We start from the raw sequence: 72,089 nt of genomic DNA on the forward strand, positions 1-72,089 counted from the left end.
GACGCAAATTGAGATTGTCCGGAATCAGATGTATGATGATAAGAGCGCCCCTCACTTCACACGGGTGTGATTTGTCAGAAATGCCCCCGTTGTCCAGTTTCCCTCCTCTATCACAGTCTCGTAAATCATGTTTTGGGATGAGCATTCGGCACAACTGCCAATCAAAGTGAATGTACTGGCCAATCACAGTGCGGCTTTTCCGGGACTTTGCAAAACACATAACAGCATAACATCTGTTTAGCAGACTGTGGCGGCTCATGTGGGACAACCAAGGCATGGATATTTGTAATGGCAGCTAATAACACATTCATGAAACAAGCTAAAACTAAAAAACACATTTGACCGCAACAAATTGCATAAAAGCAATATTACTTATTGCCTCCGCTCTATGCTATGAGGTCTGCTGGGGAAACTTCAATTCCGCAAAGTTATGGCAAGAGCTGTGACATTTTTAACAAATTAATTTATTGGGCAAAAAAGGTCACAAACAAATAGTTTGGGCATGAATTTATAGTCCTACTATACATTACTATACTGATGTATACAACCATCAATAAAACACTTGTCTTTATTTATTTATTTCATTTAGGGTTTCTTCATTTTAATGTTTGGGACACTGTTGGATTCAAAGGTATGTTGTAGTATACAAATATAGAACATACACTAATGCAGATGCATACTAAACTATATTAAAATAAAACATTTGAAAAAAAGTATGTATTTTATGTTTGTTGTATAACATTCAAACACTCTGCCTACAGATCCGAAAGGCCTTATTAAAAGTAGGACGACGACTTGCAGGAATTACAAGCACCGGCTTGTCCTATCAAACAACAGTAAGTGAAAATTTGAAAATATGTAGTTTTTAAAACCACAGTTAGTTCCACTAGCATCAGTTTGCCATTTGACTTTTCTTTTGCAGTTTCCCCCCATTTTCTCCAAATTTATTCGCTGGTGTGAAATTGGCCTAATGTGCACAACCAGTAACAACCAGGCTGAGGGCGAGAAGCGACCTCGCCCTGAAGGGCAGGCTCGTGTGCACACTGGCACTTTGGCATGGGGGGTCAGATCAACATATGGAATTAATTCTGTACTGGCCATATATGGAGCGTGTCTTGAGTGTTCAGGGTTTGATGAGGTCAGATCAACATATGGAATGTCAGAACAGGTCAGCTCCATATATGGAGATCTAAGTGTGGCAGCAGGGGCAGTGTCTTGAGTGTACAGGGTTTGATGAGGGCCCAGGTAGGGCCAGGCCAAAGTTTTCGAGTTTTCGATGAGGTCAGCGCCGTGATCTTCATATATGGAGATAGCCATATATGGAGACGTCCATATATGGGGCATCAACCATATATGAAGATGGCCGTATATGGAGAATCGACCATACAGTATATGGTAGTGACATGTCACAAGGTGTGATGTCACGACTACAAGGCGTCATGAGCTGACAACCATATGAGTGTGACCTGACTGACGGACAGGTTTTCATAGTAATTTGCGACCTACAGTTGCAATTAACACTTCTTTGACTGTGTTGACCTTGGAATGGAGCAAGCATTTTACCTTTGTCATATAATCCCATTTAGAAAAATATATCTGAACATGAATTGAAACATAAAAGCGATGCCATGTGGAATGGAGGTAGCCAAGAGGCAAAAGTAAAGTAAAATGCCAAGCTATTGCACCTCACACCAGATGGACTAAATTATAATTTGGTCACTTAGCTTCTGGACTTCCACAAGGACATACAAATTAATGTTACAGTAAATACAAGCAAAACAAACAATAGGGCCACTCAGCCAGGTTGCCAAGTTTGCACTGGATATATGAAAACATCATGGGTTGCCATGTTTGCTTTTCCAAGTAAAGAAAACAAAAAAAAAACAGTATTGAGTTTCGCCCTCTCGCTATTGCCTTCTTCCCATTTGCGACATGTGGTGCGAGGATGAGCGGGCTAAAGGCCCGTGGAATTCTAGTTCTTATAGTTACTGGTCCATGTTTTCCATACAGAGTACAAGTCGTGGTACAAGTGGTGGTACTTCCTCTGGATTCTCGCAGTTTCTGCAGGACTTGTTCAGGCAAAGTGGAAGGCGAAGTAAGTTGCATCATGTTTAATAATAATAGATTCACTGATCTAAATTACTGCTGACCCCTATTGTGAGTCTTCTGTTTTAATATGACAGATTCAATAGACTATGTGATGAAACAAATGGGAAAGACTTAAGTATCAAGTTTTCTTTTCTTTTTTTGTATATGTCAACAACTTAACAGCTGAGAAATGAAAATGGTCTCCCCCTAACTTTGGGTTGCAGATTTTGTGAAGGATACTTCTGGCCTTTGCAGCATATTTTTTAATTAGTTCTGTTCAACATGACCATCAGTACTTGAATGTCATTGTTTTGGTGGTGACGGCATTGAATTATCTTTAACATTGAATCTATACTACTGCTTGAGTGTTTTCTTAACCACGTCACTAAATTATTTAGAGCATTCAAGCTCACAATGGATGTGAGGTTCTTCAGGATAATTATGTGGAAGGCAAAGTAAAAAATTGAAAAAATGGGAAACATTTGGAATATTTTTTAAACATTTTAACAACACAAATATTGGCCGTAGCCATGCACACATTAATTTGGGGGTCCTTCATGTCACAAAGAAGTTTGAGAACCACTGATAGATATTTTGCAGATTGAATGAGGCATTTTACTAAAACATTTCTTGTTCTCCAGATGCCGGTAACCCGTCCAGGAGCACGTAGCAGTTCTGTTCCGACGGAATCATTCATTAGTATCAACAATTAATGGAGTTTGTTAGCAATTGCCATGTCGATACTATTCATTAAAAGTGTATTTATTTATTTATTTTTTTGTGTTTTGTTTAACGGTTAAAGCTCTATTATATAGTCTATTCCAATAGTAATCAATGGTGTATTGGTTGTTCAGGAACAGGTGTTTTCCTGTTTCTCCAGTAAACACTAAACAGAAAATACAATTTCAGGTCGGGAAGGGATAGCCTTTTTATCCAATCAGGAGAGAGAACCCTACCATGAGCATTTATCAGCTTCAATTTGATAGTGATCCAGTTCCAATTTTGTCTCTTCTGTTATCTGTTTAATAAAGATGGGGAGAGCCTATATTTATTCATTGTCTTCAGCAGAATGCTGCAGCCACCTTTTGGCGCCAGGAAATTTAGCTTCCCAAGTCTGTAACTTAAAGACCAAAGGAGATCTGGCTTTCAGCACCAACACTTTGGAATGCACTGCCCTTGGCCTTTGAGATCAAGCATGCTGAAACAGTCTCCTCTTTTAAATCCCTATACTAGGGATATACCTACACTATACCTACACTTTAATTCATGAATTATCACTTACATCACCTGCAGTGGTCCTCGCCTCGGTTACAACAAAGCACTTTAAAACAGTGGTGTTGAATGAAGGTAGACCTAATGGTATTCCTCCTGTGTCTTGAGCCAATTGTCTTCTTGTGTCTTAACCACATTAACGATGCGTAATATTTTGGGGAAATAAAAAGAAAACAGCAAAACTTGCACATTGGCTATTGTACTGTTGATTGTATAATGAAGTGCTTAGGCCTACTGCTGTTTCAGGCCCAGTGGTGGCACATCCTACACATTGCATGGCTATTTTTGCTATTTGTTGTACAATGAAATATAGGGCTTAAATGGTTAATACTGCTTTGCCAGGCCCAGTCTTGGCACAGATGTGAATTTGTGAAAGGCATTGCTGTTGGTCCAATGCAGTTGCTTACCGTGTCCTTGGTTTGCACCCCAGTCGTGCAACGGATGTGGTCCAAGTGCACTTAGTACTAGCCTACGGCCAGAGCCCCGAATCCCTATAGGCCACTAGGCCTAGGCTATATAGACCGTTGGGTGGGACTTGCCAGAGAATGGTTTAAGAGCTCCATAAAGCTATATCTTGGAGATGTGGACATGCATGCTTCCTATAGAGCGCCGCAGTCCCCGCCCCCTTTCAGAAAAGCGAGTTGCCCAGGAAGTGAAAGCCCCATGCATTCTGCCATCGGCACTTTTAATATAATTTATTTAAAGACGGTTACGCCGCGGACAAAGCCAATTCGGATCGTGACGAATCATGACAATGAACACAATATTTTGGGACGATCAAATCATTAGAAAGAAGAAAAGAAAGTCAGGAGACAACACTATTTGTTTTATTTTTCGTCTTATAAATTATTTGATCGGCCCAAAATATTGTGTTCATTGTCATGATTCGTCACGATCCGAATTGGCTTTGTCCGCGGCGTAACTGTCTTTAAATAAATTATATTAAAAGTGCCGATGGCAGAATGCATGGGGCTTTCACTTCCTGGGCCACTCGCTTTCTGAAAGGGGGCGGGGACTGCGGCGCTCTATTGCCATAGGAGAGTATGCCACCAGATTGTTGTTGTATGTTAATGAGTGAACAACGAATAATTTATTTTATTTGTATTTATTTAAAATAATCAATTTTTTAAGTCAACAAAATGCATACATTGTACAATGTAATTAAACAGCTTCAAGGTCCAATTACTGTCTGTAGGGACAGTGTCCAGACATATAGCCTATCCTAACAATCCACTCTTATGACAATGACATGCAGGACTCAGGATTCAGTAGCCTAGTACAGTATAAAACAATACAATTGGTATTAAAACTTAAAGTGGTAAAGTGTATAGTGACTTTTTGAGTGTGTGGTGTGCTGTGCTTCTGCAGTGACGCGGTTTTCCATTATAAATATATAATTCCAAAATAAAAGTCCATTAATAAAGATAATAGGCAATTTGTAACCGTAAATGTGAATAACAATAGATAATTGTATGTATCCTCCTAACAAAAAAGGCACTTTTGCACGTATGGTGTGCTCATTTTATTTATTTTATGAAAAAAGAAAATAATAAAAAAAAGGTTTATGAGAACTGTGATTATCCGCCCGTTAGCTCTGATCCATATAGCTCTAATGATGCCGTTAAATGCAACCGCATTCGTATGGACCAGAGCCATGTAAGGCTATGGGTGTGGCGATAGTCCATTGTATAGACCTATTCAGAAATTCTATAAATCTGCTGTTTATACCTCTTCTACTACAGTCAGTGAATGGAATAGTGACTGATGTTAGTCTGCCTCAAACTTTACTCTTTTACCTGCTTTTTACTGACACTAACATTACAAAGATGCCCAGAACACCGGGATGAACCTGTGTAGTGTATGGCTGCTAGCCTCCAACAGTAGTGACAGTAGCAACATAAAAAATAAAATAAAATAAACGAATGTGGCTGAGACCAGAGCCATAATGGTTAAGACAAAGCAGTGAAAGGTCCTGAAAGTTACATAACGTCAGTCTTACCCAATATCCAATCTTTCTGTTTAATGAACACAAGGCTGCTGTACTTTGTACCTCATTGTGGCGACTGGTACACACACCCAGGAGACAGAAGGACGGTTGCCTATTCCAAGGCGTTTAATCACAAAGTCAGTTTAACAAACAGTGGCTTTAAATCATCACTTTCACGTATTGGCAACACAAGCAGGTAAGATAGACAGTTATGTTCAGTTCCTCTTTCTTGCCGGACGATGGTGCTCTAGAGTCGTTGTCGCTGGACCAAGTCTCGGGACTTCAACGGGCGTCTGAGAGCGTGATTAAACACAGTCTGTCTGCTGCCCTGGCCCCTGTGGCAATCAAATAAACATGGGAAGTACGTTCCTACTCAGCTTGTGGACGAGCGATCTCGCTCCGGTTCCTCAACCGTGTACTAGGGTCGTTGTAGCTATTACTCCGTCCTTTTCCATCCCATGCATGTATTAGTTATATGGATCCGATCCTCCTCTTCACCAGTCTGTCAGTCTGTCATAGATGTGCTTAGCGCGTCTGTCATACAAGCCTGGTAGGAGAGAGGACTAGAGGTAATCAACATTATGCTGTTATACGTACCATAGTTTTGAACCTTTTTAATCTAGTTTATTTTCAAATAAATTAGTTTTTACTGTTTTGTGAAGCAACTTTGGGTGCTATATAAATTGTATGTATTATAAAAAAACAGACACACAGCAATTGTCGCCACACAGACATCACAGATTCCTATTGGCAGCAGCAACAAGTGAGTTGAGTGCAAAGCCATTCATAGACTATAACCACCATGTTGTCTTTCCAGATGCTGCGAGGCTCAACCGGAGCCCCTACAGGTGGACATCTGCAGTTCTCGCTGTCCATGGATGAATCTGCATGGAGGGCTCTGAAGGCGGCTCAAAGTAAGAAACCACTTAGACTTTTCTATTACTGTGAGTGGTATGGTCGGCTTCTGTTTTAAATGTTCTCTATACATTTTGTGTATGATGTGAAAGGACACAATGTACGTATATCTGGCTCTTGGTCACTTAAATTCATCTTTCGTTCTTTCTTTCTTAGGGTGGATGGGTCATGGTAGACGTCATGGAAGGACAGAGATCCGTTCCAAAGCTTCCCTCCCGGGGGTTTCTGATGAGCTGTGAGTAGGAATATTTCTTGTTGGGATGGATATCTGTTGTACTGTTATGGTACGAAGTATAGCATGGCAGTATGATTCCTCCTAGTGGTACTGGTTGAATGTCTGTCAGCTCTCCAAGCTAATCAAAGTCTTAATGACACTTTTTTTAACCACTTCAACCCCAGCATCTCTATTCTGGGGGGAGCCAAATTAGCAGATCTACAAGCTCACACCGCATTGCAACGTGTTGCGAGCTTGTAGATCTGCTATGTTTGGCAAATCAATTTGTGTAGAGTGAAATCGGAGCATATACCAAATGCTCTCTTTAAAGGTCTGTTTTATCAAATCTATAGAGGGTTTAAGTGGTTCTGAATATGCAGCTCAACAAAAGCTAATTTGGTCCTTATTTCTTTCTTAGGACGGAGATCTGTGTAGATGCCGGAGGACTTCGGACCTGGGCCTGCCCGGTGAGGAACCGCACAGTAAGAACCGCTCTAGGCCTTTCACGATTATGAGGTTTCTTTTTACTGGACGATTATTGTCGCTCAAATAAATTGCAATTAAATATTTAAGTGTGGCCCGGATGGTTAGCTCAACTGTCTGGGCACCTATGCTGCCAAGCCAGCCGGACGGCGTGCTGCGGGTTCTACTCCCGACGGCCTTTGCCGCGTGTCACTCCCCATCTCTTCCCCCTTTCCTGTCTATATACTGTTCACTATCAGTAAAGGCATAAAAAGCCCCAAAACCAACATGAGGGCTACTGCTCCAGACTGGGGCACAGTACTCAGCGGTGGGGAACACCAGAGCCTCGGTACCGGCTGGACGCCGTATCGGTGCGGAACAGGCGGTGGTCTTTCTCTTGACGCTGTCAGGTGTTGTTTAAAGGACAGTGTTCTGTCCAGCTTCACCGCAAGATATGATGGGGAGGAGTGGGACTGTAAAAATATACAAATGACACCACTGCTATCACCGAAGAGCACACCCTATGACCCTAATTGATCACGTCTAGGAATTTCAACAATTTAGGCAGTTCTCACATCCAGAGTGACTTACAGTAAGCAACAACACATAGTAATGCATAAAATTCATAAACAATTGTCATCAAGAATAAGAAGTATAGACTATCCAGACTATTGGCAGCAACAACAAGGGAGTGATGTGCGAAGCTCTTTTCTATGAAGCCATTCATAGACGATAACGGCCATGTCTTTCTTCCAGATGTACTGCAGGTCTCTCCAGGAATCTGCATTCCTCTGAAGACGACTCAAAGTAAGACCCTGTTAGGCCTGTCAAAAAGAACCCTAACTGAAACGTTTATTACTGTAAGTGATATGTTTAGCTTCTGTTTAAATGTTCTCTATAAATAAAAGTTTTATGTATATATGTTGTGACAGGATAGAATATATATCTGGCTCTTGGTCACTCTAATCAATCTTTCTTTGTTAGGATGAAGATCGCGGTAGACGTCGCTGGAACGCGGCTGCTGGACAGGGAGTGCACACACACACACACACACACACACACACACACACACACACACACACACACACACACACACAGAAAGGCTAATTTGGTGTGTGTGTTTTTTTTTCTTTGTTAGAATGGAGATATCGATAGGCGATCTGATGTTCCCTGGACAGAGATCCGTTCCAAAGCTCCCCCCCCCCCCCCCCCCCCGGGGGCTTCCTCAGAGGACTCTGATGAGCTGTGAGTAGGAATAGTTCTTGCTTGTTTCTGAGGATGGATAACTGCTTTTGTACTGTTATGGTACGAAGAATGGCATCATTTACAGTAATCCAAATGTTTTAAATATTTTAGGATAAATCTAAATGACTCTGCACAATAGTTTGAGAGTCAATATCTCATATCATTAGCGTACCTCTTGGTTTTTGTAACAACTTGAATACAAATTACAAAAGATGTTGAGGACTGTACATGTGTTGATGCCTCCTAGTGGCACTCTGGTTGAATGTCTGTCAGCTTTCCAAGCTAATCAAAGTCTTTGACACTTTTGTTAACCACTTCAACCCCAGCATCCCTATTCCGTTAAATAGCGGATAGCAGATCTACAAGCTCACACTGCAACGTGTTGTGAGCTTGTAGAGCTAATGGTTTCTTTCTTTCTCTCTCAGGATGGAGAAGACACAGCTGGAGGCTGGAGCCTCTAGAGATGGAGATCTGCAGGTCTGTCCATGGATGGGAGGACGGAGGACGGAGATCTGGGTAGACGCTGGAGGACTTCGGACCTCGGCCTGGATGGATGGGAGGACGGAGGACGGAGATCTGGGTAGACGCTGGAGGACTTCGGACCTGGGCCTGGATGGATGGGAGGACGGAGGACGGAGATCTGGGTAGACGCTGGAGGACTTCGGACCTGGGCCTTCTCAGTGAGGAACTCAACGGTACGAACCGCTTTAGGGTTAGGGCTTTTTTTAGGCTTCGTAAAAAGCCAATAATCGTCCGTTGCCGATAATTGGTCGATCCCTATTCTTAAACGTTACTGTAAGTGCATGTGTATGTTGCGACAGGACACGCACGCACACAGCAAAGCTAATTTGGGGTGTGTGTCTTTCGTTCTTTGTTAGAATGGAGATCTCAGCCGATGCCTGAGATCCGAAGATTTCCCAGGGTGTTTCCGCTGAGGACTTCTGGGTCGCTGGGAGGCTCGGACGGAGCTAGAAGGTTCGGTAGACGCCACTGGAACCTGTTTAGGCCTGTCAGAATTTAAGGTTTTATAATGGCCGATTTTAATTGTCGCTCAAATAAATTACAAGTAACAATTTAATTGCGTCATACTAACATTCTAAATAAAACTTTGGCTTTTGTAGGCTTTGTAAACAAAAAGCTGCACATGGCATAATTCAATAACTTTATACACTAAAAAAAGAGAAGTAAATTACAAAGTGACACATTTAGAGCTTGTAGATCGGTTGCTTGCATTATTTCTTTAAAATGTTTCACAATATATGAACATTTTCAGCATGGAGACGATTATGACTCTAAAAAAGTATCTCAAATACTTGGCGATTAGGTAATTGTGACAGGCCTAAATCCTTCTAGTTGTGTTTTTTTATATCACGTTCTGTAATCAGTTAGGGTTGACTATAGACTTTTTTTAGGAACAAGATCATCATGCCGGTGAAGAGCACGTTTCTAGCCGATGGAGCAACTATTTCTGATCACCTTTGGAGTCACAGCAAGGTAACTATACAACACACTATGATCATGACATGACATCAGCTTGTGACTGCAACTTGTTCCTGTTCGCAGATGACTCGGCACTGCTAGTCTCGGAGAGGAACAAACTGCAGGTTGAAAAGGCCCTCAGCTCTGAACTCGGTAGAATCTGCACCTGGCTCGCTGATAACAAACTATCTTTACACCTGGGAAAAACTGAATCCATTCTCTTTGGATCTAATAGTAATCTCAGCAAGGCAAATGGCTTCTTGGTTAGAGTTGGTGACAATGTTATCACACGTAAAGATGAAATTACCTACCTAGTTTCCATCCTGGAGGCTAATCTTTCCGGTGATAAAATGGCCACCAACGTAATCAAAAAAGTCAACCAAAGAACAAGATTCCTTTACAGGATCTCCTCACTGGTCAACAAATATACCTTGAAGACCTTAACAGGAGCCCTCGTACAAGGTTTCTTTGACTATGCACAGCACCTCAAAGGCCCTTAAAACTAGGCTCCTGGCCTCACCCCCCGAACCTACCTCACTCCTGCCCACTTTGACAGGCTGGAATGGCTTAGGGTCGACGACAGAGTACAGCATCTTGCAATGGGTCTGGTCCACAAGATTCGATACACCACTAAGATACCCATGTACCTGTCTAGATACTTCCCTTATGTTAATGAAGTCCACACCCACAACACCAGAGGGAGTGTACCATGTACAACCCAGTTTCGGCACAAACAAGGGACTCCTATGCCACCAAAATGTGGAACGCCTTACCAACAGTCATTAAGACATGTGAATCCCTTGACTCCCTTTTTCCCCTCACTGTATAAGTTTATTTTCCCTTTTTACCTCCTTTATGATGAATTCCTGTTCTGTTCTTTGACTACGGGTATATAGAAGTGTCTTATTTGTACGTCTCTAAATGTTTTGATGAATTGAACATGGTGGACCCTCTTGTAAACAAGTGTAATGCTTAATTGGGTCGTACAGTTAACAGTCTTTGTATTGAGTTTGTGCTTGACATGTACTGTAATTCTGCAAACTGTTAATAAATATTTCAATCAATATTGTTTTATGAACAAAGTAGTAATGGGCATTTCTTTCTTTTCTTTAGGACGTTGCTGGTCTCCAGTGTGGCTCCATCTGGAGGTCACCAGGGTTCTGAGTCACTCAGATCCTGACTGGTAGTGGTGATATGTAGATGTGATCAATCAGGGCTCTTTGAAAATAATAAACAATAAAATAATAAACCAATATAAATAACTAGATAATATAAATAAATGGATAAAACGAACGATAAAAAAATAGATTATAGTAAATTAAAATAGTAAAATAAAAGTAAATTAAAATGGTAAATAAAATGAGTAATACATTAAAAAAAAATAGTAATAGCATAGTAATCGATAAATAAATATAATTAGTAACATAGACTAATACATAAAATAAATTAAATTATCAATATAGTAATGCATAAAATTAGTAATAACAGTAATACATAAAATAAATAAATGCATAAAAAATAAAATTAGTAATAACAGTAATACATAAAACAAATACAATTTGTAATGCATGAAGTAAAATTAGTAATAACATAGTAATACATCAAATAAATACAATTAGTAATATAGTTATACATAAAATTAGTAATAACATAGTAATATATAAAATACAATTAATACATAAAATAAATTCAATTACTTTGTGTTGTTATTATAGAATGACTTAAAAAAACAAACAAAAAATATCAATCACATCTACATATCACAACCAGGCTATATTGCCAGCAGGCAGGTGGACTGACTCACTACAGCTGTCACAATGTGGTATACTTTGTTTTGACCCAACTGGCCTCCAAGGAGAGGCAAGCATGGAGCCGGACATCTGATGATACACGAGAGAAGACGCCATAGTCAAAAAAGATTGTAATAAAAGTAATATGTTTCATGTTGATTGTAATTTATGCATGATGCCATATATCTGTAAATATTAATTATTTTCTTGTTAATAAATTATTGCATTTATACCCGGGTGTCCGTTATGTGTCCATTACCCTTAGAATCGCGCCGCCGCAGATTTATTTATTTCCCAAATGGTCTAAAAATGAGTTATTTAGCGTACTTTTACCAATGAATTAGCCTATACACAGACAACGACTGATTAGCCTATTTTGGACGATATGGGTCTTTTCTCGAGTCGGTGTGTAGTCTCACTATAGTCTGTGTAGATTACCCGGCGGTGTTGCTGCCCCTCCCGGGAGTCGCGGCTCATGGCTCTTCACAGACGGCACAGAGACAGCAGTCACTCCGCTGAACGTGTCAGTGTTGCTGCAGTGGTGTGAACTGTGAAACGTGCGGGCACTGGTGGTGGTGCTGAGTTCTGACAGCCGAGTCACAGCTTCTTCTTCTGAATTACTTTATCTTTGCCTTGGAAAATACATTTTGCGTTTTGCTGTTTCCCAAAACAAACCAGCGCGCGCTACAGTTTGCTACAAAGCGACTGGAAGCGGACGAGGTTTACAGACATACCAATAGTAGCCAATCATATGCTGATTAGGCCAGTTGTATAGCCTACCTACCCGATCACCAGGGAGCAGCAACAACACACACACACACACACACACACACACACACACACACACACACACACACGCACACACACACACACACACACACACACATAATAGCCTTCTATATAATGCTGTGCACATATATTATATATATTTAAAAAAAATACCCAGCATAATTTTTGGGAAGGCTAAGCCTTCCCTAGCCTTACACACCCGCCGCCTATGGGCACTGTACTGTAGGCATATAATACCTGGCTAGGTGAAAACAAAAGAAACCTGATTAGCATTTGAGTATACTTTTAACACCTCTGAACAGCCGGCGGAGAGGTTCACATTTTCGGAATTTTGCGACAGAGTCACAGAGGGTCAATAATTCCCAGAAAATCTGTAATGTTAATATAAAATGTCCACGAAAATCTTCATGGGGGCTAAAAGGGGCTATTTAATTCTTCATGGGGGCTACAGCCCCATAGCCCCCACAGACTCGACGTCGTTGCATAGAATGTGCTCGTGAACGTGGTGCTCGACCTACCGCCCAACTCGCCCGATAGCGTGTTGTTTCACCCCTGGAGCCTTAATCTGAAGTGAGGCAGAGAGATCTGTCTTTTGAACTGTGGCGCTCCTTTGACTGAAGGCAGGTGACGCGCATTCCAGCTGATCAAGGAGGTGACGCGGTACATACCTTCCCTCTAGTACCCGCCCTAGAGGTTGGTGCGTTCCTCTTCTCTCTCTCTGCCTCTGCTGGCCTCCAGGGGTGTGCCTACCTGTTGGGCGGTGTTCTGCCATCGAGACACCACACTCATGCTTTAAATGCACCGCGGTCGATATTTTGACATTCAGTTTTTTTGAATGTTGCCACTACTTTTGGAGCTTTTCATTTAAAACGTTCGTTATGCAGAGCTGGGGCGTATGCACACCTGGTCCTACCTGGGCCTGGGCCTATAGTTAGGTAAAGATTCATCATCATGAAAAACCCCCCTAGTTACATGTCACATGCTACTTAAAGTAGAATGAAAATTGGGATTTTCTTTGCCTTATATTGGTTGATAATGGTACCCCAAGTCCCCAACTTTCAGCAGCTGTCACAAAGTTTCCCAAGGTAGTTGGGTTGGAACACATTTTTCTGTGATAGTAGACACCTTTATGAACACATCTGAAGAAAGCTAGTGGTAAGCATTTTTTTTGCCACAACTTAAGCTAACTTTACCTAACTACTAGGAATTTCTGAACTCGGCCCAGCCAAAAAATAGTGGGTGTATTGTGTTTTATCAACTGGCTGAGTGAGCATGTGTCTAAATGTAGACGTCTAAATGTAGACGTCTAAATGTGTATGTCTAAGTGTAGACGTCTAAATGTGTACGTCTTCTCTTATGGGGGTCCCTGGCATATCTTTTCAAATGGGGGTCCACAGGCTAAGTAGTGTCAATTTGGGGGTCCTTGACATGAAAAAGTTTGGGAACCACTGCTTTAAACACTTTAGCACTTTATGAACATGAACAAAATAGATGGGTCCCCCCTGGAACTCCCTCAGGTACCCCTGGGGGTCCCCGGACCCCACTTTGGGAACCACTGGTCTAGGGCACGTAAGCACGTTCGGAAATACCGTATACCAGAGCGCATTCGCGAGGCGTGCGTGTGTGTGTAGGCAGATAGGGTTGGCACATTTGGCTGTCAATCAAACAGCCGGGCAGGCAGGCACGCTAGTTTAGTGAACGCCCACCAAATACCAATACCAAAACAACACATTGAACAAACACAGCACAAGTTAGCGTTAGCGAAGTTAGCGAAAATTGTGGAGAAACATGAAGGAGAAACTAAGACCACGGCAAAGAAAAGGGAATGCAGTTACAACAACAAGTACTGGGAAAGTATGTATCTGAGTAGCTATATAGTTACCCAACTTACCCAGCAAGACTGGGAAGTTATCTATACTGGCAGGTGGCCGTCCTGAGACAGCCTCAGGCATTATAATTATGTGGCTTGCATGGTCCAAGTATATTCCATGTTTGGGATTTCAATAAATGGGTCTTAATGTCTTATACAGTAAGTAGGCTACAGTTGCAGTCCGAGAAGGGGACACTTAGCTGCAAAGGTGAATGGGTGCGCAGTATACTTCATAATTAGGTTATTGCAGATGGCCTTTCAGAGGACAGTGTTACTTGGAGACATGAGGAGACAGGATGTTCTACAAGCTAAACTAGTTTTGTGTTTGTCAACGTAGCTTGAATAGTTGTGGTGTCAATTAAGATGTGGTATTAGTACATGTCACAATAGTAGTTTGATTGGGGTGCCCAACCTTGATCAGAGCTGAGGAGGAGGTCTGAGGATCAAGGGTTTCCATGAATTATGCTTGTTGAGTGTTATTATGATTTAGTTATTGTAATTTGACACCTTGAAACTCTTTCTAACTATTTACTTGTCCAGTTCTGCCCTCTTTAACAATTATTTTCCAAAGTGGCATAGGCCTACAGATGACTTGACTGTAGTTGACTCACACATACCATGACAAATGTGGTACCGATATCGCATACAATACCACAAATCTCCTGCAATATATTAATGAGAATGTCATCCTGACACTATATATTTAAAATTGTGAATATTAACAAATATATAAGGACATAGGCCTACGAACAACGTTTACTGGAGTTCACTGTGTTGTTGTGGAGCATTTGCTATAACAAAGTAGATAGACTGCCAGTAGTGTCATTGCTGTAACTTGGTATCTGCAATGTGATGCTGTTGCTGCAGGGTGAACTATGCATAGCATTATACAGTAGTATAATTGATGCCTTACAGCCCCCCCCCCACCCCCAAATCACCACCAGCCCCCACTGGAGGGAACATAGGGTCTGTTTTGGAATGAGGGAACATAGGGCTGAGGGAACTGGGGTACGGTCCCGAAAGAGGAGGTGAGTAGCAATTAATTACTTCCTTTGTTCGTTCGTTCTCCCCATCTCATGCAAGAAATTAACAATAGCAGTAGCTATTGCTTTGTTCTATATATATATATATATATATATATATATATATATATATATATATATATATATAATTATTTTTATTTTATTTTATTATTAAAGGTTTCTTTTTGTTCTTTTAGGTTTTACACCCACACAACGTGAACTTTGAACACAATCCACAGTGAATTTTCTGTGGTCTGGGGTTTTCTCTGTGTGTTGTGTTCTGAAGTCTTTTGAGCTGCAATGAAAACAGGCGAAATCCCTCAACAGTGGCATCTGCTGGCAAATCCTTATGTCATATGTGGGATTTGTGGAATCTTACCTCACAGTCCACAGGCAAATTGGAGTCAGAAAACCCAAGACCACAGAAAATCTACTGAATGTTAAAAGTTAAGGTGTTTTGGGTGCATTTGAGCTCGGAAAACCTATTAAAAAACAAGAAAAATTACAAAAACCTTTTGTTGAGGGCCCCTCCTATACACAGGTTTAATGTTTGTCTTTAGTTCAAAGTTTTTTTAGTAAACGCATTGACAATAAAGGGAAAATAATAATGTGTCGTTTAAATCCACATATTACACACATAAAGATCGCCAGGAAAGTGTTCTAAAGCTTCTAAACGTCATTAACATATATTCTTTTACAAAAAGGATGAAGTGTCCCTTTAATGTTTGTGTTGGCACCGTTTGTTTTACATCACCATAACATCACCTAATCAACATGAGTTAGCCCCTCACTTCACACAGGTGTGATTTTGTTATATCACAATCGTGTGTGTGTGTGTGTGTGTGTGTGTGTGTGTGTGTGTGTGTGTGTGTGTGTGTGTGTGTGTGTGTGTGTGTGTGTGTGTGTGTGTGTGTGTGTGTGTGTGTGTGTGTGTGTGTGTGTGTGCGTGCGTGCGTGCGTGAGAGACAAGTCTGACAACCTGTCAATACGACCCGACATGGAATCATTGGCATGCATCTGAGCCAATTTTTTGAATCGAGTTACTGGTAGCCTATGTTGCAGGTAAACTCGTTCTTGCCTCACATCACAGATAACTATCGCACTGCCAGAAACATATCTAATAAATCTCCCTCAGTGGTTTTTTTAACACCCTTGTGTGACACACCATGAAGTAAACAGCCGCATACTCAACAAGAGAAGGAACAGACTACGAAACTAATGGGGAAAACCCATCATTCATGCACAAAGATGTGAACAAGGAAGAAACCTGACAATGGGTAGCCGACATCAGTCCCAACTGTCCCGATAGTGTAGAGTGATATAAGAGAGATATAACTGTTAGGTAAATTAACTGTATGGTAGCCCATTGTAAGGCCTGTTCTCTATCGTGTTCGAGACTGGCTCTCCACTACATATTATTCAATATGTACGGGAACTGACCCCACGGTGCATTGGCATCTGGGCAGGGCCACCATAGATGATGTGTCTTAAAGAGATATCCACGTCCACTGCCCCGTGGGGTCAGTTCCCGTACATATTGAATAATATGTAGTGGAGAGCCAGGCTCTCAGAGAACCTGGGTTACCCGTGTAACCCTCAGTTCTTTTTGTTTCTGCATATCTATGCTCTATTGAGCTGTCACTGCATGCGTGTCACTGTGTTTCTTGGCTTCAGTTACATTGAATGTACCTGAGCATACAACAATGGACACACTTCTTTTTTTTTTACTTGAGAGGGAACGCTTTGGTTGTGGCGCATATTCAGTGACCCATCTTTTCATTGTCTGTGATTCCTGGTCGCTGGATCCATTCATTGTATAAGAGATCTGTTAATCATTTCAGACTGTCTCCCAGTCTATTGTCTTTCTCACCCATGCACGGCTTTGCACGCCACAGCCAACACACACATGCACTCTTGCGAGCGCACATGCACGCACACACACACTCACATGCACGCACTCGCATGCACACACACACACACACACACACACACACACACACACACACACACACACACACACACATGCACACAGACAGACACCCACACAACATGCATCAAACTCTAGTCTCTGTCTAAAAGAAATATTAAACCTGTCTAACAGGTGAGTATACCTTAATTACCATATTTCAGGAAGTATTCGTTTCTTCCCACAACTCGCATCACGTTGCGGGTGGTGGGACTGCCAGTGAGCTCTGTGGACTATACTCACTATAGGATGTTATACAAGCTATGACAGAGCTCTGTCAATTTCAAGGGGAGGATTATTAGCTGGAGAGGGACAAACTCCCCCATGGTAAGAAAGCTGTGTCAAAATATTGGTGTTGGTATATTAGTGTAATGTTCTGACGATTGTCAGTAATGTAGAACATGCTGGCACAGTGCCAGTGAGGGACTACTGTTAACCACAAACCATTAGAATTAAGCCAACATTTATGAGGAAGTAAGCTATAAAGGACTGTGAGGTATTTGAGGTATTTGATCTCACTGAAAACAGTGCTGTAGTGTATATTATAGTATACAGATGCAGTGATTGTTCTTCATTCTCTATGTCAACAGGGCTGGCAGTGCAGGCGACTTTCATCAGTATTGTTGATTCGCGCCCAACTTGCTGTAGTGGGGGTATGCTTTTCTATTATGTGAAAAAACAATCATGCATTGCCTTTAAAGTAAATGGTTGTTTTTGTAACAAAAATATATATATATATAGTTCTCATCAATAATCACATATACGCCTGTCATTATTTTTTCCCATTTTATATAACTGAATTACTCATTATCATTGTCAATAATATTCTGAAGTTGTCATTTACAAAAAATGCCTAATAAAAACAGTATTAAAAAAAAAAGGTCACATATACGTGCACATTTACTATTTTCTCACATTTATTTTTCCTTCATTTCCCATTAGATATCCACACCACAGTATTTGTTTTCAAAATGACCAAGTGGTCTATAACTGGAGTCTAGCTACGCTTGACCACTGACAGTGAACACCATCGACTAATAAGCCACCAAGGGTAAGTACAATGAACGGGTTGTTTCCAACAGCTACCCATGAAAACAGGGCATTTTAATTTACTTTACAAATGCTCTATTATGAATTGTGTATTATATGTTCTAGCCAATTAGTATTAGTACTGTATGCTGTATTTTCAGCCACTTGTTCACCCTATAACTGAAAAAGTTCTTTATCTAATTCTAAGCTACCATAGCGTTAACAGGTTTCTCAACCACACAGAACCCACTCAATATATCTAACATCAACATTGTGAGGAAAGGGCTCAGAATTCTATTTAACCATTTACTCTCAGACTTTTCTAAATTATTTTGAAAATCTACTTGTATGTTCTTTTTTGTCCAAACATTGAAAATAAATAAAAACAAGACTATCTATAAGCTCACTATCGGTCATATATATGTTGGATTGCGAGCTTACAGATATTTTCGAAAATTAAATATTTGAAAATGACATTTTCAATGTATTTATTTAATTTCAACAAAATTGGGACACCGAGTTTAAAGTGGTTTAAGCACTGGATTAAAGCAGCGAATTAAACCAACTGCAACAATTTACACTTTTGGCCAAAAAGAGTGATATACTGTATTTCATATTGTATTTACATTTACATTACTGCTGTGCTTTTCAGCTCCAGGCAGCTCAATTCCTGTACTCAGTGTGGACGATTCAAAGTAGACGTAGTAGATCTGTATGGTCTATACTCTATATTATATACTGTATACATTATAATATACAGACTATGAATTTGATATATATATATATCATATATATATATATATCATATATATATATATATATAAAAAACTAGAAAACTGTTCACAATAGAGCGCAAACCTTGAGGCATGCCCTAATAATAATAATAATAAATATGTTTTTTTCTACCTACAACCATGAAAATGTGTGGCATGTGATTACCAGCTGTACAGTACATCGTCTTTACTGTCCTCATCGTACCCATTTATCTCTCTGTCTGAGGCAATTGTGATAAAAATATTTTGGGGTTGTGCGGGTATGAAATGGGAAAGGATGACAATACAGGATGCTGATTGTTAATTCCTAATGTTTGTATAGTGGTGGACTGGGAAGAAAAATCAGGCTCTGCCTGAATTTAAATAATGGAAGTACCAAAATCTGTGCAAATTGAGTGAAAACAAAAAACTAACATTTAGTTATACTCTAAGCTTTCAATCTGAAATTAAGTCGGGTTTCTGCTGGCCCACACTCGCTTTGCGAGTCCTTTGTAAGAGGAAGTATAATAACTTGGCACCATGCATGCCTTAAATTGACACCAACATAATTTGTCACAACAATGGTCTCTACTGTCTTCATACACATCCTTTCTGTCGGCCATTTGAAGTGTTAAACACTGCTGTAACACCACTGTAGCGCCCCATATGTGTGCAATTTAGTTTTTTTGTGTGACTATTCTCATGCCAGTCCCCTGATCAGTGTTTGTGACAAGTTTGGTGCAGATTGGAGAAACGGTGCGACTGTGGCACATGTGTGCATGTGACTTGGGCCATAGTGTGACTATATGTGCCAGGTTTAGTGCGGTTTGGAGGAACGGTGCACCTGTGACACCCATGGGGCCCCTTGGGTCCACATGTGGTCTCTTGTGTGACTATTTTCAAGTCAGGCCCCTGAACAGTGTTTGTGCCAAGTTTGATGAGGATCGGAGAAATGCTGTGCCTCTTTAGTCCGGATGTCGTTTGAGATGTCCACCAGCCACCATCGGTCCTCACACACACTCACCCTCTAGGCAATTTGTATATAAAATAAACAATATGTATGTTGGAGACTTGGAGTTAATCAAACGTGGGCTTGCACCGGCAGACTTCAATGAATGTTTTGATTGTGCTGCGATTATAACTTTAGAAAATGACACAGTTGTCGTACACTGTTGGCGGATTCCTATTTTTTTTTTAAATATTTTTAATGAATGGCTCATCATCACATGAGTCACAGTAGTGGGTATAATACTGAATGCTGTGGATTAAATGTGGTGTACGTGCCACACAGTATGTTGATGTACAGGTGTGGGAGTTACGGTACTCCACATCACATGGTCATGTCCTACTTAGCCATGATTCATGACTCTCGTATTCATACGAGAGTCATGACGAAACTTCACCCTATTTTTGGCACTTGCTGCATTTACAAGTTTTCCGTATATATAAACATTCAGATTTCAAATATAAAGTACTCACATTTTGTCTCACGGGTGTTAGTTAGTAGCAGATCCAGCGATTAGAATTTCTGCATCCTGCGTTGTTTAATAAAAAGCATTTTTATCCGAGCTGTTATTTTCCCATTGGCTTTCAACTACGCGCCCCTATCGGTCGGGAGGAGGGTGGCACTCGGTGTGTTCGATATAGGTACTCTGACCGCCCTGCGAATACAGACTAATAGGCGAGTGCGCTCCCGGTGTGCAACTGTGGATTTCCCAAACGAACCCCGTTTGAAAAAAGTAGCCGGGGCGCTCGGACAAAAATACTTTTTATTAAACAACGCAGGATGCAGCAGTGCTAGCGTTTGGGCTGCTACTAACTAACACCCGTGGGAGAAAATGTGAGTACTTTATATTTGAAATCTGAATGTTTATATATACGGAAAACTTGTAAATGCAGCGAGTGCCAAAAATAGGGTGAAGTTACGTCATGACTGTCATGATAATCATCATGGCAGTCATGTTTCAGGGCTATGTCCTACTGTACCTGAAATCTAAAAAAGAAGTCCTACGTGTATGATTACGTACGATATACCTGGACGTGTGAATAGACAATGTATTGTAATTTGCATTACGTTTTTCCATTCACCAACAAAGCTGACACCCGAGTTCACTTCCTAACACCATTGCCTCCGGCTTGGCTGCATGGCCACTCCAACGAGTTGTGAGTTTATATTTGGTGTGTAGAGGGAAAAAAGGAAGGTACACCCCGGGGGTACAAAGTATATGGTTTAAGTGTTTGTTTGACCTTCCCCTTGTTTCGTTCTCTCTGATCTTCTTGACAGGAATGGCAATATTAACGAATATCTGCACTGTCATTGGCCTTCTACTGACGTGCTATATTTTGGAAACACAGGAAGTTTTTGAGATTTCAAGCCCGGCTCCACAGGTAGGCCTGTTGTGTTTATGGTACACACTATATATATATATATATATATATATATATATAGCTAATGTAAGGAACCCAAAGTCAATAGCTACGTCATGTCGAGCCCGCCCTCCTAACCACTGCACCTCCATCCAACCCACTGCACGCACACGACAGTGTCGTCACGGACTAGCCTGAGCTAACGTGTTAAGTTTCTGGTCTATAGGGGTGGGTCGCGGCTGAGATTTGCGCACGCACTGATTGGATCTCACCGATCTGTCCGTCAGCCCTGGCCACTCCTCTCCCACCTAGTGAAGCGCTACGTCACGTCATTTGGAGTGACGCCCACCCGGAAGCTTTGACTCCCACTTCTAGACCAAGGCAGCCAATGCGTTCCTCCAGGCTTTCATATTTCGCGCAGACGAAATGAAAGCCTGGGTATCGAGGCTAGTCACGGACTTACCCTCTGCGTCGTTCCACCGCTATCTCCTCATGCCACGCCGGCCTCAGAGCCACAACACCACCCACGGAACAATGCTCATTGCACTGCCACCAATGTCGCCTCCCTTCCACACCCACACCCACGCATGCACAGTCCTCGGCCCCCGTTGCATGTTGGGAGGGACACATGTTAATGTATGGACACTGTTTCCTGTGCAACATCGCCGTCATGTTCTCACACGTCCCTCCGTTCATCTCGAGTCCTCGACACGTCTACATAGTATAATGTCAACCTACCTGCTACACATGCCATGGTGCCAGAAACAGATATCCACATGTGGATGCATAACATCCCAAATTGCGTGTTTTCCATTGCTTGCACGTAACCCATTGCCAAAACACAACTAACACAACTAATACAAGCAACTGGGTCTATGAAACCTGGCATGATACATTCATGGTCTGTCTGAGCCCTCAGATTGGCTACGCGCGTCCACTGCACGTATCAAACATGGTCACTAGGGGGAGCCAGGGCACAGTGTACATGCAACTGCTACACTGCTCACAACCCACTCACACTTCACTAAATCTTTTAAACACAACAACAATAATAATAATAATAATAAAAACACAACAACAATAATAATAATAATACCACGAACACTACAATAACAATAATAACACAAAGAACAGTACAGTACAGAGGAGAACTTCACAGTACAGCACAGAGGAAAACGGCACAGCACAGTACAACACAGTACAGTACAGCACACAACAAAGAATTACAGTACAGTACAAATGATTACAGTACAGTATAGTACTAATGATTACAGTACAGTACAGTACAGTACAGTACAGTACAGTACAGAACATAGGATTACAGTACAGTACAGTACAAAGGAGTAGGGTACAGTACAGAGCAGTACAGTACAGTACAAAAGAGGTGACGGTACAGTACAGTACAGAGCAGTACAGTCCAGCATACTATTCCCGCTAGGTTGCCACAATTGCGGCTTTCAAGCAACATGGCATACATATAGAAACATTGCAACTTGCCCTGCTTGCTCTCCTACGAAAAAAAAACCAACACTAACAGGGCCACTCAGCCAGGTTGCCACGTTTGCACTATCCACGCAACTGGGTATATGAAAACATCATGGGTTGCCATGTTTGCTTTTCCAAGTACAAAAAACTAAAAACCAATCGCCCTCACGCAATTGCCTTCATCCCATTGGCGACGCGTGGCGCTAGGATCAGCGGGCCAAAGGTCGCAAAATTCTATGACGTACAACAGTAAATGTGGGCGAGGACAAGATTGATTATTGTTGTTCATGAGCTGCGTGTCCCTGGATAAATTAACACTGAGGATTTTACAGTTTAGCCTACTGGATATTCATTTGAGTATATTACATCCTTGTTTGCATATAAAACAAAACAGTTTTCAAGCTAAACTCGGTACCAGTCAAACAATGAATGGATCATTTAGATTTGCTCAAGTTAATCAAGTCTTTATTCTAATCTCAGGTGCCCGATGTTGAAGACTTGCTACCTCACATCAGAGAGAGAAGGAATGGTTAGTACAATGTACTGTATATACAGTAGAGACCTTTTGATAAGCAACAATTGGAGTGGATGCACAATGAAGTAATTTGATGTTAACATTGCTGTAATAGGTGGCTTAATGTCAATTCATGAAATCTTTTTGCAACTAATTTCTGTGTGAAAGTCTGATAATATACTGTAGCTATAAGCTACATTAAGGGGTTAACGGTGTGGCTCTGTGGGAGACTATCTAGAAGGCGTGTGTGTGTGTGTGTGTGTGTGTGTGTGTGTGTGTGTGTGTGTGTGTGTGTGTGTGCGTGCGTGTGTGCGTCATCATCAGGTCTCTTGCTCGGTGGCGGAGGCGTCGCCATGCGTAGAGCCAATCAGTTTCACCAATCTTCTCCATTTGGGTCGGTCCAGTGCTAGGGGCTCAGCTTCAGTCAGCGACAAGCCCAGTTGGGGCTTGCATATATACACAATATGCATGCGCGGCGCACGCATATTCTGTGTGGAGCTCATATTATTGCAAACCGCTAGTCCGATCAGTATCCAATTTCTCATGGATACTGCCAGTAGGCCACCAAACCTTTTTCACTTACCTTTTATGATTTTTGAGATCCCTGCATGTGGATCCTGACATTCCATGTGGATAGGTCGCACAGCTCGTAGTCACGATGCAAAACACAGCATGTGTTTATCCTTTAAGTAGAAGAATAACGGACAAACAAGAATAGCAATTTTAGGTGTTTACAATACGTTTTTGACTTCTAGTATTTGTATATCTCTTCCAACAAACTCTACTGTAGGCTATATTTTAGTAATTTCATTGTTGTTGGAGGTTCATACTGTACCCATTTATGTTTTCTGCCCTGACAGTGCTTCCAAATCAGTGGAACTACATCATTGATGTTGAAGTGAATGCATCAAGCACTGAACTATTAGACCAGATTCGCTCTGCTGGAAGCTTCCCTCTGCAAATGAATAATGATACCGAAATCACAGACATCGAAATCACCACTGGTGAGTATTGTAGCTTCAAAACAAGTTCAGTGACTTCATTCTAAAAGAAAGTACTGTACCTTCAAGGACACTTCGGTGAGTCAAGTGCATTCAAGAAGGTCAGCATGCACTCCTGACATTCTCCAGTTTCTTTGAACTCTTCTGACCTGTGCACCCGGTCAATTTGTCACTGAGTTGTTCTCAAATTTTTTCTAGTTTTACTGTAGCTACAAACAACACACTTACGTTAATTTAACTGCAGCAGATTAGCAGATTACATAAGCAATGCACCTGCAGCTAAATGAATGGTGTTAGATGTTAGCATTGTGTTATATCTTGTCCTACTCAAGGTCAGACTTTTGCAGACAGCCATGTTTTTAACCTGCTGTAGTTTATTTTAACCTAACTACAAAACCAGCATAGAGTTTCATTCCCCTTTTAAACTAAGTATTTTGTAGGCTAACTTTTATAGGCTAATAACTAATAAGTGAAAAATAATTAAAATAAATAATTAAGTGAAAAAAGATATTTTCACAGGTGTCGGTATAGAGGCATAGCAATTTCAATAATACAATACTAATATTTATTTCCTGTAACCATTATTATTAGGAGCAGTATCACTATTCAAATTGAAAGAAACATCTCTGCTTCCAGTGTGCGCTCCAAATGGCAATGGGTACCAGTGTAGATGTGAGGAGCAGTATGGTTGGCCCTACAGCAGCTGTATCACTTATGGAGCCTGTGATAACATCACCACCAGTGGCATCTGCAAATGCATCAATGCCATTCCAACTGATGGGCAGTACTGTAAGCCGATATCAGGTAATCGCATCATTCTTTCAAACATGGGAATGCATCAATTTACATAAAAAGATAAGTTATCAAGGAGTTTCTGTAAACATTAGATCACCGACAATTATTTTGAGATGTGTGCAGTGTTGGTATGACTATAACAAGCAAGCTTATCATACGTATAGTCTGGTGTATGATCAAAGATATACGCCTGGGCTCGGATGCTGGAAAAAGTCAGCAGTAACAAGCCCACTGCTTTGAACACCATGATCATGATAAGTTGATAACAACCCGGGCGAAGGATGTGTCAGTAAGTGGAGTAAGTGAGACTATTAAGCTGGACAGTTGCGTGCACAGATTGACACTAGGGGGTGGTAGAGCACCCCCTGCCCTTTTGGCAATGTGCTCTAAAAACGTTTAATTTATTTTCTTAATTTGTAGTGTGTGGACCATGGTGACATTGATCAATTCTTGATAAAACGCTTCTACTATATTGTTTAGGCCCCCACAATCTAAAGCTATGTTTCTATGTCAGTGGTTCTTCGATAATTTTTTATAGCAGACCTACAAGGTTGTAGATCTGCTATTTTTCAATAGCTAAAGCATACCATAATGCTAACACCAAAATGGGTTCCCGCCCCAAAATGGGTTAAGGCAACCAGCCGGTTCCACACGCTGCACAAGGTGCCCTTTTTTCACTTGAGCACCTGCCCCTCTAAATGTCTGTGCACGCCACTGAAGCTGGATACGCGCTACGAGAAATGTAGGGCAATTTTGGGTTGCCTGCCCTGCCTGAGCTTAGATGGGGAATGTAGCCTAGATCAACCGGATACACCGCATTGTGTGCGACGTGTGCGCTGTGCTGTAATATTACAGAGAATAACATGTTTCAGGCTACACAACGCATTTTGACCGCATTCAACTGGTTGACAGAGAATGAGAAATGAAAGAGATGGCTGATAGTGTAGGTAGGCTAGTAACTTGATCTGATATGATCAGTGTCACTGTGCTTGTACAGTCTGTACTGTATGTGTAATATAGATATTACACCTATAGTACAGACTGTACAAGCACAGTGACACAACGTAGCAACGTAGATCTACGCTGCTATACCAAAGGCAGAGGCTTTTACAAAAGGCAATTGTGAATGCTGTCAGTTTGTGATATTGAGCCGCGATATGAGCCTACACAGTACATAGAACATACAGTAGGTGTCTGCGATGTATAAGAGCACCACTGAGAATGAGATTGCGAGCTAATTATACTGTATAACTGTATATCGCTGAGCAAGGCAGCCGGCCAACAGGCCTGTGATAATTGTATTTATCGGTCATTCAGGTTATCAATCAGGTAATTGGTCAAATAAAATGTTGTTCTAGTCTGTGATACCCTATTATTTTTTAAATTGTGTAGTATGTGCATGTTTATCCGATAAGATTCTCCTGTAGTGTACTTGCTACCACTTTTCAAAATCCAGCTTAAGTTTAGTGAAATCAATTGTACAAAAAGAAAGAAGAAAAGAAAAGGAAAATGGGTCAGAGGCTCAATTAAAGGAGCATTCAGTGATTTGGGTGATTTGGAAAACCCCCGGCCCCCGGTCCGCCCCGGTAACAAGAGGCCAACAGCACATGCACCAAGGCCCGCCCCCACTCGATCATGATTGGAGGAAGGCCCCTCTCATCCTGATTGCATGCAAGGAAGCTTTGAGAAGGAAAGGAAATGGTCACGTGACTGGGCTGTTTCATGACACTTTCATGGACACTTTCATGGGAGCCAACTCAACGGAAGTTCAATTAATACATGGCAGTGAATGGAGCGGGCTGGACCAGCTCATAACAAACATTATTTATGAACAATTGAGACCTTTGTCATATAATCGGTTCAGGAATATAAAAGAAGGCATATCACAGTTTGTTTTCTAATCACTTGCTTTTCGATGTGCACAGAGTGCACAATATATCATTTTATTTGAGGATCTAAACAGCAGCAGGTATCGTTTCTGGCTTGCTAGAGCTTGCTTGTGGAATGTTGTTTGGTGTCTCCACTCTCCAGACTAATAACGTCTTGGAATCCTGTTTCCTGAAGCGTGAGAGACAGATATTTAGGTTATGAAGATTTTCTTGTTGAGTAATGGATGCAAATAGCTCTATTTATATATTCTGATATCTTCAAAATAATAGACAAGCTAGAATTAAGCAATAAGCTTAATTCTGGTCTGCCTACGCCCCCAGCCATTGTAAAATACCCGGTAAGCTGGGGCCTCGAGTGGCTTATTGCTTTTCTAAAACGGTTACAAACATATAGAAATATTAACCTAATAAAACTATTAAATTCACAAAAGTAGCTACGCTTTGCGCCACCAGAGCGAGCCACATCACTTCGCTCGGCAAGTAGGCTATGTGACGAGAGAATAGTGCTTGATGTCTTTACGGGGCTGCCTGGAGCCACACATTCACAGTCATATGAGCCGGGCGGTGCTTAGACGCCCGCACGGCATGGTTTTGTAAGGCAATCAAGCACTCCCCTTCCCCAGTACAGCTACAGAGATCAGCTGGGAATGATATAAAGTGATTGAAGGTGTGGGTTATCGGTGAAATTTACGGTCACGTGACGGTAACCAGCCAATCAGAATCAAGTATTGGGACTAACCGTTTTAGAATTAAGCAATAAGCCACGAGAGGTCTCAGGTTAACGGGTATTTTACAATGGCTGGGGGCGTAGGCAGTCTTCTACTCCCACTTCATTCAGGAGTGGTGGATTCTTGAGCCGCTATGGTTCCACCTGGGCAACCGTAGCACTGCAGGCTCCACTTGCGGCTCGAATGGCCCCCCTACAGGCCTCATCGAAGGTTTTTGGGCTTCCTCCTCACGGAGGATGTAGCCTGCTCCCATACTGCTCCCGGTGTGCCGTCTACATTCCGGTGGTCACCAGACTATACCTGGTTGTCACATAGTCTATTCCTATGAGTCACTGAGTGTGTATGTAGGCCTGTAATTTATATGAAAACCTGCAAAACCTGTCAGTCAGTAATGCTAAAACCTGTCAGTCAGTCCGTCAGTTACGCCTCGTGACACGCTCCATATACCGGGCTAATACAGAATTAATTCCATATGTTCATCTGACCTCATCTGACCTCATCGAACTCTGTACACTCAAGACACTGCCCCCCCGCAGCCACCCTTAGATCTCCATTTATGGATGGCCAATTTACAGAATGCATTCCATATGTTGATCTGACCTCATCAAACTCTTTACACTCAAGACGGTGCCACCCTTAGATCTCCATATATGGAGCTGACCTGTTCTGACATTCCATATGTCGATATGACCTCGTACACTCAAGACACGCTCCATGTATGGCCAGACTCATCAAACCCTGTACACTCAAGACACTGCCCCAGCTACCAGATAGTAGTATTTTTCATTGTGCATTTTCTGGTCAAATTTGATCCCATGCCAAAGCGCCTGCGCTCGCCCAGCAGTCTGCTGTCACCCAGTCACCCAGTCTGCTGTCACCCTGGGTGACAGTCTGCTGCCACCCTGGGTGACAGTCTGCTGCCACCCTGGGTGACAGTCTGCTGCCACCCTGGGTGACAGTCTGCTGCCACCCTGGGTGACAGTATGCTGCCACCCTGGGTGACAGTCTGCTGCCACCCTGGGTGACAGTCTGCTGTCACCCTGGGTGACAGTCTGCTGTCACCCTGGGTGACAGTCTGCTGCCACCCAGGCGTGCACACACTGATCTGCCTCAGTAGTGCGACCTCCACACTGCCGAGAAGCGGCGCCGCCGTCTGGCCAGGGAACGCCAGCAGCGCCACCGCCAGAGTCTCACGGAGGACGCCACGGGCCAGCAACTCTACATCTGACCTCACTGACACCCAATAGTTTAAGTCCTGCTTCTCAACTGTGCCGTATTAAGACGCTCGCTCTTTAGGGCGAGCTCGCTTCTCGCTCAGGGCGTTTTACTGGTCCTATTTAGTCATGCTCAAGAGTAAAAATCACACCCGTGTGAACTGAGTTGTGCAACTCCCCTCTCTCTCCCCCCTTTCCCCTCCCTCCCCCCCCCCCCCCCCTCTCTCTCTCTCTCTCTCTCTCATTAGCAGGCAACAGTACAGCACTATCTCTCTCTCTCTGGCACAACAGCGCCCCTACTGGTACTAATAGTCATACTCGTGCTCATTAACACATACATAGGCGGACCCATAGGTGAACACATAGGCGGACACGGACATTGCTGTTCCTTGGAGTGGTTGCACCACTCAAAAAATATTTTGAAATATTGCCTATAAAACATTTCCTATACAAAAAAGAAATGCCGTCATATAGACTCTGCCTAGCTATTATTCATAGTAAGTAGACTTGCCGAGCCATGAGGCCCATAGGGCAGGAGCCTATCTCCTGTTTCTGTAGCGTGAGGCAGCTTGATGTACAAGGACACCCCCTGGACATGACGCTAGTATGTCGCAGGGACTTACCCCCAATCCAACCCTTGATGCTGAGTGTCAAGCAGGGAGTCCCATTTTAGAGTCTTTGGTATGACTCGGCCGGGGATTGAAACCCCGACCTCCCAGTCTCAGGGCGGACACTCTAACTACAAGGCCAATGAACTGGTTAGGGTTAGCTAGTATTCATGCTAGCTTTAAAACTGTGTGTTTTACTGTTTTATACCAGTATTCTTTGTAACATGGCAGCAACAATAATAACAATACTTGTTATAATACAGTGTATAATATTGATCACCATTTCACTTCTATCCCCTGTAGCATTACTAGACGTGACTGACTATGAGGTGGATGTAGAATTAAATGTGACTGCTGTGGAGACAGTGGAAATCCTCAAGACCCTTCTGGAAAATTCCAACTTTTCCCTATTTTTTGGTCCAGCTGTGAATGTCTCAGACATTAATATAACCACAGGTAAAATCATCATCTACTACTACTACTACTACTACTTACATTTTACAACAATTACATTATTTTATTTTGTTATGTGATTTCTTTATCAGTGTGTTACCCAAATGGCTCCAGTTTCCAGTGCAGGTGTGAGGAGCAGTTTGTCTGGTCATACAACAACTGTATCACATATGGAGCCTGTGACATTATCACTGGTGACACATGTGGATGTATCAATGGCATTCCTTCAGATGGACAGTACTGCCAGCCAAAGCCAGGTTTGAACTATTCATCATTAAATTAAACGTAATAGTGCCGTCGCTACCTATAGGCCCTACGCGCAATATGCACTGTGAGTAGGGCAACACGCCGAGGGGGACAACAAAATGTGCCAAAAAGTGCCAAGCGGGCCCTCATAATAGCAAGTTTCTCTGTGGCTCTGCCGCATAATAACGAGCGGCCGTGTATGCATCCTCGCAAACGGCGATAATAGCCGATCTGTTTAATGCCCAGTGAATCCACAATGTATCATTGCCCAAGCTTATCCAATCAATGGCATGGTTATCTTATCTAGTCAATGTCCTTGACAAAAAATTAAGCCTACCAGCCTGCCTTCGATTGGATAAACTCAGGTAACAACAAATACCAGATGATAATTTGTTTACTTGGCAATTTGGCATCATATTGTTTATGCGTCTGCTAAAGCGCTGGATCTCAACATTGGGTATGGACACATGGGCGTGTCACTTCTCTATTCAGGTTGGAAGATACAGAGCAGATATGATCTAAAGTTCTAAACCATCATAAAGAACGTAACCGGTTCTAGAACCAAATTATTTTGGTGGAAAATGACTTATTTTGTGCTATTTACCCCACAGAACTCAAAGACATTGTGGACAACACTAGTCTTCCTATAAGAGTCAGTCTGGGCTGTATTTTGCGTGTCTTAAGTACCAGGTCTTATTACTTAACTTAAGACCTGGAGGCGTGGTCAATGCTCTTTGGCCACTCAGAATAGCCAAATGGCATTAAGTAATAAGACCTGGTACTTAAGACACGCAAAATACAGCCCAGTGACACAATAAACATCACAGAAGTCAATATAACCTTCATAGATAAGAATATAGTATGTTTTGAGTTTCTATTATTGCACATCATCAAGCAAAAGCAAGGTACACATAATCACATTTAAGAACATCATCAAGAAGATTGTGGTTTATATGACTTCTGTAATCAAATGACTTTTTGTGTACTATTCTGCGGACCACAGAACTACCACAACTCTATGAATACATAGTTGAAGTTGAGATCAGCACTGTTGATGTTGAAGTGTTAAAGCAACTGAAGGACATCTTGGACAACACTAGTCTTCCTATAAGAGTCAGTGACTCAATAAACATCACAGAAGTCAATATAACCTTCCTAGGTAAGAATATTCTATTAAACTTTACAATTCATTTAGAAGTTAAAGGAAATTAAAATGGTGCCCTTTGGGAAATACCATACATGCAAACGATGCTAGTCGGGAACAATGCAAGTTGGAAAACATGCCCCCCCGCCCAGTTATGCAATACCTGTTGTATATACAATAGAGTTGTTCCTTCCTGTCTGTCTGTCTGTCTGTCTGTCTGTCTGTCTGTCTGTCTGTCTGTCTGTCTGTCTGTCTGTCTGTCTCCCTTTTATTATTATTAAGTTGTATGTTGATTGAAATGTCAGTCTCAAGTACTGTTCCTAAATATTCTATGTGAAGCATTGCATATTTCGAATCTGAGAACAGGTGAGAAGATGTTCTCCAAAGGCACCGTAATTCAGATTTTGATGTGTTATAGGTCATAGATATGGAATGCATAATTGAGTCTTTATTCATTTTGAGATTCAAATCATGGTTATTTACATTTTGCTTCATTATATCTTGAAGCCCAGTTAGGTTTTTTTCTTCTTAGCTCATCACATTATTGCTTTAATCAAAAGCATGCTTAACTTTGGAATTGTCTTCTCTTTGTAGTGCCATGTGTTCCTACCAACATCTCTGTAGCTCCTGAATGTATCAGCAACAGTGCTGTTGTGTCCTGGTCTGGCCACAAAGGAGCAGTACAGTACTATGTTTCTGCCTCAAGTAGTCGAGACAATGCCACCTGCCTGTCCTCTGAACTCCATTGTACTCTTACAAGCATCACGTGTGGCACCACCTACACTGTAGACGTTAAGGCTATCAATGGCAACTGCTCCAGTGACCCGAGTCTGGCCTTGACATTCAGCTCAGGTATGAGATGGAGAACATTGCACGCACACGAATGCACGCATGCACGCACGCACGCACACATACTTCTTGTAAATCTGTGATGTCTAAAAAGATGATTCTGATTAACTTTCTTACTCTTTTTCTTTCTCTTCCCAGCCCCGTGTGCTCCATATAATGTTACTGCCAGTCTGGTGTGTCCCAACTCAGCCAATGTGACCTGGGTAGAAAGCTCCAGTGCCACATCTTACAATGTGACAGCAGTGGGTCAGGATGGACACATATATGACTGCTCCACCAACAGTACCAGCTGTCAGATACCCAACATGCACTGTGGCCAGAACTATACCATCACAGTGACACCATCTGCTGATTCATGTGCTGGGAATCCCAGCATTCCTTATCAGTTCATTGCAGGTAAAGTGCGGAAATTATACTTAATTTCTAAAAACAATGTACTATTAGACTAATTAAACACTTAAGAACATCATCAAGAAGATCGTAGTTTATATTACAAGAGTTGGTCATTTATACTGACAAACTTGATTCCCACAGTATGCCTAATGGATAATTAACATCTTACACTTAGTGTAATTGTGTAATCAAATGACTTTTTGTGTACTATTCTGCGGACCACAGAACTACCACAACTCTATGAATACATAGTTGAAGTTGAGATCAGCACTGTTGATGTTGAAGTGTTAAAGCAACTGAAGGACATCGTGGACAACACTAGTCTTCCTATAAGAGTCAGTGACTCAATAAACATCACAGAAGTCAATATAACCATCATAGGTAAGAATATTCTATTAAACTTTGCAATTCATTTAGAAGTTAAAGGAAATTAAAATGGTGCCCTTTGGGAAATACCATACATGCGAACGATGCTAGTCGGGAACAATTCAAGTTGGAAAACATCCCCCCCCCCCCCCCCCCAGTTATGCAATACCTGTTGTATATACAATAGAGTTGTTCCTGTCTGTCTGTGTCCCTTTTATTATTATTAAGTTGTATGTTGATTGAAATGTCAGTCTCAAGTACTGTTCCTAAATATTCTATGTGAAGCATTGCATATCGAATCTGAGAACAGGTGAGAAGATGTTCACCAAAGGCGCCGTAATTCAGGTTTGATGTGTTATAGGTCATAGATATGGAATGCACAATTGAGTAAAGGGAGGAAGGAAGAAATACGTTGCTCCATTTCTCTTTATTAATTTTGAGATTCAAATCATGGTTATTTACATTTTGCTTCATTATATCTTGAAGCCCAGTTAGGTTTTTTTCTTCTTAGCTCATCACATTATTGCTTTAATCAAAAGCATGCTTAACTTTGGAATTGTCTTCTCTTTGTAGTGCCATGTGTTCCTACCAACATCTCTGTAGCTCCTGAATGTATCAGCAACCGTGCTGTTGTGTCCTGGTCTGGCCACAAAGGAGCAGTACAGTACTATGTTTCTGCCTCAAGTAGTCGAGACAATGCCACCTGCCAGTCCTCTGAACTCCATTGTACTCTTACAAGCATCATGTGTGGCACCACCTACACTGTAGACGTTAAGGCTATCAATGGCAACTGCTCCAGTGACCCGAGTCTGGCCTTGACATTCAGCTCAGGTATGAGATGGAGAACATTGCACGCACACGAATGCACGTACGCACGCACGCACGCACGCACACACACATACTTCTTGTAAATCTGTGATGTCTAAAAAGATGATTCTGATTAACTTTCTTACTCTTTTTCTTTCTCTTCCCAGCCCCGTGTGCTCCATATAATGTTACTGCCAGTCTGGTGTGTCCCAACTCAACCCATGTGACCTCACTGACCTGGGTAGGAAGCCCCTGTGCCACAGCTTACAATGTGACAGCGGAGGGCGTGGATGGACAAATACATGACTGCAACACCAATAGTACCAGCTGTCAGATACCCAACATGCACTGTGGCCAGAACTTCACCATCACAGTGACACCATATGTTGACTCATGTGCTGGGAATCCCAGCATTCCTTATCACTTCAGTGCAGGTAAAAAGATGGAACAAGACTTAATTACTCTAAAGGCTATGTACTAATTCTAACAACATCCAAAACAGAACATTTTGAATGGTCTAATTGCAATTTGCATGAAATACATGAAAGACAATAGTCTTTCTTTCTCACAATTTCTATCCTCCATCTCTCCAGGTCCCTGCCCCCCCGGTAATGTCTCTGTTTCTGCATCATGTGGGGCAAGCACAGTGTCCTGGTCCCCTCTACCAGGAGCAGATATGCACATAGCAACAGCAACAGCACATGATGGACACGAACACACCTGTAACGCAAGCGTTGTAAACTCCTGCTCTTTCACTGATCTACACTGTGGTGAAAACTACTCTGTCAGTCTTGTAGCTGTTGGCAGAGGTTGTCCCAGTGAACCGAGTCCAGCTGTGGAACTGAAAACAGGTGAGATGATGGTCACTAATCCTTTTCTTGAATTGTTGTGTCATAAACTTAAATTGATTAAGTGTCTTAAAATCTAGATTAAGATCAATGCATGAATTGAGTGAAGGGAGGAAGGATTGAACATGTTTGCCACCCCCAAATTTAAAATTATTTAAGAAATATGAATACAAAGAAAACACTTTGCCCATTAATATAGTCTTTTCCCCCATTTCTTCTATGCTAATCAGAGATTCAAATCATGTTGTGACAAAATTATCAAATGTTTGTCATTGGTTTCCTTTTCTCCTCAATAACAACACTCCCCTCGCACCTATTTCTCTTCCCAGCCCCCTGTGCCCCAGTGAGTGTTAGTGCCAGTCTGGTGTGTCCCAACTCAGCCAATGTGACCTGGGTAGAAAGCTCCAGTGCCACATCTTACAATGTGACAGCAGTGGGTCAGGATGGACACATATATGACTGCTCCACCAACAGTACCAGCTGTCAGATACCCAACATGCACTGTGGCCAGAACTATACCATCACAGTGACACCATCTGCTGATTCATGTGCTGGGAATCCCAGCATTCCTTATCAGTTCATTGCAGGTAAAGTGCGGAAATTATACTTAATTTCTAAAAACAATGTACTATTAGACTAATTAAACACTTAAGAACATCATCAAGAAGATCGTGGTTTATATTACAAGAGTTGGTCATTTATACTGACAAACTTGATTCCCACAGTATGCCTAATGGATAATTAACATCTTACACTTAGTGTAATTGTGTAATCAAATGACTTTTTGTGTACTATTCTGCGGACCACAGAACTACCACAACTCTATGAATACATAGTTGAAGTTGAGATCAGCACTGTTGATGTTGAAGTGTTAAAGCAACTGAAGGACATCGTGGACAACACTAGTCTTCCTATAAGAGTCAGTGACTCAATAAACATCACAGAAGTCAATATAACCATCATAGGTAAGAATATTCTATTAAACTTTGCAATTCATTTAGAAGTTAAAGGAAATTAAAATGGTGCCCTTTGGGAAATACCATACATGCAAACGATGCTAGTCGGGAACAATGCAAGTTGGAAAACATGCCCTTCCCCCCCAGTTATGCAATACCTGTTGTATATACAATAGAGTTGTTCCTGTCTGTCTGTGTCCCTTTTATTATTATTAAGTTGTATGTTGATTGAAATGTCAGTCTCAAGTACTGTTCCTAAATATTATATGTGAAGCATTGCATATCGAATCTGAGAACAGGTGAGAAGATGTTCACCAAAGGCGCCGTAATTCAGGTTTGATGTGTTATAGGTCATAGATATGGAATGCACAATTGAGTAAAGGGAGGAAGGAAGAAATACGTTGCTCCATTTCTCTTTATTAATTTTGAGATTCAAATCATGGTTATTTACATTTTGCTTCATTATATCTTGAAGCCCAGTTAGGTTTTTTTCTTCTTAGCTCATCACATTATTGCTTTAATCAAAAGCATGCTTAACTTTGGAATTGTCTTCTCTTTGTAGTGCCATGTGTTCCTACCAACATCTCTGTAGCTCCTGAATGTATCAGCAACAGTGCTGTTGTGTCCTGGTCTGGCCACAAAGGAGCAGTACAGTACTATGTTTCTGCCTCAAGTAGTCGAGACAATGCCACCTGCCTGTCCTCTGAACTCCATTGTACTCTTACAAGCATCATGTGTGGCACCACCTACACTGTAGACGTTAAGGCTATCAATGGCAACTGCTCCAGTGACCCGAGTCTGGCCTTGACATTCAGCTCAGGTATGAGATGGAGAACATTCCACGCACACGAATGCACGCACGCACGCACACACACATACTTCTTGTAAATCTGTGATGTCTAAAAAGATGATTCTGATTAACTTTCTTACTCTTTTTCTTTCTCTTCCCAGCCCCGTGTGCTCCATATAATGTTACTGCCAGTCTGGTGTGTCCCAACTCAACCCATGTGACCTCACTGACCTGGGTAGGAAGCCCCAGTGCCACAGCTTACAATGTGACAGCGGAGGGCGTGGATGGACAAATACATGACTGCAACACCAATAGTACCAGCTGTCAGATACCCAACATGCACTGTGGCCAGAACTTCACCATCACAGTGACACCATATGTTGACTCATGTGCTGGGAATCCCAGCATTCCTTATCACTTCAGTGCAGGTAAAAAGATGGAACAAGACTTAATTACTCTAAAGGCTATGTACTAATTCTAACAACATCCAAAACAGAACATTTTGAATGGTCTAATTGCAATTTGCATGAAATACATGAAAGACAATAGTCTTTCTTTCTCACAATTTCTATCCTCCATCTCTCCAGGTCCCTGCCCCCCCGGTAATGTCTCTGTTTCTGCATCATGTGGGGCAAGCACAGTGTCCTGGTCCCCTCTACCAGGAGCAGATATGCACATAGCAACAGCAACAGCACATGATGGACACGAACACACCTGTAACGCAAGCGTTGTAAACTCCTGCTCTTTCACTGATCTACACTGTGGTGAAAACTACTCTGTCAGTCTTGTAGCTGTTGGCAGAGGTTGTCCCAGTGAACCGAGTCCAGCTGTGGAACTGAAAACAGGTGAGATGATGGTCACTAATCCTTTTCTTGACTTGTTGTGTCATAAACTTAAATTGATTAAGTGTCTTAAAATCTAGATTAAGATCAATGCATGAATTGAGTGAAGGGAGGAAGGATTGAACATGTTTGCCACCCCAAAATGTATAATTATTTAAGAAATATGAATACAAAGAAAACACTTTGCCCATTAATATAGTCTTTTCCCCCATTTCTTCTATGCTAATCAGAGATTCAAATCATGTTGTGACAAAATTATCAAATGTTTGTCATTGGTTTCCTTTTCTCCTCAATAACAACACTCCCCTCGCACCTATTTCTCTTCCCAGCCGCCTGTGCCCCAGTGAGTGTTAGTGCCAGTCTGGTGTGTCCCAACTCAGCCAATGTGACCTGGGTAGAAAGCTCCAGTGCCACATCTTACAATGTGACAGCAGTGGGTCAGGATGGACACATATATGACTGCTCCACCAACAGTACCAGCTGTCAGATACCCAACATGCACTGTGGCCAGAACTATACCATCACAGTGACACCATCTGCTGATTCATGTGCTGGGAATCCGAGCATTCCTTATCAGTTCATTGCAGGTAAAGTGCGGAAATTATACTTAATTTCTATGTACTATTAGACTAATTAAACACTTAAGAACATCATCAAGAAGATCGTGGTTTATATTACAAGAGTTGGTCATTTATACTGACAAACTTGATTCCCACAGTATGCCTAATGGATAATTAACATCTTACACTTAGTGTAATTGTGTAATCAAATTACTTTTTGTGTACTATTCTGCGGACCACAGAACTACCACAACTCTATGAATACATAGTTGAAGTTGAGATCAGCACTGTTGATGTTGAAGTGTTAAAGCAACTGAAGGACATCGTGGACAACACTAGTCTTCCTATAAGAGTCAGTGACTCAATAAACATCACAGAAGTCAATATAACCATCATAGGTAAGAATATTCTATTAAACTTTGCAATTCATTTAGAAGTTAAAGGAAATTAAAATGGTGCCCTTTGGGAAATACCATACATGCGAATGATGCTAGTCGGGAACAATGCAAGTTGGAAAACATGCCCCCCCCCCAGTTATGCAATACCTGTTGTATATACAATAGAGTTGTTCCGGTCTGTCTGTGTCCCTTTTATTATTATTAAGTTGTATGTTGATTGAAATGTCAGTCTCAAGTACTGTTCCTAAATATTCTATGTGAAGCATTGCATATCGAATCTGAGAACAGGTGAGAAGATGTTCACCAAAGGCGCCGTAATTCAGGTTTGATGTGTTATAGGTCATAGATATGGAATGCACAATTGAGTAAAGGGAGGAAGGAAGAAATACGTTGCTCCATTTCTCTTTATTAATTTTGAGATTCAAATCATGGTTATTTACATTTTGCTTCATTATATCTTGAAGCCCAGTTAGGTTTTTTTCTTCTTAGCTCATCACATTATTGCTTTAATCAAAAGCATGCTTAACTTTGGAATTGTCTTCTCTTTGTAGTGCCATGTGTTCCTACCAACATCTCTGTAGCTCCTGAATGTATCAGCAACAGTGCTGTTGTGTCCTGGTCTGGCCACAAAGGAGCAGTACAGTACTATGTTTCTGCCTCAAGTAGTCGAGACAATGCCACCTGCCTGTCCTCTGAACTCCATTGTACTCTTACAAGCATCATGTGTGGCACCACCTACACTGTAGACGTTAAGGCTATCAATGGCAACTGCTCCAGTGACCCGAGTCTGGCCTTGACATTCAGCTCAGGTATGAGATGGAGAACATTCCACGCACACGAATGCACGCACGCACGCACACACACATACTTCTTGTAAATCTGTGATGTCTAAAAAGATGATTCTGATTAACTTTCTTACTCTTTTTCTTTCTCTTCCCAGCCCTGTGTGCTCCATATAATGTTACTGCCAGTCTGGTGTGTCCCAACTCAACCCATGTGACCTCACTGACCTGGGTAGGAAGCCCCAGTGCCACAGCTTACAATGTGACAGCGGAGGGCGTGGATGGACAAATACATGACTGCAACACCAATAGTACCAGCTGTCAGATACCCAACATGCACTGTGGCCAGAACTTCACCATCACAGTGACACCATATGTTGACTCATGTGCTGGGAATCCCAGCATTCCTTATCACTTCAGTGCAGGTAAAAAGATGGAACAAGACTTAATTACTCTAAAGGCTATGTACTAATTCTAACAACATCCAAAACAGAACATTTTGAATGGTCTAATTGCAATTTGCATGAAATACATGAAAGACAATAGTCTTTCTTTCTCACAATTTCTATCCTCCATCTCTCCAGGTCCCTGCCCCCCCGGTAATGTCTCTGTTTCTGCATCATGTGGGGCAAGCACAGTGTCCTGGTCCCCTCTACCAGGAGCAGATATGCACATAGCAACAGCAACAGCACATGATGGACACGAACACACCTGTAACGCAAGCGTTGTAAACTCCTGCTCTTTCACTGATCTACACTGTGGTGAAAACTACTCTGTCAGTCTTGTAGCTGTTGGCAGAGGTTGTCCCAGTGAACCGAGTCCAGCTGTGGAACTGAAAACAGGTGAGATGATGGTCACTAATCCTTTTCTTGACTTGTTGTGTCATAAACTTAAATTGATTAAGTGTCTTAAAATCTAGATTAAGATCAATGCATGAATTGAGTGAAGGGAGTAAGGATTGAACATGTTTGCCACCCCAAAATGTATAATTATTTAAGAAATATGAATACAAAGAAAACACTTTGCCCATTAATATAGTCTTTTCCCCCATTTCTTCTATGCTAATCAGAGATTCAAATCATGTTGTGACAAAATTATCAAATGTTTGTCATTGGTTTCCTTTTCTCCTCAATAACAACACTCCCCTCGCACCTATTTCTCTTCCCAGCCCCGTGTGCCCCAGTGAGTGTTAGTGCCAGTCTGGTGTGTCCCAACTCAGCCAATGTGACCTGGGTAGAAAGCTCCAGTGCCACATCTTACAATGTGACAGCAGTGGGTCAGGATGGACACATATATGACTGCTCCACCAACAGTACCAGCTGTCAGATACCCAACATGCACTGTGGCCAGAACTATACCATCACAGTGACACCATCTGCTGATTCATGTGCTGGGAATCCCAGCATTCCTTATCAGTTCATTGCAGGTAAAGTGCGGAAATTATACTTAATTTCTAAAAACAATGTACTATTAGACTAATTAAACACTTAAGAACATCATCAAGAAGATCGTGGTTTATATTACAAGAGTTGGTCATTTATACTGACAAACTTGATTCCCACAGTATGCCTAATGGATAATTAACATCTTACACTTAGTGTAATTGTGTAATCAAATGACTTTTTGTGTACTATTCTGCGGACCACAGAACTACCACAACTCTATGAATACATAGTTGAAGTTGAGATCAGCACTGTTGATGTTGAAGTGTTAAAGCAACTGAAGGACATCGTGGACAACACTAGTCTTCCTATAAGAGTCAGTGACTCAATAAACATCACAGAAGTCAATATAACCATCATAGGTAAGAATATTCTATTAAACTTTGCAATTCATTTAGAAGTTAAAGGAAATTAAAATGGTGCCCTTTGGGAAATACCATACATGCGAACGATGCTAGTCGGGAACAATGCAAGTTGGAAAACATGCCCCCCCCCCAGTTATGCAATACCTGTTGTATATACAATAGAGTTGTTCCTGTCTGTCTGTGTCCCTTTTATTATTATTAAGTTGTATGTTGATTGAAATGTCAGTCTCAAGTACTGTTCCTAAATATTCTATGTGAAGCATTGCATATCGAATCTGAGAACAGGTGAGAAGATGTTCACCAAAGGCGCCGTAATTCAGGTTTGATGTGTTATAGGTCATAGATATGGAATGCACAATTGAGTAAAGGAAGGAAGGAAGAAATACGTTGCTCCATTTCTCTTTATTAATTTTGAGATTCAAATCATGGTTATTTACATTTTGCTTCATTATATCTTGAAGCCCAGTTAGGTTTTTTTCTTCTTAGCTCATCACATTATTGCTTTAATCAAAAGCATGCTTAACTTTGGAATTGTCTTCTCTTTGTAGTGCCATGTGTTCCTACCAACATCTCTGTAGCTCCTGAATGTATCAGCAACAGTGCTGTTGTGTCCTGGTCTGGCCACAAAGGAGCAGTACAGTACTATGTTTCTGCCTCAAGTAGTCGAGACAATGCCACCTGCCTGTCCTCTGAACTCCATTGTACTCTTACAAGCATCATGTGTGGCACCACCTACACTGTAGACGTTAAGGCTATCAATGGCAACTGCTCCAGTGACCCGAGTCTGGCCTTGACATTCAGCTCAGGTATGAGATGGAGAACATTCCACGCACACGAATGCACGCACGCACGCACGCACACACACATACTTCTTGTAAATCTGTGATGTCTAAAAAGATGATTCTGATTAACTTTCTTACTCTTTTTCTTTCTCTTCCCAGCCCCGTGTGCTCCATATAATGTTACTGCCAGTCTGGTGTGTCCCAACTCAACCCATGTGACCTCACTGACCTGGGTAGGAAGCCCCAGTGCCACAGCTTACAATGTGACAGCGGAGGGCGTGGATGGACAAATACATGACTGCAACACCAATAGTACCAGCTGTCAGATACCCAACATGCACTGTGGCCAGAACTTCACCATTACAGTGACACCATATGTTGACTCATGTGCTGGGAATCCCAGCATTCCTTATCACTTCAGTGCAGGTAAAAAGATGGAACAAGACTTAATTACTCTAAAGGCTATGTACTAATTCTAAAAACATCCAAAACAGAACATTTTGAATGGTCTAATTGCAATTTGCATGAAATACATGAAAGACAATAATCTTTCTTTCTCACTATTTCTTCCCTCCATCTCTCCAGGTCCCTGCCCCCCCGGTAATGTCTCTGTTTCTGCATCATGTGGGGCAAGCACAGTGTCCTGGTCCCCTCTACCAGGAGTAGATATGCACATAGCAACAGCAACAGCACATGATGGACACGAACACACCTGTAACGCAAGCGTTGTAAACTCCTGCTCTTTCACTGATCTACACTGTGGTGAAAACTACTCTGTCAGTCTTGTAGCTGTTGGCAGAGGTTGTCCCAGTGAACCGAGTCCAGCTGTGGAACTGAAAACAGGTGAGATGATGGTCACTAAACCTTTTCTTGACTTGTTGTGTCATAAACTTAAATTGATTAAGTGTCTTAAAATCTAGATTAAGATCAATGCATGAATTGAGTTAAGGGAGGAAGGAATGAACATGTTTGCCACCCCAAAATGTATAATTATTAAGAAATATGAATACAAAGAAAACACTTTGCCCATTAATATAGTCTTTTCCCCCATTTCTTCTATGCTAATCAGAGATTCAAATCATGTTGTGACAAAATTATCAAATGTTTGTCATTGGTTTCCTTTTCTCCTCAATAACAACACTCCCCTCGCACCTATTTCTCTTCCCAGCCCCGTGTGCCCCAGTGAGTGTTAGTGCCAGTCTGGTGTGTCCCAACTCAGCCAATGTGACCTGGGTAGAAAGCTCCAGTGCCACATCTTACAATGTGACAGCAGTGGGTCAGGATGGACACATATATGACTGCTCCACCAACAGTACCAGCTGTCAGATACCCAACATGCACTGTGGCCAGAACTATACCATCACAGTGACACCATCTGCTGATTCATGTGCTGGGAATCCCAGCATTCCTTATCAGTTCATTGCAGGTAAAGTGCGGAAATTATACTTAATTTCTAAAAACAATGTACTATTAGACTAATTAAACACTTAAGAACATCATCAAGAAGATCGTGGTTTATTTTACAAGAGTTGGTCATTTATACTGACAAACTTGATTCCCACAGTATGCCTAATGGATAATTAACATCTTACACTTAGTGTAATTGTGTAATCAAATGACTTTTTGTGTACTATTCTGCGGACCACAGAACTACCACAACTCTATGAATACATAGTTGAAGTTGAGATCAGCACTGTTGATGTTGAAGTGTTAAAGCAACTGAAGGACATCGTGGACAACACTAGTCTTCCTATAAGAGTCAGTGACTCAATAAACATCACAGAAGTCAATATAACCATCATAGGTAAGAATATTCTATTAAACTTTGCAATTCATTTAGAAGTTAAAGGAAATTAAAATGGTGCCCTTTGGGAAATACCATACATGCGAACGATGCTAGTCGGGAACAATGCAAGTTGGAAAACATGCCCCCCCCCCCAGTTATGCAATACCTGTTGTATATACAATAGAGTTGTTCCTGTCTGTCTGTGTCCCTTTTATTATTATTAAGTTGTATGTTGATTGAAATGTCAGTCTCAAGTACTGTTCCTAAATATTCTATGTGAAGCATTGCATATCGAATCTGAAAACAGGTGAGAAGATGTTCACCAAAGGCGCCGTAATTCAGGTTTGATGTGTTATAGGTCATAGATATGGAATGCACAATTGAGTAAAGGGAGGAAGGAAGAAATATGTTGCTCCATTTCTCTTTATTAATTTTGAGATTCAAATCATGGTTATTTACATTTTGCTTCATTATATCTTGAAGCCCAGTTAGGTTTTTTTCTTCTTAGCTCATCACATTATTGCTTTAATCAAAAGCATGCTTAACTTTGGAATTGTCTTCTCTTTGTAGTGCCATGTGTTCCTACCAACATCTCTGTAGCTCCTGAATGTATCAGCAACAGTGCTGTTGTGTCCTGGTCTGGCCACAAAGGAGCAGTACAGTACTATGTTTCTGCCTCAAGTAGTCGAGACAATGCCACCTGCCTGTCCTCTGAACTCCATTGTACTCTTACAAGCATCATGTGTGGCACCACCTACACTGTAGACGTTAAGGCTATCAATGGCAACTGCTCCAGTGACCCGAGTCTGGCCTTGACATTCAGCTCAGGTATGAGATGGAGAACATTCCACGCACACGAATGCACGCACGCACGCACACACACATACTTCTTGTAAATCTGTGATGTCTAAAAAGATGATTCTGATTAACTTTCTTACTCTTTTTCTTTCTCTTCCCAGCCCCGTGTGCTCCATATAATGTTACTGCCAGTCTGGTGTGTCCCAACTCGACCCATGTGACCTCACTGACCTGGGTAGGAAGCCCCAGTGCCACAGCTTACAATGTGACAGCGGAGGGCGTGGATGGACAAATACATGACTGCAACACCAATAGTACCAGCTGTCAGATACCCAACATGCACTGTGGCCAGAACTTCACCATCACAGTGACACCATATGTTGACTCATGTGCTGGGAATCCCAGCATTCCTTATCACTTCAGTGCAGGTAAAAAGATGGAACAAGACTTAATTACTCTAAAGGCTATGTACTAATTCTAACAATACATGAAAGACAATAGTCTTTCTTTCTCACAATTTCTATCCTCCATCTCTCCAGGTCCCTGCCCCCCCGGTAATGTCTCTGTTTCTGCATCATGTGGGGCAAGCACAGTGTCCTGGTCCCCTCTACCAGGAGCAGATATGCACATAGCAACAGCAACAGCACATGATGGACACGAACACACCTGTAACGCAAGCGTTGTAAACTCCTGCTCTTTCACTGATCTACACTGTGGTGAAAACTACTCTGTCAGTCTTGTAGCTGTTGGCAGAGGTTGTCCCAGTGAACCGAGTCCAGCTGTGGAACTGAAAACAGGTGAGATGATGGTCACTAATCCTTTTCTTGACTTGTTGTGTCATAAACTTAAATTGATTAAGTGTCTTAAAATCTAGATTAAGATCAATGCATGAATTGAGTGAAGGGAGGAAGGAATGAACATGTTTGCCACCCCAAAATGTATAATTATTAAGAAATATGAATACAAAGAAAACACTTTGCCCATTAATATAGTCTTTTCCCCTATTTCTTCTATGCTAATCAGAGATTCAAATCATGTTGTGACAAAATTATCAAATGTTTGTCATTGGTTTCCTTTTCTCCTCAATAACAACACTCCCCTCGCACCTATTTCTCTTCCCAGCCCCGTGTGCCCCAGTGAGTGTTAGTGCCAGTCTGGTGTGTCCCAACTCAGCCAATGTGACCTGGGTAGAAAGCTCCAGTGCCACATCTTACAATGTGACAGCAGTGGGTCAGGATGGACACATATATGACTGCTCCACCAACAGTACCAGCTGTCAGATACCCAACATGCACTGTGGCCAGAACTATACCATCACAGTGACACCATCTGCTGATTCATGTGCTGGGAATCCCAGCATTCCTTATCAGTTCATTGCAGGTAAAGTGCGGAAATTATACTTAATTTCTAAAAACAATGTACTATTAGACTAATTAAACACTTAAGAACATCATCAAGAAGATCGTGGTTTATATTACAAGAGTTGGTCATTTATACTGACAAACTTGATTCCCACAGTATGCCTAATGGATAATTAACATCTTACACTTAGTGTAATTGTGTAATCAAATGACTTTTTGTGTACTATTCTGCGGACCACAGAACTACCACAACTCTATGAATACATAGTTGAAGTTGAGATCAGCACTGTTGATGTTGAAGTGTTAAAGCAACTGAAGGACATCGTGGACAACACTAGTCTTCCTATAAGAGTCGGTGACTCAATAAACATCACAGAAGTCAATATAACCATCATAGGTAAGAATATTCTATTAAACTTTGCAATTCATTTAGAAGTTAAAGGAAATTAAAATGGTGCCCTTTGGGAAATACCATACATGCGAACGATGCTAGTCGGGAACAATGCAAGTTGGAAAACATGCCCCCCCCCCCAGTTATGCAATACCTGTTGTATATACAATAGAGTTGTTCCTGTCTGTCTGTGTCCCTTTTATTATTATTAAGTTGTATGTTGATTGAAATGTCAGTCTCAAGTACTGTTCCTAAATATTCTATGTGAAGCATTGCATATCGAATCTGAAAACAGGTGAGAAGATGTTCACCAAAGGCGCCGTAATTCAGGTTTGATGTGTTATAGGTCATAGATATGGAATGCACAATTGAGTAAAGGGAGGAAGGAAGAAATATGTTGCTCCATTTCTCTTTATTAATTTTGAGATTCAAATCATGGTTATTTACATTTTGCTTCATTATATCTTGAAGCCCAGTTAGGTTTTTTTCTTCTTAGCTCATCACATTATTGCTTTAATCAAAAGCATGCTTAACTTTGGAATTGTCTTCTCTTTGTAGTGCCATGTGTTCCTACCAACATCTCTGTAGCTCCTGAATGTATCAGCAACAGTGCTGTTGTGTCCTGGTCTGGCCACAAAGGAGCAGTACAGTACTATGTTTCTGCCTCAAGTAGTCGAGACAATGCCACCTGCCTGTCCTCTGAACTTCATTGTACTCTTACAAGCATCATGTGTGGCACCACCTACACTGTAGACGTTAAGGCTATCAATGGCAACTGCTCCAGTGACCCGAGTCTGGCCTTGACATTCAGCTCAGGTATGAGATGGAGAACATTCCACGCACACGAATGCACGCACGCACGCACACACACATACTTCTTGTAAATCTGTGATGTCTAAAAAGATGATTCTGATTAACTTTCTTACTCTTTTTCTTTCTCTTCCCAGCCCCGTGTGCTCCATATAATGTTACTGCCAGTCTGGTGTGTCCCAACTCAACCCATGTGACCTCACTGACCTGGGTAGGAAGCCCCAGTGCCACAGCTTACAATGTGACAGCGGAGGGCGTGGATGGACAAATACATGACTGCAACACCAATAGTACCAGCTGTCAGATACCCAACATGCACTGTGGCCAGAACTTCACCATCACAGTGACACCATATGTTGACTCATGTGCTGGGAATCCCAGCATTCCTTATCACTTCAGTGCAGGTAAAAAGATGGAACAAGACTTAATTACTCTAAAGGCTATGTACTAATTCTAACAACTTCCAAAACAGAACATTTTGAATGGTCTAATTGCAATTTGCATGAAATACATGAAAGACAATAGTCTTTCTTTTTCACAATTTCTATCCTCCATCTCTCCAGGTCCCTGCCCCCCCGGTAATGTCTCTGTTTCTGCATCATGTGGGGCAAGCACAGTGTCCTGGTCCCCTCTACCAGGAGCAGATATGCACATAGCAACAGCAACAGCACATGATGGACACGAACACACCTGTAACGCAAGCGTTGTAAACTCCTGCTCTTTCACTGATCTACACTGTGGTGAAAACTACTCTGTCAGTCTTGTAGCTGTTGGCAGAGGTTGTCCCAGTGAACCGAGTCCAGCTGTGGAACTGAAAACAGGTGAGATGATGGTCACTAATCCTTTTCTTGACTTGTTGTGTCATAAACTTAAATTGATTAAGTGTCTTAAAATCTAGATTAAGATCAATGCATGAATTGAGTGAAGGGAGGAAGGAATGAACATGTTTGCCACCCCAAAATGTATAATTATTAAGAAATATGAATACAAAGAAAACACTTTGCCCATTAATATAGTCTTTTCCCCCATTTCTTCTATGCTAATCAGAGATTCAAATCATGTTGTGACAAAATTATCAAATGTTTGTCATTGGTTTCCTTTTCTCCTCAATAACAACACTCCCCTCGCACCTATTTCTCTTCCCAGCCCCCTGTGCCCCAGTGAGTGTTAGTGCCAGTCTGGTGTGTCCCAACTCAGCCAATGTGACCTGGGTAGAAAGCTCCAGTGCCACATCTTACAATGTGACAGCAGTGGGTCAGGATGGACACATATATGACTGCTCCACCAACAGTACCAGCTGTCAGATACCCAACATGCACTGTGGCCAGAACTATACCATCACAGTGACACCATCTGCTGATTCATGTGCTGGGAATCCCAGCATTCCTTATCAGTTCATTGCAGGTAAAGTGCGGAAATTCTAAAAACAATGTACTATTAGACTAATTAAACACTTAAGAACATCATCAAGAAGATCGTGGTTTATATTACAAGAGTTGGTCATTTATACTGACAAACTTGATTCCCACAGTATGCCTAATGGATAATTAACATCTTACACTTAGTGTAATTGTGTAATCAAATGACTTTTTGTGTACTATTCTGCGGACCACAGAACTACCACAACTCTATGAATACATAGTTGAAGTTGAGATCAGCACTGTTGATGTTGAAGTGTTAAAGCAACTGAAGGACATCGTGGACAACACTAGTTTTCCTATAAGAGTCAGTGACTCAATAAACATCACAGAAGTCAATATAACCATCATAGGTAAGAATATTCTATTAAACTTTGCAATTCATTTAGAAGTTAAAGGAAATTAAAATGGTGCCCTTTGGGAAATACCATACATGCGAACGATGCTAGTCGGGAACAATGCAAGTTGGAAAACATGCCCCCCCCCCCCCCCCCCAGTTATGCAATACCTGTTGTATATACAATAGAGTTGTTCCTGTCTGTCTGTGTCCCTTTTATTATTATTAAGTTGTATGTTGATTGAAATGTCAGTCTCAAGTACTGTTCCTAAATATTCTATGTGAAGCATTGCATATCGAATCTGAGAACAGGTGAGAAGATGTTCACCAAAGGCGCCATAATTCAGATTTTATGTGTTATAGGTCATAGATATGGAATGCACAATTGAGTAAAGGGAGGAAGGAAGAAATACGTTGCTCCATTTCTCTTTATTAATTTTGAGATTCAAATCATGGTTATTTACATTTTGCTTCATTATATCTTGAAGCCCAGTTAGGTTTTTTTCTTCTTAGCTCATCACATTATTGCTTTAATCAAAAGCATGCTTAACTTTGGAATTGTCTTCTCTTTGTAGTGCCATGTGTTCCTACCAACATCTCTGTAGCTCCTGAATGTATCAGCAACAGTGCTGTTGTGTCCTGGTCTGGCCACAAAGGAGCAGTACAGTACTATGTTTCTGCCTCAAGTAGTCGAGACAATACCACCTGCCTGTCCTCTGAACTCCATTGTACTCTTACAAGCATCATGTGTGGCACCACCTACACTGTAGACGTTAAGGCTATCAATGGCAACTGCTCCAGTGACCCGAGTCTGGCCTTGACATTCAGCTCAGGTATGAGATGGAGAACATTGCACGCAAACGAATGCACGCACGCACGCACGCACACATACTTCTTGTAAATCTGTGATGTCTAAAAAGATGATTCTGATTAACTTTCTTACTCTTTTTCTTTCTCTTCCCAGCCCCGTGTGCTCCATATAATGTTACTGCCAGTCTGGTGTGTCCCAACTCAGCCAATGTGACCTGGGTAGAAAGCTCCAGTGCCACATCTTACAATGTGACAGCAGTGGGTCAGGATGGACACATATATGACTGCTCCACCAACAGTACCAGCTGTCAGATACCCAACATGCACTGTGGCCAGAACTATACCATCACAGTGACACCATCTGCTGATTCATGTGCTGGGAATCCCAGCATTCCTTATCAGTTCATTGCAGGTAAAGTGCGGAAATTATACTTAATTTCTAAAAACAATGTACTATTAGACTAATTAAACACTTAAGAACATCATCAAGAAGATTGTGGTTTATATTACAAGAGTTGGTCATTTATACTGACAAACTTGATTCCCACAGTATGCCTAATGGATAATTAACATCTTACACTTAGTGTAATTGTGTAATCAAATGACTTTTTGTGTACTATTCTGCGGACCACAGAACTACCACAACTCTATGAATACATAGTTGAAGTTGAGATCAGCACTGTTGATGTTGAAGTGTTAAAGCAACTGAAGGACATCGTGGACAACACTAGTCTTCCTATAAGAGTCAGTGACTCAATAAACATCACAGAAGTCAATATAACCATCATAGGTAAGAATATTCTATTAAACTTTGCAATTCATTTAGAAGTTAAAGGAAATTAAAATGGTGCCCTTTGGGAAATACCATACATGCGAACAATGCTAGTCGGGAACAATGAAAGTTGGAAAACATGCCCCCCCCCCCAGTTATGCAATACCTGTTGTATATACAATAGAGTTGTTCCTGTCTGTCTGTGTCCCTTTTATTATTATTAAGTTGTATGTTGATTGAAATTTCAGTCTCAAGTACTGTTCCTAAATATTCTATGTGAAGCATTGCATATCGAATCTGAGAACAGGTGAGAAGATGTTCACCAAAGGCGCCGTAATTCAGGTTTGATGTGTTATAGGTCATAGATATGGAATGCACAATTGAGTAAAGGGAGGAAGGAAGAAATACGTTGCTCCATTTCTCTTTATTAATTTTGAGATTCAAATCATGGTTATTTACATTTTGCTTCATTATATCTTGAAGCCCAGTTAGGTTTTTTTCTTCTTAGCTCATCACATTATTGCTTTAATCAAAAGCATGCTTAACTTTGGAATTGTCTTCTCTTTGTAGTGCCATGTGTTCCTACCAACATCTCTGTAGCTCCTGAATGTATCAGCAACAGTGCTGTTGTGTCCTGGTCTGGCCACAAAGGAGCAGTACAGTACTATGTTTCTGCCTCAAGTAGTCGAGACAATGCCACCTGCCTGTCCTCTGAACTCCATTGTACTCTTACAAGCATCATGTGTGGCACCACCTACACTGTAGACGTTAAGGCTATCAATGGCAACTGCTCCAGTGACCCGAGTCTGGCCTTGACATTCAGCTCAGGTATGAGATGGAGAACATTCCACGCACACGAATGCACGCACGCACGCACACACACACACATACTTCTTGTAAATCTGTGATGTCTAAAAAGATGATTCTGATTAACTTTCTTACTCTTTTTCTTTCTCTTCCCAGCCCCGTGTGCTCCATATAATGTTACTGCCAGTCTGGTGTGTCCCAACTCAACCCATGTGACCTCACTGACCTGGGTAGGAAGCCCCAGTGCCACAGCTTACAATGTGACAGCGGAGGGCGTGGATGGACAAATACATGACTGCAACACCAATAGTACCAGCTGTCAGATACCCAACATGCACTGTGGCCAGAACTTCACCATCACAGTGACACCATATGTTGACTCATGTGCTGGGAATCCCAGCATTCCTTATCACTTCAGTGCAGGTAAAAAGATGGAACAAGACTTAATTACTCTAAAGGCTATGTACTAATTCTAACAACATCCAAAACAGAACATTTTGAATGGTCTAATTGCAATTTGCATGAAATACATGAAAGACAATAGTCTTTCTTTCTCACAATTTCTATCCTCCATCTCTCCAGGTCCCTGCCCCCCCGGTAATGTCTCTGTTTCTGCATCATGTGGGGCAAGCACAGTGTCCTGGTCCCCTCTACCAGGAGCAGATATGCACATAGCAACAGCAACAGCACATGATGGACACGAACACACCTGTAACGCAAGCGTTGTAAACTCCTGCTCTTTCACTGATCTACACTGTGGTGAAAACTACTCTGTCAGTCTTGTAGCTGTTGGCAGAGGTTGTCCCAGTGAACCGAGTCCAGCTGTGGAACTGAAAACAGGTGAGATGATGGTCACTAATCCTTTTCTTGACTTGTTGTGTCATAAACTTAAATTGATTAAGTGTCTTAAAATCTAGATTAAGATCAATGCATGAATTGAGTGAAGGGAGGAAGGATTGAACATGTTTGCCACCCCAAAATGTATAATTATTAAGAAATATGAATACAAAGAAAACACTTTGCCCATTAATATAGTCTTTTCCCCCATTTCTTCTATGCTAATCAGAGATTCAAATCATGTTGTGACAAAATTATCAAATGTTTGTCATTGGTTTCCTTTTCTCCTCAATAACAACACTCCCCTCGCACCTATTTCTCTTCCCAGCCCCCTGTGCCCCAGTGAGTGTTAGTGCCAGTCTGGTGTGTCCCAACTCAGCCAATGTGACCTGGGTAGAAAGCTCCAGTGCCACATCTTACAATGTGACAGCAGTGGGTCAGGATGGACACATATATGACTGCTCCACCAACAGTACCAGCTGTCAGATACCCAACATGCACTGTGGCCAGAACTATACCATCACAGTGACACCATCTGCTGATTCATGTGCTGGGAATCCCAGCATTCCTTATCAGTTCATTGCAGGTAAAGTGCGGAAATTATACTTAATTTCTAAAAACAATGTACTATTAGACTAATTAAACACTTAAGAACATCATCAAGAAGATCGTGGTTTATATTACAAGAGTTGGTCATTTATACTGACAAACTTGATTCCCACAGTATGCCTAATGGATAATTAACATCTTACACTTAGTGTAATTGTGTAATCAAATGACTTTTTGTGTACTATTCTGCGGACCACAGAACTACCACAACTCTATGAATACATAGTTGAAGTTGAGATCAGCACTGTTGATGTTGAAGTGTTAAAGCAACTGAAGGACATCGTGGACAACACTAGTCTTCCTATAAGAGTCAGTGACTCAATAAACATCACAGAAGTCAATATAACCATCATAGGTAAGAATATTCTATTAAACTTTGCAATTCATTTAGAAGTTAAAGGAAATTAAAATGGTGCCCTTTGGGAAATACCATACATGCGAACGATGCTAGTCGGGAACAATGCAAGTTGGAAAACATGCCCCCCCCCCAGTTATGCAATACCTGTTGTATATACAATAGAGTTGTTCCTGTCTGTCTGTGTCCCTTTTATTATTATTAAGTTGTATGTTGATTGAAATGTCAGTCTCAAGTACTGTTCCTAAATATTCTATGTGAAGCATTGCATATCGAATCTGAAAACAGGTGAGAAGATGTTCACCAAAGGCGCCGTAATTCAGGTTTGATGTGTTATAGGTCATAGATATGGAATGCACAATTGAGTAAAGGGAGGAAGGAAGAAATATGTTGCTCCATTTCTCTTTATTAATTTTGAGATTCAAATCATGGTTATTTACATTTTGCTTCATTATATCTTGAAGCCCAGTTAGGTTTTTTTCTTCTTAGCTCATCACATTATTGCTTTAATCAAAAGCATGCTTAACTTTGCAATTGTCTTCTCTTTGTAGTGCCATGTGTTCCTACCAACATCTCTGTAGCTCCTGAATGTATCAGCAACAGTGCTGTTGTGTCCTGGTCTGGCCACAAAGGAGCAGTACAGTACTATGTTTCTGCCTCAAGTAGTCGAGACAATGCCACCTGCCTGTCCTCTGAACTCCATTGTACTCTTACAAGCATCATGTGTGGCACCACCTACACTGTAGACGTTAAGGCTATCAATGGCAACTGCTCCAGTGACCCGAGTCTGGCCTTGACATTCAGCTCAGGTATGAGATGGAGAACATTCCACGCACACGAATGCACGCACGCACACACACATACTTCTTGTAAATCTGTGATGTCTAAAAAGATGATTCTGATTAACTTTCTTACTCTTTTTCTTTCTCTTCCCAGCCCCGTGTGCTCCATATAATGTTACTGCCAGTCTGGTGTGTCCCAACTCAACCCATGTGACCTCACTGACCTGGGTAGGAAGCCCCAGTGCCACAGCTTACAATGTGACAGCGGAGGGCGTGGATGGACAAATACATGACTGCAACACCAATAGTACCAGCTGTCAGATACCCAACATGCACTGTGGCCAGAACTTCACCATTACAGTGACACCATATGTTGACTCATGTGCTGGGAATCCCAGCATTCCTTATCACTTCAGTGCAGGTAAAAAGATGGAACAAGACTTAATTACTCTAAAGGCTATGTACTAATTCTAACAACATCCAAAACAGAACATTTTGAATGGTCTAATTGCAATTTGCATGAAATACATGAAAGACAATAATCTTTCTTTCTCACTATTTCTTCCCTCCATCTCTCCAGGTCCCTGCCCCCCCGGTAATGTCTCTGTTTCTGCATCATGTGGGGCAAGCACAGTGTCCTGGTCCCCTCTACCAGGAGTAGATATGCACATAGCAACAGCAACAGCACATGATGGACACGAACACACCTGTAACGCAAGCGTTGTAAACTCCTGCTCTTTCACTGATCTACACTGTGGTGAAAACTACTCTGTCAGTCTTGTAGCTGTTGGCAGAGGTTGTCCCAGTGAACCGAGTCCAGCTGTGGAACTGAAAACAGGTGAGATAATGGTCACTAATCCTTTTCTTGACTTGTTGTGTCATAAACTTAAATTGATTAAGTGTCTTAAAATCTAGATTAAGATCAATGCATGAATTGAGTGAAGGGAGGAAGGATTGAACATGTTTGCCACCCCCAAATTTAAAATTATTTAAGAAATATGAATACAAAGAAAACACTTTTTTCCATTAATATAGTCTTTTCCCCCATTTCTTCTATGCGAATCAGAGATTCAAATCATGTTGTGACAAAATTGTCAAATGTTTGTCATTGGTTTCCTTAAGTTCATATTTTCTTAATGTGAAGATTTTCTCCTCAATAACAACACTCCCCTCGCACCTATTTCTCTTCCCAGCCCCGTGTGCCACAGTGAGTGTTAGTGCCAGTCTGGTGTGTCCCAACTCAGCCAATGTGACCTGGGTAGAAAGCTCCAGTGCCACATCTTACAATGTGACAGCAGTGGGTCAGGATGGACACATATATGACTGCTCCACCAACAGTACCAGCTGTCAGATACCCAACATGCACTGTGGCCAGAACTATACCATCACAGTGACACCATATGCTGACTCATGTGCTGGGAATCCCAGCATTCCTCTTCACTTCAGTGCAGGTACACAGAGAAAACAATATGTACTAACTATAAAGGTGCAATTTTGGGAAATTGAAAGTGTGGTTGCATTGACAAGAGTCGCGAGGAATCCACTGGGAACTGAATTCTGTCTTACCATTATATATTTAATATATAATATAATATAATATATTGCGATATCATGTGAAGCATGACAACAGTGACAACAGTCACAGTGTGTGAAACATGAAAAACAATCTCGGACCGAGAACAATAGTGTGTTGCCTATAGCAACCACACTAATATGACTAAAGACTATGGACTAATATGAACAATCTACAACAGACTAATTTGATAGTCTAATTAAGATGCTCAGCATACGTTTTGTACTTTTGTTTGATCAATTGAAGCACAAATGAAAGAGAATAATCGTTCTTTCTCTCCACTTCTTCCCTCCATCTCTCCAGGTCCCTGCGCCCCCAGTAATGTTTCTGTTTCTGCATCATGTGGGGCTAGCACAGTGTCCTGGTCCCCTGTTTCAGGAGCAGACGCGTACATAGCAACAGCAACAGGACATGATGGACACAACCACACCTGCAACTCAAGCACTGCAAACACCTGCTCTTTCACTGATCTACACTGTGGTGGAAACTACTCTGTCAGTGTTGTAGCTGTTGACAGAGGTTGTCACAGTGAACCAAGTTCAGCTGTGGAACTGAAAACAGGTGAGATGATGGTCACTAACGACTGTGTAATGCTGACCGGAGCATTTACACGTTCTTCAGTACGATATAATTTAAATGTTGGTATCAGGATGTCTGACTTAATTACTAAATGCATTACTTAATTACTCATTTAATTCCCGTGAATACATCAAATATATTTACCTCTTTCTCTTCCCTAGTACCATGTGCCCCAGTGAATGTTAGTGCCAGTCTGGCGTGTCCCAACACAGCCCATGTGACCTGGGCAGGAAGCTCCAGTGCCACATCTTACAATGTGACGGCAGTGGGTCATGATGGACACATACATGACTGCTCCACCAACAGTACCAGCTGTCACATACCCAACATGCACTGTGGCCAGAACGTTACCATCACAGTGACACCATATGCTGACTCATGTGCTGGGAATCCCAGCATTCCTTATCACTTCAGTGCAGGTAAAAAGATGGAACAAGACTTAATTACTCTAAAGGCTATGTACTAATTCTAACAACATCCAAAACAGAACATTTTGAATGGTCTAATTGCAATTTGCATGAAATACATGAAAGACAATAATCTTTCTTTCACAATTTCTTCCCTCCATCTCTCCAGGTCCCTGCCCCCCCGGTAATTTCTCTGTTTCTGCATCATGTGGGGCTAGCACAGTGTCCTGGTCCCCTCTACCAGGAGCAGATATGCACATAGCAACAGCAACAGCACATGATGGACACGAACACACCTGTAACGCAAGCGTTGTAAACTCCTGCTCTTTCACTGATCTACACTGTGGTGAAAACTACTCTGTCAGTCTTGTAGCTGTTGGCAGAGGTTGTCCCAGTGAACCAAGTCCAGCTGTTGAACTGAAAACAGGTGAGATGATGGTCACTAATCCTTTTCTTGACTTGTTGTGTCATAAACTTAAATTGATTAAGTGTCTTAAAATCTAGATTAAGATCAATGCATGAATTGAGTGAAGGGAGGAAGGAATGAACATGTTTGCCACCCCCAAATTTAAAATTATTTAAGAAATATGAATACAAAGAAAACACTTTTTTCCATTAATATAGTCTTTTCCCCCATTTCTTCTATGCGAATCAGAGATTCAAATCATGTTGTGACAAAATTGTCAAATGTTTGTCATTGGTTTCCTTAAGTTCATATTTTCTTAATGTGAAGATTTTCTCCTCAATAACAACACTCCCCTCGCACCTATTTCTCTTCCCAGCCCCGTGTGCCACAGTGAGTGTTAGTGCCAGTCTGGTGTGTCCCAACTCAGCCAATGTGACCTGGGTAGAAAGCTCCAGTGCCACATCTTACAATGTGACAGCAGTGGGTCAGGATGGACACATATATGACTGCTCCACCAACAGTACCAGCTGTCAGATACCCAACATGCACTGTGGCCAGAACTATACCATCACAGTGACACCATATGCTGACTCATGTGCTGGGAATCCCAGCATTCCTCTTCACTTCAGTGCAGGTACACAGAGAAAACAATATGTACTAACTATAAAGGTGCAATTTTGGGAAATTGAAAGTCTGGTTGCATTGACAAGAGTCGCGAGGAATCCACTGGGAACTGAATTCTGTCTTACCATTATATATTTATTATATAATATAATATAATATATTGCGATATCATGTGAAGCATGACAACAGTGACAACAGTCACAGTGTGTGAAACATGAAAAACAATCTCGGACCGAGAACAATAGTGTGTTGCCTATAGCAACCACACTAATATGACTAAAGACTATGGACTAATATGAACAATCTACAACAGACTAATTTGATAGTCTAATTAAGATGCTCAGCATACGTTTTGTACTTTTGTTTGATCAATTGAAGCACAAATGAAAGAGAATAATCGTTCTTTCTCTCCACTTCTTCCCTCCATCTCTCCAGGTCCCTGCGCCCCCAGTAATGTTTCTGTTTCTGCATCATGTGGGGCTAGCACAGTGTCCTGGTCCCCTGTTTCAGGAGCAGACGCGTACATAGCAACAGGACATGATGGACACAACCACACCTGCAACTCAAGCACTGCAAACACCTGCTCTTTCACTGATCTACACTGTGGTGGAAACTACTCTGTCAGTGTTGTAGCTGTTGACAGAGGTTGTCACAGTGAACCAAGTTCAGCTGTGGAACTGAAAACAGGTGAGATGATGGTCACTAACGACTGTGTAATGCTGACCGGAGCATTTACACGTTCTTCAGTACGATATAATTTAAATGTTGGTATCAGGATGTCTGACTTAATTACTAAATGCATTACTTAATTACTCATTTAATTCCCGTGAATACATCAAATATATTTACCTCTTTCTCTTCCTAGTACCATGTGCCCCAGTGAGTGTTAGTGCCAGTCTGGTGTGTCCCAACTCAGCCAATGTGACCTGGGTAGAAAGCTCCAGTGCCACATCTTACAATGTGACAGCAGTGGGTCAGGATGGACACATATATGACTGCTCCACCAACAGTACCAGCTGTCAGATACCCAACATGCACTGTGGCCAGAACTATACCATCACAGTGACACCATCTGCTGATTCATGTGCTGGGAATCCCAGCATTCCTTATCAGTTCATTGCAGGTAAAGTGCGGAAATTATACTTAATTTCTAAAAACAATGTACTATTAGACTAATTAAACACTTAAGAACATCATCAAGAAGATCGTGGTTTATATTACAAGAGTTGGTCATTTATACTGACAAACTTGATTCCCACAGTATGCCTAATGGATAATTAACATCTTACACTTAGTGTAATTGTGTAATCAAATGACTTTTTGTGTACTATTCTGCGGACCACAGAACTACCACAACTCTATGAATACATAGTTGAAGTTGAGATCAGCACTGTTGATGTTGAAGTGTTAAAGCAACTGAAGGACATCGTGGACAACACTAGTCTTCCTATAAGAGTCAGTAACTCAATAAACATCACAGAAGTCAATATAACCATCATAGGTAAGAATATTCTATTAAACTTTGCAATTCATTTAGAAGTGAAAGGAAATTAAAATGGTGCCCTTTGGGAAATACCATACATGCGAACGATGCTAGTCGGGAACAATGAAAGTTGGAAAACATGCCCCCCCCAGTTATGCAATACCCGTTGTATATACAATAGAGTTGTTCCTGTCTGTCTGTCTGTGTCCCTTTTATTATTATTAAGTTGTATGTTGATTGAAATGTCAGTCTCAAGTACTGTTCCTAAATATTCTATGTGAAGCATTGCATATCGAATCTGAGAACAGGTGAGAAGATGTTCACCAAAGGCGCCATAAGTCAGATTTTATGTGTTATAGGTCATAGATATGGAATGCGCAATTGAGTAAAGGGAGGAAGGAAGAAATACGTTGCTCCATTTCTCTTTATTAATTTTGAGATTCAAATCATGGTTATTTACATTTTGCTTCATTATATCTTGAAGCCCAGTTAGGTTTTTTTCTTCTTAGCTCATCACATTATTGCTTTAATCAAAAGCATGCTTAACTTTGGAATTGTCTTCTCTTTGTAGTGCCATGTGTTCCTACCAACATCTCTGTAGCTCCTGAATGTATCAGCAACAGTGCTGTTGTGTCCTGGTCTGGCCACAAAGGAGCAGTACAGTACTATGTTTCTGCCTCAAGTAGTCGAGACAATGCCACCTGCCTGTCCTCTGAACTCCATTGTAATCTTACAAGCATCATGTGTGGCACCACCTACACTGTAGACGTTAAGGCTATCAATGGCAACTGCTCCAGTGACCCGAGTCTGGCCTTGACATTCAGCTCAGGTATGAGATGGAGAACATTGCACGCACACGAATGCACGCATGCACGCACGCACGCACGCACACATACTTCTTGTAAATCTGTGATGTCTAAAAAGATGATTCTGATTAACTTTCTTACTCTTTTTCTTTCTCTTCCCAGCCCCGTGTGCTCCATATAATGTTACTGCCAGTCTGGTGTGTCCCAACTCAACCCATGTGACCTCACTGACCTGGGTAGGAAGCCCCAGTGCCACAGCTTACAATGTGACAGCGGAGGGCGTGGATGGACAAATACATGACTGCAACACCAATAGTACCAGCTGTCAGATACCCAACATGCACTGTGGCCAGAACTTCACCATCACAGTGACACCATATGCTGACTCATGTGCTGGGAATCCCAGCATTCCTTATCACTTCAGTGCAGGTAAAAAGATGGAACAAGACTTAATTACTCTAAAGGCTATGTACTAATTCTAACAACATCCAAAACAGAACATTTTGAATGGTCTAATTGCAATTTGCATGAAATACATGAAAGACAATAATATTTCTTTCTCACAATTTCTTCCCTCCATCTCTCCAGGTCCCTGCCCCCCCGGTAATGTCTCTGTTTCTGCATCATGTGGGGCTAGCACAGTGTCCTGGTCCCCTCTACCAGGAGCAGATATGCACATAGCAACAGCAACAGCACATGATGGACACGAACACACCTGTAACGCAAGCGTTGTAAACTCCTGCTCTTTCACTGATCTACACTGTGGTGAAAACTACTCTGTCAGTCTTGTAGCTGTTGGCAGAGGTTGTCCCAGTGAACCGAGTCCAGCTGTGGAACTGAAAACAGGTGAGATAATGGTCACTAATCCTTTTCTTGACTCGTTGTGTCATAAACTTAAATTGATTAAGTGTCTTAAAATCTAGATTAAGATCAATGCATGAATTGAGTGAAGGGAGGAAGGATTGAACATGTTTGCCACCCCCAAATTTAAAATTATTTAAGAAATATGAATACAAAGAAAACACTTTTTTCCATTAATATAGTCTTTTCCCCCATTTCTTATATGCGAATCAGAGATTCAAATCATGTTGTGACAATATTGTCAAATGTTTGTCATTGGTTTCCTTAAGTTCATATTTTCTTAATGTGAAGATTTTCTCCTCAATAACAACACTCCCCTCGCACCTATTTCTCTTCCCAGCCCCGTGTGCCACAGTGAGTGTTAGTGCCAGTCTGGTGTGTCCCAACTCAGCCAATGTGACCTGGGTAGAAAGCTCCAGTGCCACATCTTACAATGTGACAGCAGTGGGTCAGGATGGACACATATATGACTGCTCCACCAACAGTACCAGCTGTCAGATACCCAACATGCACTGTGGCCAGAACTATACCATCACAGTGACACCATATGCTGACTCATGTGCTGGGAATCCCAGCATTCCTCTTCACTTCAGTGCAGGTACACAGAGAAAACAATATGTACTAACTATAAAGGTGCAATTTTGGGAAATTGAAAATGTGGTTGCATTGACAAGAGTCGCGAGGAATCCACTGGGAACTGAATTCTGTCTTACCATTATATATTTCATATATAATATTATATTATATATTGCGATATCATGTGAAGCATGACAACAGTGACAACAGTCACAGTGTGTGAAACATGAAAAAAAATCTCGGAGCGAGAACAATAGTGTGTTGCCTATAGCAACCACACTAATATGACTAAAGACTATGCACTAATATGAACAATCTACAACAGACTAATTTGATAGTCTAATTAAGATGCTCAGCATACGTTTTATACTTTTGTTTGATCGATTGAAGCACAAATGAAAGAGAATAATCGTTCTTTCTCTCCACTTCTTCCCTCCATCTCTCCAGGTCCCTGCGCCCCCAGTAATGTTTCTGTTTCTGCATCATGTGGGGCTAGCACAGTGTCCTGGTCCCCTGTTTCAGGAGCAGACGCGTACATAGCAACAGCAACAGGACATGATGGACACAACCACACCTGCAACTCAAGCACTGCAAACACCTGCTCTTTCACTGATCTACACTGTGGTGAAAACTACTCTGTCAGTGTTGTAGCTGTTGACAGAGGTTGTCCCAGTGAACCGAGTCCAGCTGTGGAATTGAAAACAGGTGAGATGATGGTCACTAATCCTTTTCTTGACTTGTTGTTTCATAAACTTAAATTGATTAAGTGTCTTAAAATCTAGATTAAGATCAATGCATGAATTGAGTGAAGGGAGGAAGGAATGAACATGTTTGCCACCCCCAAATTTAAAATTATTTAAGAAATATGAATACAAAGAAAACACTTCCCATTAATATAGTCTTTTCCCCCATTTCTTATTTTGCGAATCAGAGATTCAAATCATGTTGTGACAAAATTGTCAAATGTTTGTCATTGGTTTCCTTAAGTTCATATTTTCTTAATGTAAAGACTTTCTCCTCAATATCAACACTCCCCTCGCACCTATTTCTCTTCCCAGCCCCGTGTGCCCCAGTGAGTGTTAGTGCCAGTCTGGTGTGTCCCAACTCAGCCAATGTGACCTGGGTAGAAAGCTCCAGTGCCACATCTTACAATGTGACAGCAGTGGGTCAGGATGGACACATATATGACTGCTCCACCAACAGTACCAGCTGTCAGATACCCAACATGCACTGTGGCCAGAACTATACCATCACAGTGACACCATATGCTGACTCATGTGCTGGGAATCCCAGCATTCCTCTTCACTTCAGTGCAGGTACACAGAGAAAACAATATGTACTAACTATAAAGGTGCAATTTTGGGAAATTGAAAGTGTGGTTGCATTGACAAGAGTCGCGAGGAATCCACTGGGAACTGAATTCTGTCTTACCATTATATATTTCATATATAATATTATATTATATATTGCGATATCATGTGAAGCATGACAACAGTGACAACAGTCACAGTGTGTGAAACATGAAAAAAAATCTCGGACCGAGAACAATAGTGTGTTGCCTATAGCAACCACACTAATATGACTAAAGACTATGCACTAATATGAACAATCTACAACAGACTAATTTGATAGTCTAATTAAGATGCTCAGCATACGTTTTATACTTTTGTTTGATCGATTGAAGCACAAATGAAAGAGAATAATCGTTCTTTCTCTCCACTTCTTCCCTCCATCTCTCCAGGTCCCTGCGCCCCCAGTAATGTTTCTGTTTCTGCATCATGTGGGGCTAGCACAGTGTCCTGGTCCCCTGTTTCAGGAGCAGACGCGTACATAGCAACAGCAACAGGACATGATGGACACAACCACACCTGCAACTCAAGCACTGCAAACACCTGCTCTTTCACTGATCTACACTGTGGTGAAAACTACTCTGTCAGTGTTGTAGCTGTTGACAGAGGTTGTCCCAGTGAACCGAGTCCAGCTGTGGAATTGAAAACAGGTGAGATGATGGTCACTAATCCTTTTCTTGACTTGTTGTTTCATAAACTTAAATTGATTAAGTGTCTTAAAATCTAGATTAAGATCAATGCATGAATTGAGTGAAGGGAGGAAGGAATGAACATGTTTGCCACCCCCAAATTTAAAATTATTTAAGAAATATGAATACAAAGAAAACACTTCCCATTAATATAGTCTTTTCCCCAATTTCTTATATGCGAATCAGAGATTCAAATCATGTTGTGACAATATTGTCAAATGTTTGTCATTGGTTTCCTTAAGTTCATATTTTCTTAATGTGAAGATTTTCTCCTCAATAACAACACTCCCCTCGCACCTATTTCTCTTCCCAGCCCCGTGTGCCCCAGTGAGTGTTAGTGCCAGTCTGGTGTGTCCCAACTCAGCCAATGTGACCTGGGTAGAAAGCTCCAGTGCCACATCTTACAATGTGACAGCAGTGGGTCAGGATGGACACATATATGACTGCTCCACCAACAGTACCAGCTGTCGGATACCCAACATGCACTGTGGCCAGAACTATACCATCACAGTGACACCATATGCTGACTCATGTGCTGGGAATCCCAGCATTCCTCTTCACTTCAGTGCAGGTACACAGAGAAAACAATATGTACTAACTATAAAGGTGCAATTTTGGGAAATTGAAAGTGTGGTTGCATTGACAAGAGTCGCGAGGAATCCACTGGGAACTGAATTCTGTCTTACCATTATATATTTCATATATAATATTATATTATATATTGCGATATCATGTGAAGCATGACAACAGTGACAACAGTCACAGTGTGTGAAACATGAAAATAAATCTCGGACCGAGAACAATAGTGTGTTGCCTATAGCAACCACACTAATATGACTAAAGACTATGCACTAATATGAACAATCTACAACAGACTAATTTGATAGTCTAATTAAGATGCTCAGCATACGTTTTGTACTTTTGTTTTGATCGATTGAAGCACAAATGAAAGAGAATAATCGTTCTTTCTCTCCACTTCTTCCCTCCATCTCTCCAGGTCCCTGCGCCCCCAGTAATGTTTCTGTTTCTGCATCATGTGGGGCTAGCACAGTGTCCTGGTCCCCTGTTTCAGGAGCAGACGCGTACATAGCAACAGCAACAGGACATGATGGACACAACCACACCTGCAACTCAAGCACTGCAAACACCTGCTCTTTCACTGATCTACACTGTGGTGGAAACTACTCTGTCAGTGTTGTAGCTGTTGACAGAGGTTGTCACAGTGAACCAAGTTCAGCTGTGGAACTGAAAACAGGTGAGATGATGGTCACTAACGACTGTGTAATGCTGACCGGAGCATTTACACGTTCTTCAGTACAATATAATTTAAATGTTGGTATCAGGATGTCTGACTTAATTACTAAATGCATTACTTAATTACTCATTTAATTCCCGTGAATACATCAAATATATTTACCTCTTTCTCTTCCCTAGTACCATGTGCCCCAGTGAATGTTAGTGCCAGTCTGGCGTGTCCCAACACAGCCCATGTGACCTGGGCAGGAAGCTCCAGTGCCACATCTTACAATGTGACGGCAGTGGGTCATGATGGACACATACATGACTGCTCCACCAACAGTACCAGCTGTCACATACCCAACATGCACTGTGGCCAGAACGTTACCATCACAGTGACACCATATGCTGACTCATGTGCTGGGAATCCCAGCATTCCTTATCACTTCAGTGCAGGTAAAAAGATGGAACAAGACTTAATTACTCTAAAGGCTATGTACTAATTCTAACAACATCCAAAACAGAACATTTTGAATGGTCTAATTGCAATTTGCATGAAATACATGAAAGACAATAATCTTTCTTTCTCACAATTTCTTCCCTCCATCTCTCCAGGTCCCTGCCCCCCCGGTAATGTCTCTGTTTCTGCATCATGTGGGGCTAGCACAGTGTCCTGGTCCCCTCTACCAGGAGCAGATATGCACATAGCAACAGCAACAGCACATGATGGACACGAACACACCTGTAACGCAAGCGTTGTAAACTCCTGCTCTTTCACTGATCTACACTGTGGTGAAAACTACTCTGTCAGTCTTGTAGCTGTTGGCAGAGGTTGTCCCAGTGAACCGAGTCCAGCTGTGGAATTGAAAACAGGTGAGATGATGGTCACTAATCCTTTTCTTGACTTGTTGTTTCATAAACTTAAATTGATTAAGTGTCTTAAAATCTAGATTAAGATCAATGCATGAATTGAGTGAAGGGAGGAAGGAATGAACATGTTTGCCACCCCCAAATTTAAAATTATTTAAGAAATATGAATACAAAGAAAACACTTCCCATTAATATAGTCTTTTCCCCCATTTCTTATTATGCGAATCAGAGATTCAAATCATGTTGTGACAAAATTGTCAAATGTTTGTCATTGGTTTCCTTAAGTTCATATTTTCTTAATGTAAAGACTTTCTCCTCAATATCAACACTCTCCTCGCACCTATTTCTCTTCCCAGCCCCGTGTGCCCCAGTGAGTGTTAGTGCCAGTCTGGTGTGTCCCAACTCAGCCAATGTGACCTGGGTAGAAAGCTCCAGTGCCACATCTTACAATGTGACAGCAGTGGGTCAGGATGGACACATATATGACTGCTCCACCAACAGTACCAGCTGTCAGATACCCAACATGCACTGTGGCCAGAACTATACCATCACAGTGACACCATATGCTGACTCATGTGCTGGGAATCCCAGCATTCCTCTTCACTTCAGTGCAGGTACACAGAGAAAACAATATGTACTAACTATAAAGGTGCAATTTTGGGAAATTGAAAGTGTGGTTGCATTGACAAGAGTCGCGAGGAATCCACTGGGAACTGAATTCTGTCTTACCATTATATATTTCATATATAATATTATATTATATATTGCGATATCATGTGAAGCATGACAACAGTGACAACAGTCACAGTGTGTGAAACATGAAAAAAAATCTCGGACCGAGAACAATAGTGTGTTGCCTATAGCAACCACACTAATATGACTAAAGACTATGCACTAATATGAACAATCTACAACAGACTAATTTGATAGTCTAATTAAGATGCTCAGCATACGTTTTATACTTTTGTTTGATCGATTGAAGCACAAATGAAAGAGAATAATCGTTCTTTCTCTCCACTTCTTCCCTCCATCTCTCCAGGTCCCTGCGCCCCCAGTAATGTTTCTGTTTCTGCATCATGTGGGGCTAGCACAGTGTCCTGGTCCCCTGTTTCAGGAGCAGACGCGTACATAGCAACAGCAACAGGACATGATGGACACAACCACACCTGCAACTCAAGCACTGCAAACACCTGCTCTTTCACTGATCTACACTGTGGTGAAAACTACTCTGTCAGTCTTGTAGCTGTTGGCAGAGGTTGTCCCAGTGAACCGAGTCAAGCTGTGGAACTGAAAACAGGTGAGATGATGGTCACTAATCCTTTTCTTGACTTGTTGTTTCATAAACTTAAATTGATTAAGTGTCTTAAAATCTAGATTAAGATCAATGCATGAATTGAGTGAAGGGAGGAAGGAATGAACATGTTTGCCACCCCCAAATTTAAAATTATTTAAGAAATATGAATACAAAGAAAACACTTCCCATTAATATAGTCTTTTCCCCCATTTCTTATATGCGAATCAGAGATTCAAATCATGTTGTGACAATATTGTCAAGTGTTTGTCATTGGTTTCCTTAAGTTCATATTTTCTTAATGTGAAGATTTTCTCCTCAATAACAACACTCCCCTCGCACCTATTTCTCTTCCCAGCCCCGTGTGCCCCAGTGAGTGTTAGTGCCAGTCTGGTGTGTCCCAACTCAGCCAATGTGACCTGGGTAGAAAGCTCCAGTGCCACATCTTACAATGTGACAGCAGTGGGTCAGGATGGACACATATATGACTGCTCCACCAACAGTACCAGCTGTCAGATACCCAACATGCACTGTGGCCAGAACTATACCATCACAGTGACACCATATGCTGACTCATGTGCTGGGAATCCCAGCATTCCTCTTCACTTCAGTGCAGGTACACAGAGAAAACAATATGTACTAACTATAAAGGTGCAATTTTGGGAAATTGAAAGTGTGGTTGCATTGACAAGAGTCGCGAGGAATCCACTGGGAACTGAATTCTGTCTTACCATTATATATTTCATATATAATATTATATTATATATTGCGATATCATGTGAAGCATGACAACAGTGACAGCAGTCACAGTGTGTGAAACATGAAAAAAAATCTTGGACCGAGAACAATAGTGTGTTTCCTATAGCAACCACACTAATATGACTAAAGACTATGCACTAATATGAACAATCTACAACAGACTAATTTGATAGTCTAATTAAGATGCTCAGCATACGTTTTGTACTTTTGTTTTGATCAATTGAAGCACAAATGAAAGAGAATAATCGTTCTTTCTCTCCACTTCTTCCCTCCATCTCTCCAGGTCCCTGCGCCCCCAGTAATGTTTCTGTTTCTGCATCATGTGGGGCTAGCACAGTGTCCTGGTCCCCTGTTTCAGGAGCAGACGCGTACATAGCAACAGCAACAGGACATGATGGACACAACCACACCTGCAACTCAAGCACTGCAAACACCTGCTCTTTCACTGATCTACACTGTGGTGGAAACTACTCTGTCAGTGTTGTAGCTGTTGACAGAGGTTGTCACAGTGAACCAAGTTCAGCTGTGGAACTGAAAACAGGTGAGATGATGGTCACTAACGACTGTGTAATGCTGACCGGAGCATTTACACGTTCTTCAGTACAATATAATTTAAATGTTGGTATCAGGATGTCTGAATTAATTACTAAATGCATTACTTAATTACTCATTTAATTCCCGTGAATACATGAAAAATATATTTACCTCTTTCTCTTCCCTAGTACCATGTGCCCCAGTGAATGTTAGTGCCAGTCTGGCGTGTCCCAACACAGCCCATGTGACCTGGGCAGGAAGCTCCAGTGCCACATCTTACAATGTGACGGCAGTGGGTCATGATGGACACATACATGACTGCTCCACCAACAGTACCAGCTGTCACATACCCAACATGCACTGTGGCCAGAACGTTACCATCACAGTGACACCATATGCTGACTCATGTGCTGGGAATCCCAGCATTCCTTATCACTTCAGTGCAGGTAAAAAGATGGAACAAGACTTAATTACTCTAAACCATTTCCAACTTAAAAAATAATAAATCTCCAGGAGCAGACGGTTTTTCAGGGGAATATTACAAGGTTTTTGCAAACGAACTTTCTCCCAGGCTATGCAAATTATATAATTCTGTATTATCAACAGGGGACCCCCCAAAATCATGGTCAGAGGCCATCATAACGGTATTACATAAAGAAGGAAAAGACCCCATACAGTGTTCTAGTTACCGCCCAATCAGTCTTTTGTGCGTGGACTACAAGATACTAACCTCTATATTAGCGAACAGAATTCAAAAGTACATTAAACGATTGATTTCCCCCCAGCAAACGGGCTTCATATGGAAAAGACAGGGGACAAATAATATCAGGAGAGCATTAAACATACAGTCAATAGCTGCAAGGGATAAGGACCCTTCGATGCTTCTTAGCCTTGATGGGATTAAAGCATTCGATAGATTAGATTGGCTCTTCTTAGAAGAGACTTTGAAAGAAATGGGTTTCAGAGAAGAATTTGTTTCTTGGATTAATTTGCTATATAATAATTCCAAATCAAGAATTAGAGTTAATGGTCATTGTTCAGAATTTTTCAGGGTGGAGAGGGGCGTAAAACAGGGGGATTCATTATCCCCGATTCTCTACGCAATCAGCATAGAATGTTTAGCTGAAGCTATACGCCGAAATACTCAGATACAAGGCATTCCAGATGATGGAGGGTTCGTCCACAAGGTGGCGCTATTCGCCGATGATGTTTTGCTCTTCATAAAAAATCCAATCCTCTCTATCCCCCCACTCATGCAGTGCCTGCAAAGTTATGGTTCTGTCTCAGGTTATAAAATTAACGAAAGCAAATCAGAGGCTATGATGATTTCTGGGTCCTGGCCTACACAATTAAACAATGATGTATCATTTCGTTGGTCTAAACAAGGGTTTAGATATTTGGGAATTGTAATTACACCAAATCCTACACAATTATTTGAGGCAAACTATACAAAATTAATTAGAGCCATTAAAAATGACCTGGGGAGATGGGATGTCCTTCCTCTCTCCTTATTGGGTAGAGTTGAAACGGTGAAAATGAATGTATTGCCTAGACTTCTGTTCTTGTTTCAGTCCTTGCCTGTCAGAGTTCCCATCTCCACCTTCAAGGCGCTTGACCGAATGATTTCAAAATTTATTTGGCAAAATAAAAAGCCCAGAATAAGGCTCAAAACACTTCTCTTGCCAAAAAATAGGGGAGGCCTAGGCCTTCCCAATCTAAAGCACTACTATTGGGCGGCTCAGTTGACTGCAATTGTAGCATGGATAAGTAATGATGAAGAGACAATTTGGAACCAAATAGAACAGAGCACAATGAAAGGGGTGTCTCTGTCAACATTACCCTTCCTTGATAAAAAAACAATTGATAAAAACAAAATTAAAATAGGAAATGAATGGATAAAACATACATTAAAGGTGTGGGAAGCAGTTAAGAAAACATTGTGGGGACCAGGGTCAGTTTCAAGGGCAATGCCAATAGAGGGTAATATTGATTTCTTGCCATCCATAAGCGATACTGGATTCAGTCGTTGGGCTGATAAGGGGCTTAAAACCATAAATCAGTTATTTGAAGGAACGATCTTTAAATCCTTTGCTCAACTCCAGACGCAATTTAAACTCCCTTCAAGTGATTTATTCAGGTATTTCCAAATAAGACATTATATCACAGATCATAGAGAGAGAGAGCTGGTTAGTAAGATCCCAAATGATATTGAGATGTACTTCATTGGTATTGCAGAAAAAAGATTCCCTACCAAAAAACATGTTTCCAATTTATATAAGGCGTTGGATGATATTTCTCAAAACACATGGTACATTAAGGATAAATGGGAATTGGAACTAAATATAATCATTGAAGACAAAACCTGGGAGGATATGTGTGAAAGTTGCCACAAGGGAATAAATAGCCAGATGTGGAAGGAATTCGATTGGAAACTCAAAACTAGGTATTTCAACACTCCTCTGGTCATCTCCTCGTATGTGAAAACACCATCCATAGAACTGTGTTGGAGAAATTGTGGCGAGATCGGGGACCATACACACATTTTTTGGGACTGTCCAATAATTGCAGGGTTTTGGAAAAAGGTTAATAAGGAAATCGAAAAATGTCTGGGGTTGAATATTCCTTTTGGTCCTGAGTTATGTCTGCTTGGTATTATACCAAAGGACGTGCGTGCATGGAGTTACATATTAAGGATACTTTTACTGATTGCTAAGAAAATGATAACAGTAAATTGGAAGGAAATAAAGCCACCTACTATAACCCAATGGAAGCAGAGACTGAAGCAGGTTTATATAATGGAAGAAATGACCGCAAGGCTACAATTAAAAATGGACAGTTTCATACTTAAATGGACTTCTGTGATACTGTATCTGGGTGTTTCAATATTTGTGTAGAGGTGTAGAGGTTGTTGGGTCTGGAAAAGAGTTGTGTAGTGGTTGTTGTGTCTGAAAAAAAAAAAAAAAAAAAAAAAAAAAATGCTTTTATGTATGTACTGTATTGTGAGTCATGTCTCCAGCTAGTCTCCTCATGCCTAACTCAACTTGGAAAATGCTGAACTATAGTTATATTAAGCTGTTTTTATTTTATTTATTTTTCTTTTCTTTTCTTTTCATGTACTGTATTTTTTGTCTCTTCTGTTTTTTGTTTTCATGGATATGTTTCATTGTTGTTTGACTGTTCATTATTATTATTTGGTGTAAAAAAAAAAGAAAGAAACTTTTGAATAAAAACAAAGTTCAAAAAAAAAGACTTAATTACTCTAAAGGCTATGTACTAATTCTAACAACATCCAAAACAGAACATTTTGAATGGTCTAATTGCAATTTGCATGAAATACATGAAAGACAATAATCTTTCTTTCTCACAATTTCTTCCCTCCATCTCTCCAGGTCCCTGCCCCCCCGGTAATGTCTCTGTTTCTGCATCATGTGGGGCTAGCACTGTGTCCTGGTCCCCTCTACCAGGAGCAGATATGCACATAGCAACAGCAACAGCACATGATGGACACGAACACACCTGTAACGCAAACGTTGTAAACTCCTGCTCTTTCACTGATCTACACTGTGGTGAAAACTACTCTGTCAGTCTTGTAGCTGTTGGCAGAGGTTGTCCCAGTGAACCGAGTCCAGCTGTGGAACTGAAAACAGGTGAGATGATGGTCACTAATCCTTTTCTTGACTTGTTGTTTCATAAACTTAAATTGATTAAGTGTCTTAAAATCTAGATTAAGATCAATGCATGAATTGAGTGAAGGGAGGAAGGAATGAACATGTTTGCCACCCCCAAATTTTAAATTATTTAAGAAATATGAATACAAAGAAAACACTTCCCATTAATATAGTCTTTTCCCCCATTTCTTATATGCGAATCAGAGATTCAAATCATGTTGTGACAATATTGTCAAATGTTTGTCATTGGTTTCCTTAAGTTCATATTTTCTTAATGTGAAGATTTTCTCCTCAATAACAACACTCCCCTCGCACCTATTTCTCTTCCCAGCCCCGTGTGCCCCAGTGAGTGTTAGTGCCAGTCTGGTGTGTCCCAACTCAGCCAATGTGACCTGGGTAGAAAGCTCCAGTGCCACATCTTACAATGTGACAGCAGTGGGTCAGGATGGACACATATATGACTGCTCCACCAACAGTACCAGCTGTCAGATACCCAACATGCACTGTGGCCAGAACTATACCATCACAGTGACACCATATGCTGACTCATGTGCTGGGAATCCCAGCATTCCTCTTCACTTCAGTGCAGGTACACAGAGAAAACAATATGTACTAACTATAAAGGTGCAATTTTGGGAAATTGAAAATGTGGTTGCATTGACAAGAGTCGCGAGGAATCCACTGGGAACTGAATTCTGTCTTACCATTATATATTTCATATATAATATTATATTATATATTGCGATATCATGTGAAGCATGACAACAGTGACAACAGTCACAGTGTGTGAAACATGAAAAAAAATCTCGGAGCGAGAACAATAGTGTGTTGCCTATAGCAACCACACTAATATGACTAAAGACTATGCACTAATATGAACAATCTACAACAGACTAATTTGATAGTCTAATTAAGATGCTCAGCATACGTTTTATACTTTTGTTTGATCGATTGAAGCACAAATGAAAGAGAATAATCGTTCTTTCTCTCCACTTCTTCCC

The 72,089-nt window shown here is 41.3% G+C and overlaps 3 protein-coding genes and 2 long non-coding RNA genes across 5 annotated transcripts in view; all 5 read left to right on the forward strand.

Annotated features, from left to right (window-relative positions):
* Nucleotides 1-2,857, forward strand: part of LOC308317372 (adhesion G protein-coupled receptor F4-like) — an 8,431-nt gene extending 5,574 nt beyond the window's left edge. Inside the window, exons 11-14 of the mRNA XM_080766340.1 lie at nucleotides 590-631; nucleotides 762-836; nucleotides 2,011-2,095; nucleotides 2,730-2,857. Of these exons, the coding sequence (XP_080622466.1) occupies nucleotides 590-631; nucleotides 762-836; nucleotides 2,011-2,095; nucleotides 2,730-2,758 (231 nt within the window). The 3' untranslated portion in view covers nucleotides 2,759-2,857. The remainder of the gene's footprint in view (nucleotides 1-589; nucleotides 632-761; nucleotides 837-2,010; nucleotides 2,096-2,729) is intronic.
* Nucleotides 2,858-6,894: 4,037 nt separating this feature from the next.
* LOC308317164 lies at nucleotides 6,895-8,164 on the forward strand. Its single transcript, XR_013964230.1, has 3 exons — nucleotides 6,895-6,958; nucleotides 7,695-7,745; nucleotides 7,923-8,164. It is a non-coding gene; the product is annotated as an uncharacterized lncRNA (long non-coding RNA).
* Nucleotides 8,165-8,646: 482 nt separating this feature from the next.
* On the forward strand, nucleotides 8,647-9,656 carry LOC308316837. Its single transcript, XR_013964219.1, has 3 exons — nucleotides 8,647-8,878; nucleotides 9,062-9,158; nucleotides 9,596-9,656. It is a non-coding gene; the product is annotated as an uncharacterized lncRNA (long non-coding RNA).
* Nucleotides 9,657-30,038: 20,382 nt separating this feature from the next.
* LOC308316846 (fibronectin type III domain-containing protein 7-like) lies at nucleotides 30,039-45,228 on the forward strand (the record flags this gene model as incomplete). The annotated part of the gene is made up of 16 exons (XM_080765634.1): nucleotides 30,039-30,060; nucleotides 32,792-32,947; nucleotides 34,917-35,024; nucleotides 35,397-35,552; nucleotides 36,106-36,363; nucleotides 36,495-36,700; nucleotides 37,505-37,518; nucleotides 40,084-40,097; nucleotides 40,564-40,719; nucleotides 41,271-41,528; nucleotides 41,664-41,825; nucleotides 42,673-42,780; nucleotides 43,153-43,308; nucleotides 43,861-44,118; nucleotides 44,250-44,323; nucleotides 45,211-45,228. The coding sequence occupies 16 exons, from the start codon at nucleotides 30,039-30,041 to the stop codon at nucleotides 45,226-45,228; spliced, it is 2,124 nt and encodes a 707-aa protein (XP_080621760.1).
* A 3,282-nt stretch (nucleotides 45,229-48,510) lies between these two features.
* LOC308316847 (fibronectin type III domain-containing protein 7-like) lies at nucleotides 48,511-54,588 on the forward strand (the record flags this gene model as incomplete). The annotated part of the gene is made up of 9 exons (XM_080765635.1): nucleotides 48,511-48,532; nucleotides 49,850-50,005; nucleotides 50,558-50,815; nucleotides 50,951-51,178; nucleotides 51,960-52,067; nucleotides 52,440-52,595; nucleotides 53,147-53,404; nucleotides 53,532-53,737; nucleotides 54,571-54,588. 9 exons carry the CDS (start codon nucleotides 48,511-48,513, stop codon nucleotides 54,586-54,588), a joined length of 1,410 nt encoding a protein of 469 aa, XP_080621761.1.
* Between the last annotated feature and the right edge of the window lie 17,501 nt (nucleotides 54,589-72,089).

The sequence above is a fragment of the Protomyctophum bolini genome (genome assembly GCF_963924005.1).
Source record: "Protomyctophum bolini genome assembly, chromosome: 6".
NCBI classification, from domain to species: domain Eukaryota; kingdom Metazoa; phylum Chordata; class Actinopteri; order Myctophiformes; family Myctophidae; genus Protomyctophum; species Protomyctophum bolini.